This window comes from Hyaena hyaena, unplaced genomic scaffold (assembly GCF_003009895.1).
Source record: "Hyaena hyaena isolate Hyena2069 unplaced genomic scaffold, ASM300989v1 scaffold_126, whole genome shotgun sequence".
NCBI classification, from domain to species: Eukaryota; Metazoa; Chordata; class Mammalia; order Carnivora; family Hyaenidae; genus Hyaena; species Hyaena hyaena.
This window is the reverse complement of record NW_024080759.1, coordinates 3,257,383-3,323,334: the sequence shown is the minus strand read 5'-3', so window position 1 is coordinate 3,323,334 and position 65,952 is coordinate 3,257,383. Positions and strand designations below refer to the sequence as shown.

At 37.9% G+C, this 65,952-nt stretch overlaps 1 protein-coding gene across 1 annotated transcript; it reads right to left on the bottom strand.

Moving 5' to 3' along the window:
• Positions 1–30,667: 30,667 nt before the first annotated feature.
• Positions 30,668–59,974, bottom strand: LOC120235311 (cytohesin 1 interacting protein). The gene is made up of 8 exons (XM_039237546.1): positions 59,722–59,974; positions 52,265–52,314; positions 52,000–52,054; positions 47,539–47,641; positions 47,241–47,334; positions 44,399–44,468; positions 36,114–36,180; positions 30,668–33,574 (listed from the first exon to the last, which is right to left on the bottom strand). The coding sequence occupies exons 1-8, from the start codon at positions 59,893–59,895 to the stop codon at positions 33,117–33,119; spliced, it is 1,071 nt and encodes a 356-aa protein (XP_039093477.1). The 5' UTR covers positions 59,896–59,974; the 3' UTR covers positions 30,668–33,116.
• Between the last annotated feature and the right edge of the window lie 5,978 nt (positions 59,975–65,952).

Below are 65,952 nucleotides of genomic sequence, written 5' to 3'. Positions count from 1 at the left end.
CATCTGTATTCTCTGTGGGCTCCTGACATTTTAATATCTGAAATATTTGAATCCCATGTAACCAATAGGAAAAGGGAAATAACTTCTGTACATTCTAATCACAAAGAAGGTTTCTCAAAGTCCTAAGCCAAAGAGAAATGCAAAATATTTCCAGAACCTCATCACGGAAGAGACTTAAATATTCATGAGAAGTATTATTTGTCATTAGAATATCTAAAAGGAAATCCAAGAGTTGCAGAGGAAGGCCAGCCAGACGTAGATGTAAAATCACTGCCCTTGAAGTAGAGTTCCACACCAGCTCCATTTGATTAGCTTCTTCTTTAAGCCTGAATAATCCTCTCAACTAGTACTTTGATTTCCCCTTTATTTCTGACTCTTGGTTGTAAGGCCCTTAATAAAAAAGTGACATGGACAACAGCCAAAATAACATAATTGGGTAGAATCCAAAATTCTGACATTTGTCTGGCATGCAAAGTTGCTCATTGGAGCCTACATTACTGAATCCTCGGGATATTGGGGTGGCTGACTATTTGCTGATTACAAGCTTTCCACTGGTCTTCCATCTGCCCTCCAGTAGGAATCTGGTTTAACTACTTTGTGAAAGACCAAACTCTATTTTACCCTTAAACAATTTCCCCCGTCATCCTCCCAACAACCCAGCCAGGTAATCTTGCTGGCTGTTTTGTACGTAGTAAGAAACCTGAACTTAGAAAGTTAAGTTTAAGTTACTCAAGGTTATGGAATTGTGAAGGGCAGAGCAAGGTTAAAATCTAGGTCTGTCTGAATACAAAATCCACTCTCTTCCTATTAAGACAGCCAGCTCCATAGTAGTGTTATTCATAATGTCAATCTTAAGAATGTCTTAGAATATTAAAAGAAGTATTTCAATTGACTTGCATCCAATATTAGCTTATCACTTGCCTTAAGAAGCAACTATTCCTCCTCATCTGTGCAATCAGAAATTCAACTCTCGGGGCGCCTGGGTGGCTCAGTCGGTTAAGAGTCCGACTTCGGCTCAGGTCATGATCTCACTGTTCGTGGGTTCGAGGTCTGTGTCGGGCTCTGTGCTAACAGCTCAGAGCCTGGAGCCTGTTTCAGAGTCTGTATCTCCCTCTCTCTCTGACCCTCCCCTGCTCACACTGTCTCTCTCTCTCTCTCTCTCAGAAATAAATAAAACATTAAAAAAAAAAAAGAAATTCAACCCTCAAAGGATATTTAGTATCCTCTCTGGCAACTTTTGATGGCAAAACAGCCCTTCTGTTCAAATGTTGTTGCTGTTAGTTCATATTCATGTGGTTAGAAACAAAGATGGCTACTATGCCCTTGTGCCTTCTGCAGAAAATAGAAAATAAATGGACTTCCTTATCTTACTAAAGCTATACTTGGTCCATCATTCAGAATCTCAAGCTTCTGCTCAAGTTCTATTTTTCTACTTACCTTCTGTGTGTGTGTGTGTGTGTGTGTGTGTGTGTGTGCACTTACCATGAATAAGTCTTCACTGTTTATTTGTCAAGTTTAAGAAAGTCATATCTCTGGAGCTTATTAACAATATTTCCAAGAGATCAACAGCACTTGGAATAAGCATGAGCAGTCTGCAAATAACACTCCTCCTAGGTATACATACTGAACTTTGGGAAATACTTGATTCCTTCAGCTTTCTCAAAGAAGACAGTTTCACCTAGAGAAAACAAACCTTGGGACAACTGGTTTCCTTCTGAAAACTTCCATATATAAGTCTCTGGCTCCTAAATTTTTGCCCAGGAATGCATGTTGGCACCTGTTTGTCACATGTAGAGGCAGCCTGGAGAACATGAGTTCATTTTCCTACATAGCATTTTCTTCCTTCTCCATACCCTTAGGTCAAAACTCTGTTTACTCTCCAGAACATAACCTCCTTATACATTTGTGCCACTCTTCCTTGAATTCTTGTCATAAACCGATGGTTAGAAGAAGCCTCAGTGGGATCTTTTTACACCAAGAATGTTTTTATGAAGTTTTGGAAGTCCTTAGATGGCAGTTTTTAAGAGTCCACTATTATTATCATTGATTAGAGCAGCTTATTACCACCCCTCTTCTGTTCTCAACAACAACAGACTTCCACATCTCTCTGGAGTGAAAGCAGTGTGTTCTAAGTCATACAGAGCCTACTATGTCCCCCACAGTGATTTCTATTGTTCTGAACGACCCCTGACTGATAGAGTGACGTAATTTAATATGAAGTCAGGTTGAGAACTTAGGCCATCTCACTCTGAGCCCCATGCTCTTTCTACCAAGAAATAAATGACACACTTGTGAGGTTAAGAAACTTTCCAACTCCTTGGCTACTAACTAAAGTTTAGCTTAGAGTTGGATAGCACCTGAGAGTCATTCTAGTCCAATGCCTCATCTTACAAATAAAACTTCTGAGGCCCAGAATTATTAAGAGACTTCCCAAATCACCCAGATAGAAAGTGGCATAGTGATAGCATGAACACAAGTCTTTTGAGTGACATAAAAAGAAACAAAATGATTAACCCATTAACTTGCATGTCACCACACAGGAAGAGCCCTGTGAATAGCAGGTTAGGTCTTGCTAAGAAGGGAGGAAAAATCAGGATGAAGCTTCACTTTATGGAAGAAATTAAGAGTGCAAGGGGGTGTTTAAGATTAGTGCTGTCTTCTCCAAATTTTGCCCACATTCTTCACACACACACACACACACACACACACACACACACACACCTCTATGTGCATTTATGGAAATGAAAGCATGGGTCAAACACAGCTTCCTTCTTTAGGATTGAGGAAGCAAGTCTGCTTTGAAACAGTAAAGGAAAGAGTGAGGCATGAAAAAGTGGGTTAACTGATTTCCCATCTGTGCTTGAGAGCATGCAGATCACTTGCATCCACTACCTGGCAGGTGAAGTGCTGACAAGTAATGGGCGCCTATAAAATTCTCCTGCATCATTGTACCCAGCCTGGGGACTACAGGTTCCCAAAGGAGAGGAAAGGGTGAGCTCAGAGTAATTTCAAGGGTTCTGCCAATACACATGGTTCCTATCATAAGTTTTGCTCTGGACGCATTATTACCAGAAGGCGACAATGAAGAAATGAAGTAAAATGTATTCTAATATTCCAAATGAGGAGAAGTTGGATTTTGAAGCAAATGTGCAGCTCAGCCACATTTTCTCCATGGTCTGGCTGGCTTCCCTTCACCACCGTGCTCTTTTCTGGGTCACTGCACACCACAGCCGAACGAGCAGCCGGGGCATTCTCTGAGACCGCCCCAGACACCTGGGGTGGGTCGAGACAGGGGAGGCATTGGTACTTTTAGTTGAAAAGAGGAGCCACCAAAACAGAGAAGTTGCAAAAATGGTCCTAATTCCTATCTCATTTTCATGTGTTTCTTTAATTCTTCTTTCAATTTTGACCACAGGAAAAACAGAGACAAAACAAAACAAAACCAAACCTGAAAAGGCTTTGCAAATATCAGCCAAGATCACCTTGAGTTCTCGAATGAAATAATTACTTTATTGCAAACAGCTATTCGCATCAATAGGCATGAGCTGTGTGTCTGATTTAGAGGTTGGGTTGAGACAGTCAAAGGAAGTCTGAACACCCCTAGACTCAATGTGATAGCACTCTAGGATGTAAAAAGGGATGGAGAGGGACATGATGACACATGATACTTGGCAAAGAAGCCCATGTCAACATGCTTGGCAAGCATTCTCAAGAAACAGCTCTTGAGATGAACTTAATTAAAGCTAGCTAACAAAGTGGAATTTCAACCTGGTATTTTGATATTTGATCACTAGACTAAACTCTAGGTAAAAGTGAATACTGTGAATAATAGAGAAAGAGTCTCAGAGGAGTCTGATAATTCCATTGGACAATTGGAGACAAACATAAACATTTTTGCGGGTGTAGATGGCTAAATATAACAATATATCAAGAAAAATCATAAATCATGAAGTAAAAATCTTAACAGAAAAGAGTAAAACATGAGGAAACATTGAGCTCTCTCTATGGGCCAAACCATTACCTCCTTCAATATTCATTAAAAACCTAGGAGATGAATATTATTATTCCTATTTTATGGATTAGGAGGTCATGATTCTGGAAGATTCCAAACATGTCTGAAGTAACAAAGATATTTGTGTTCCCACAAATGTTGGCAGACATTCCACAAAAAGAGTTCCATGGTAAATAATAATTGTGAAAAGCAGATCATACTGTTTCTATCTTCTAGAGATTATGCTCTGAGAGATCCTGCAGAGATCAAGCTTTTTAACCTTTTTAATATCTCTTTAATTCAAAACTTGTCAAACTTATAACATGATGGGAAACTGTCTGTGTGTGTGTGTGTGTGTGTGTACTTACTACCCTTGTGAGTACATGATTTTTTTTACTAGAAGTATCTTGGAAAAGGTAGCAAAATGGTATACTAGAACTAAACCGGTAAGACAATTTAATACAGATAAATTTAAATCACATATTAGATATTTTAAGAGTGTCATTATATAAGAATGAAATTCAGGCCAGGAGTTCATTTTAAAATGCTCAGGAGAAGGGCAACTACAAGCCAAAGATGATGACAAAGCTAAAAGTTAATGAACTCTTAGACTATCTTAATAGAAGCATGTTGTCTATATCAAGGGAGGTTAAGGTATATGTCTGGCCCTAAATGAAATCTTGAAATACAACGTTGTCAAATTTAAGGAGACTCAGACATTGACAGTGAAGTTGAAAGTTCTGTAAACAATGTCACATGACTTTACTAGGGAATCTGGGAATATTTCATTGATGTAAATATTTGGAGGTTTCAGGTTGCTAAGATGTGGTAGTTAACATTCTTCCCATAGTTAACAGATTGTGATAAGAATAATGGTATAGACTTACTTGGTGTTTTCCTAGAGTCCTGAACTAGCAGGAACAATTTATAGTTATAAGGGATTAAGTTTAGTTATCACAAGAAAATGACTCAGTAAGCTGTCTCAGAAGAAAATGGACCGATGAAAGATTAGGCTTGTTAGTCTCTTAGAAGTCACCAAGGAGCAGAAGTATTTTTCTGGTTACCTCACTTAATAAGGGTAATCAATAAAAATTCAGCAGTAGTGAAAAACGAAGTCTCAAAACTGCCAGGGGCACCTGGATGGCTCTGTCAGTTGAGCGTCCAACTTCAGCTCAGGTCATGATCTCACAGTTGGAGCCTCGCATCAGGCGCTGGGAGGACAGGCCTGCAGCCTGCTTCGCATTCTGTGTCTCCCTCTGTCTCTGCCCCTCCCTTGCTGTTCTCTGTCTCTGTCTCTAAATAAATAATAAAAACATTAAAAAATTTTAACGCCGTAGCCATTGTTCAAAAAGGAAATAAAAGTGTATTTACTGGTCCAGAATTGAATAGCGTCTTTCTTTATCTAAGAACTGTTCTGTTGACCCATGGCAAGTTCAGTCATTGATGAGGATTGCTGTACCGCTTCTCCTTTTCGCTGCTCTAACTGCATTGACCTGCCCTACAATTGACTAATGTCTTTCCTCTCATGGCTTCCTATACTTCAAGGCAGGACAACTTACCTTGTGGCTTCTCCTCACTAGTGTCTCTGTTACTTGGCTTCTGACATCTGTGCTCTCTGATGATCTTTTCTATGACATACCCTAAAACCTCCTGGAAGATCATCTTATTGGATTGTCCTGCTAACATTCAGTGGAGCACATTACTGTTCGATTTCTCTCATCAATGCCTTACAGATTGATCTCTCCAGACAGCTCCCTGAGACAGCCACTCAGCCATGGTCTACCCAGTTGTGACCAGGGTGATGTGATCACATAATAATAGACACTGCAACTTATATGTGAAACATTCTTAAGAGGGGATATAAATGACAGACACTTTAGATGGCCCACCTAATACCACCATCTCATAGGAATGCTCTAGAAGGCACTTCTGTTTTGTATGAGAGAATAAATAATATCTTTCATATAGTCTCTTCTAATACCAATATTCTATTATATTAGAGCATAACTCTAACCCATTGTTTTTTATTCAGATTGAAAAACTAAATCTTAAGTCTTATAGAAATAATGGATTACTGGTACCATGTAACATAACTGAACATAATATAACTCCTTCCAATAGAAGCCTCTAATCTAGGCCATTTATTAGCAAGTGATACAAAAGAGAAAAATGAGAATAAGCTGTAAGTATATATGGACACAAGCTTCTATTTATATGTTCCACCCTGGCTCTTAGTTGCTGAATTTAAGAAGATCTCAATGTCTCTGAGATTTGGTTTCCTCATTCAAAAAGTGGAGAGACTACAATCTGACCTTCAGGGTGTGAGAATCAAATTTTATGAGTATAAGAATTCTGTACAAGTTGTAAACATTTCTGTAATGCCTTAACCAATAATCCAGAAATGATTCAAATCGCAGGATTTTATTTCCCTCACTATCCAGTTAGCAAAATAAGTTGCTGCAAGCAATTATACTGTGCTTGTTTTGTACCCAGAAGAAAACTGGGCATTTGAAATTTTCAAAGGAGAAAAAAATATTCAGGCATCCTTCTAGGTGATGAACTTACAACCAGCCAGTAATTCTGTCTTGATTCTTTACCTCTCTGTTCCTCGTAGTCTACCATTTGATTTCCCTTCGTGATTCAAAAGTATAGAACCACCAATTACTTTATGTTTTATATTAATCTCAGCAAACCAAGCTGAGTTATGATTTGGGCAATAAATCCTAGAGGAAATACCCAAGTGACTGTCATGACACATTCTCTGGCATAAGCAGAGATAATAATTAAGCATCACATGACATAACACTAAAAATAGATTTCCTGTGTGGTTTTTGTCATACGCACATCTCAGCCTTTTTTTAATGTTTGTTTTAATATGCTACACTTTTAGTCTCTGGGAATTATTTCAGTGAGTAACTGGGAAGCTGCTGTAAATTTTTGATTACTCAAAAGAAATTGATGGGTTATTTAAATATCTTTATGCTTATGGCAATAGATTTGTTTGAGACCAATCTTCTTGTAGTGGCTACCTCATAAGGAATTCACATCAGACTAGGAGATGCTATGCAATTTATTTCTTAATACATGATTATCTTTAGATATTCACTCAGTCAACAAACATTTATTGAGCCCTCAGCAGGCAAAGGCATTTCTTCCTGGGCTAAGGACACTGCAGTCAAAAACACAGATGAGTCTTCTCCTCTCATAAACTCCCAATTCTGTTGTGGAAAGTCAGACGGTAAACAAGGAAATAATAGAGAATTCCAAATGGAATTAAATGTTAGGAAGAAAAGGAAGTGGGTAACAGAAGGAAAAGCAACAGGGACAGGGACGGACCTAATTAGATGAGGAGATGATGGCGGACCCTCAGAAGGGATGTCCCAAATGATGAGCAGCCTGCCACTCAAACACTGGAAGCAAAAGTCATCAAAGCCTTCAGAATGACAGGGGCATGGTGTGTTCCGGGAAGAGAGGCCAATGTTGCTGAGGCACAGAAATCAGAATGCGGTTGGAGATGTGGTCAGTGAGATAGGCAACAGCCAGATTCTGCATGGGCGGATGCACCGTCATGAGGGGTTTGTATTTAATCTAAATTCCATGGGAAGCAATTAGAGTTTTAGCAAGGCACCAATAAGATCTACATTTTTGAGTTTGTTCTGATTTTTTGGGCGATAGGAATGGACTTAGGGGAATCATTTCAGTTTTTGAAACACTTAATAACACAGACCAAAAATCAAGCTAATGGTTTGGACTACTGTTTACAGGCAGGTGGGAAGAAGGAACAGCAGTGCTGAGAAGTGGTGTGATTCAGGACATGTGGAAACACAGCCAATGGGGTTTTCGGTGGATGTGACATGTGAAGTAAAAATGAGGAATAGAGGCAGCAATATTTGCATTTTGCTCCTCAGTTTACTTTATACTGGTCTCTGCATTGCATAGTAGGAGTTCAAAGCATATCAGCTCTTAAAAAAATAGTAGCCACATTATAGAAGGGTTGAACCTTTTCTGTGATCATTGTAGGAAGACCAGAGATTATGAGTTTGTGGAATTTTCTACTGCCTTCCTGTATAGTAACAGATGATTCTACTTTGCCTTTACATTTTACACAAGATTATAACTTTTAGGCCACCTGAGTGGCTCAGGTGGTTAAGTCTCCAACTCGATTTCGGCTCAGTTCATGATCTCACGGTTCACGGGATCAAGCCCCACATCAGGCTCTGCACTGAATTCTCTCTCTCTCTCTCATTCTCTGTTCTGCCACAAAAATAAATGAAATAAACTTTCAAAAAGACTATAATTTTTGCACAATGTTGTTTTAAGCACACAGTCCTATTATCTAATTTCAATAAAATAGCATCAGCATAAAAACAAAACAAAACAAAACAAAATTTGGTCAGCATAGATGTGGACAACGAAAAGAGAAAACAAGATAAAAGTGAAAAAATATGCAAAAGCAAGGAGGATGAAAGAAATAGAGGGGAGGAGCCTGACACACGCCTGGGGAATACAAAGAAAGTTCATTTCTAATTATCAGCTTCTGTGTACTTTTGAACCAGGAAAGTTTTGAACTGAGTGAGTTCAAAAGGTGGCCGAGAAGGATAAAGTGTCTTTGTTAATAGAAAAATTTAAAGTGAGTCTACTCAAGAGAAGCATATCTACAAGCCCTCTAATGAATTTCTCAGTGGGGGGAAAAAATTCTGAACCTAATACTTTAGGTTAGTTCTCCTTAGTGAAAGACAAGGCTAGTGAACCAACTTTTCTGAAAATCTGAAAGGAAAATGATGCAGAGAATTAGAGCTGCAAACCACCGCAGTTTATGCCTTTCCTTCGATTTTTCAAATCTTCTTTGTTGGCTAATCTGGGAACCGTGAATCAGGCTGCCAGGCAATGCAAAGGTCTGAAGCCTTTGCGACGGGAATTTGAAATAATCATATTATATCTGTCAAAGCTTTGTATATGTGGAGGTAAACAGTAAAAAATCAAGAGAAAAAGTCCCCAATCTGTATTTGTATTACAGGGATAATGACCAGGACCCATTGTGCTTCATGGAAGAATAGCATGGCATTGCGAGCTAAGTCCTTGAAAGTACAAATATGATTGCACAAGGTTTCCCATAGAAAGCTTCTTCCTTGAACTTTTGTGGCCCTTGGTATTTTGGTAAACCTAGTTTCATAGCCTTATAAATGATGCAGGGGAATTTCAATAAGAAGGTCATGAAAGTAGTCTTGGGTTGTAGAAAATTTTATAACGCTTTACTTCTGTAAGTCTCAAGGTAATTGTAAACATCCAATTTTATCAGTTCATTACATCTGGGGCATAAGTCAGCTGCTTTTAGCCATGGAATAAAGAGCAGAAGACATTTAAAGGTTCAAAGCTCTCAATTCTTTTAACTCATTTTTTAAACAATTACAGAAGATACTTTGTCAACATGAATAAATAACACAAAGTGGTACTTGAATTAAAATTGGAGGTATTGCTACATTAAATAAGTATTTATATAGAACTATTAATGGTAAAATGGCCAAGGTAAATTGGATAATGGGGCTGGAGGGAGGGACACATTATTTTTGTAATATAAAAGTAGAGACCAAGATTTCCTTTCTCCTAGTACCAGTTTGCTCTTCCAGAAGCAATATTTTCCATCAACAGAGGAAAAAGAAATAGTAAATAGGAATGGTAAAAAAAAAAATCTGGGGGAAAAATATCAAAAGCAAGATGTTTAAGCAAAATATAGCTTAATTCGTGTTTTGGGGCCACTTTATAGAAGGCCATATGGTATTGCAAAACAAAACAAAACAAAACAAAAGACAAAAAACAGAGTATCTAGTAAGAAAGACATGTTTGCATCCATACTCCATTATTTACTATCCAGGTGATCTAGGGTAAATTACTTCACCTTTCTGAGCCTCGATGTCCTTAACTCTAAAATTATGAGTCCAAATTAATTTCATGGAGCTATTGGAGGACATACATGGGATATCATCTTAAAAGCAGCTGACCAAGGGTATATAATACCTAAAACACATTCACATATAATTCACAATGTCTTCACTAGTATAGGTAACAAAACTATTTGTTTTTAAAGGAGATCTGCATTAATTCAAGAAATAAGAAAACTAAAAGTGCCCCATATTTTCATTTCCCTTTAATATACTGCATCCCCCTCTGTATTATACTAAAGGATTTTATTAGTGGCAATGAATTAACCACAGCTTTATACAAATACACTTCTTCCTATTACCTTAGACTCTCAGGATAAAAGATAGCGGGAAACTTGCCTTTTTTTTAATAGGCTTAGGAATAAAGGAAATAAGTAACAGTAAGAGGCTAACAAGATAGGCAATTTCTTCTCTTTCAATGGTATTTTTAGAGAGGGGATCAGAGCTTCTAGAGAAGAGCACCAAATGTAGAATTGTTTAAGGTGACTTTTATCAGTTGGAAAGTGATGATCTCAGTTATGAGAACACAGGTAGGATTAGCCATAAAGAAATTCTAGAACCAATGAAAAAATGTTTGCACTTTCACCTTTTTAAAAGAATTGGGAAGATAGATAATGAAGACTTGCAGTTTTTAAGTATAATTAAATTTACTGAATCTTTATTGTGTATCAGGCACCATACCGAGTGCTTCTTTGTTTTTCAAAGTTTATTTACTTTTTTTGACAGAAAGAGAGAGAGAGAGAGAGTGATCAGGGAAGGGGCAGAGAGAGAATCCCAAGCAGGCTTCACACTATCAATGCAGGGCTCCATCCCACAATCCTGGGATCATGACCTGCGCCATAATCAAGAGTCAGATGCTTAGCTGACTGAGCCACCCAGGGGCCCCTTGGTATCCACTTTAAAGTTAAAAAAGTAAAAACCTATGATATCTGTCCTTCTCTGACTAACTTATTTCACTCAGAATAATACCTTCCAGTTCCACCCACATTGCTGCAAGTGGCATGATTTCATATGTGGTTCCTGAGAAACTTAACAGAAGTCCATGGAGGAAGGGAAGGGGAAAAAATAGTTACAAACAGAGAGGGAGGCAAACCACAAGTGGAGGCAAACCACAAGAGATTCTTAAATACAGAGAACAAACTGAGGGTGGATGGGGAGGTGGGAGAGAGGGAGAAATGGATGATGGGTATTGAGGAGGGTGCTTGTTGGAACGAGCACTAGGTCTTGTATGTAAGCCAATTTGACAATAAATTATATTTAAAAAAATAAAAATAAAGTTGACAAAGTAGGCCAAGAGCATACAATGTTTAGACAGAGGATACCAGCATCTGATTCCAAAGTCCTAGCTCTCAACCACCCCACTGCAATGTGTGGCAACGCCACCAAATATCATGAGCTTCTGCTCAAATATTTCCACTTACACAGCCTGTTGGTATTTATCCATACTTTATGGGACTAAACTCTTCAAAAGGAGCCATATGATAGGGGACATAGTCTAATAATTTGTCATTGTCATTTTCTTTAAGACCCTGTGAAGTCTCATATTGGGTTTCCTATTTTAAGTGAATTTATAAACAAAACAATCCATTTTCTTCTCCTCTTGTAAGTATCATTAGGTACAAATTTCAGTGAACTCCAGTTGTCAGATTATTTTCTAGGAATTCTCTCCTGTGAGGTAACCTCTTGCTTTCAATAGAGATAATAATTACTTATCATTTTTGTAGCCTGCATTTATTAAGAGCTTGTTATGTGCTAGACATTGTGCTAAGCTTTATATATAACTTATACCATTTAATTCTCACAGATCTCTACAGGTAGATGCTGTTCTTATCTCAGTGTTATGGCTGAAGAAACAAGCTCAGAAAAGATAAGTTGTCACCGTGCCCAACATTACTAAAGTTAGGAACAGGTGGCGGCAAGATTTGATTCCAGACCTATGTACCTACAAACCCAAATTCTTCATCATTGTAAAATTCAGTTAAAGTCACATTTTACATTTTACATCACACATTCTTGGGCAATACATATAAGCTCAGTGTTCCACAATCTCCTCTTTATGAAAAATAGGAACAATAATATAACTGGCTCTCAGAATAAGATGAAAAGATATGACATAATGTACACAAAAGAGTTTGAAAAGCGCTAGAGCATATAGTAAGAATTAGATATATCCTAACAGAAATTTTAATTCTACCCACAATTATTTTTCAGTAGAAATGCTAAACTCTGTATAAATATCTTTGGATGTTTCTTGAGATCCATGAGGCACCAGGTTGCAATAATGAGAGTGGACCTTTCTGGAAAGACCTCGACCTAATCACACACTGTTAAAATGCTACAGTTGTTGGTGGTTAATCTTACTTGGATTGGACCTTTGGCTCCAACCCCACTCTCCATGTGAACTAGCGTCCAATTTCTATGGAAAGAGGAGGCTATAAGTGAAAGCTCTTATACTGTTTTTCTGATCCAAAATATTTATAAGATTCTGGTGTATAGAAATGGGAATGCAAGGTGCCATTTCTTTATGATCGAAGTAACATGGGTAAAGAGACTCTTCTAAAAAATGTTTTCCTAAGAAGAAGTTAATAGAGTATGTACTTTTTCTCTAGCTTTGTTATTCAGGTTGGCCACTTTAGATGGCTACTCATTTTATACCACATCAAAGACTATCCTGAAGGCTTACGTTGAAAAAATAGCAGGCTTTACACTTAGCCCTATCCTTCTAAAATTGTTTGATTGGAAATTTCAGGAAAATATGTTGGATTAAAGGCATATTTATTCTATATTTTCCCTTGGCATCTATGAAAAGTACCAAAACTTTTAAATGAGGAAGAACATTACAAGTTCAGAAAAGAGCTATAAAAAAAACAAACATAGAAACAAAAAATCATGGGAGCATGCTCACAAAATCTACCAATTTCTGTACATTGTTGGCCAGAATGAAGGCAAAAGTTATAAATATGCATCTTAAAGTAAGCCAGAGGATTGCTAAAGATGTTTCCAATGATATTTCATATAAAATAAGAAGGAATAAAGGGATGGCCATCCACAAAAGACTTGGGGAATAACCCTAAGAAAGTCAACATCAACACTATGCAAATAGCATAGGAGAAACTGACACTGAGGCTGGGGTATTTGACCTCAAAAAATCCATCTGGAGGTAACATGAGGAGAAGAAGAATAAAGAAAACAATGATCAGATTTGTAGTTAAAGATGAATGCAACTGAGCAGAATAAATCCAGAATGATCACTTCTAAAACCACAGTAAGCCAAGAGGCTCTGTTGAAACCCAAGGTGACCTCAGACTAGTTCACCTGCTCAGCCCAAAAAGAAACATGCAATAAGGTCAATAAAGAATGTTGAGCTGATGAGGACTAGTGAGACACCATTCCCAGTCTGAAGCTGTCCATGCCCCTGACTCAGGGAGCAATGTGTTCCACATTGGTATTAATCTAAGTGCTGGTAACATTAATTTCTTCCTTCAAGAATAGTAATAAACATAAAGAGTCCAACATAAGACCCTCAACCAGAAGCTACAAAAACCTTTTTAAGTGAACAAAAGGACAAGCAAATAAGATAGTACACTAAGAAATAGAAGACCATTAAACTATCCTACTCTATGCTTAAAAGGATTATGAGCATATTCATAATCAAGGGGTTATGAATTCTCAAAGGGATTCAATGAACAGCTAAAGTGATCAAGGACACACCATAAGGGGTGCCTAGGTGGCTCAATTGGTTAAGCAGCCAACTTTTAATTTTGGCTCAGATCATGATCTCATGATTCATGAGTTCAAGCCCCTCGCACAGCTCTGTGCTGACAGCATGGGGCCTGTTAGGGAGTCTCTCTCTTGGTCTCTCTCTCTCTCTCTCTCTGCCACTCCCTGCTCATGTGTGCACATGCAGGCACTCTCTCTCTCAACAAAACAAAACAAACAAGCAAACAGAAAGCACCATAAAAACAAATGGCCCTAGGTAAGAATCACCAGAAGTAACAGACTGTATTATTGAAGTCTTCAGATATTGGAGCTATCAGATACAGAATAGAAAACAGTTATGTACTAAATATTTTTAAAAGTAAAAATTGACCATTTCTTTTAATGCACAAGGAACAAAAAAGTGATAATGAAAATTTGAAGAAGAACCAGGGAGGACATTAAGAGAATAGAGGTATTAATTAAATATTTAGTGGATAGATTAAATAGAAATTAAGCACATCTGAAAAGAAAATGTGAAGAAATTTTCAAGATTTAGGTAACTGTGAAGAAATCAAAATGAAAACAAAATGAAACTAAGAGATGAAATAAGCAAGAGACATGAAAACATGGAAGTATAGAGTAGGATTTTCTAGCACACATCTAATTCAAAATGTCCAGGGGAGAATAGAAAGTATGAAGAAGAGGTGATATTCAAGAGATAGAGCAGAAAAATTCCCTGACTTGATGAGAGATAAGCAGTCTTAGATAAGGAAATAAAAATATATACCATTCAGGGTAGACAAAAGAAACTAACACCTAGACATATTGTAGTGAAAAGGTATATTATCAAAGATAAAAAGAAGATATTAAAAGTATCCACTAAAATAAACCTAGCAAGGATAATAAATTAATAGCAGATTTCTCAAGAGCAAAAATTAAATAAGGAAAATTATAAAATAAAATCTTCAATGTTTTGAAAGAAACTGCTGTAATCATGAACCCAGCAAATCTTTATTTCAAACAATGTGAAATAAAGATTTTTTATTTTAAAAAATGTAAGTTCACCATTAGACTCTCACTGAAAAAATCAATATTGGGAAGAAAGAAAATGGTGTCAGAAGGACTATCTGAGATACAAAAAGGAATGGTAAGATATTAATAAAGTTGGGAGTAGTAAATATTTACCAAATAATCATTATTATTATATTTGTATGGTTGGAAGACAGAATTGAAATACTGGAAGACAAGAGTATACAATTCAAGAGAAGGGTGATGATCACAGTTAATGGGTAATAGCTTTGCTTTCTTTAAAAGAAGAAGTTAATTGTGTCTATTAACTTCAGACCTTGCTAGGTTATTAAGTGCACATGGTACAAGTTTAAGCATGTCCATTAAATGAACAAACTAGAAATGTATGGCTTCAAATCCAACCTAATGGGATAAAAACCAAAAACAAAACAAATTCATTTAAAAAGGAGATTTTTTATTTTTATTTATTTTTATGTATCTATTTTTTTTAAAGCATAGAAAAAACAAGTCACTAGCACAATATAAGACACTAGGACACATACTAATAAAATTAATAACCAAAACAGCATAAAACAAAATATTCCAAATAAAAGTTAGAAATTTTTAAGGATGAACTTTTAAAAATCTGGCTATGTTCTGTTCACAAGAGACACAATTAAAAAATAAAGATTCGAACATGTTGAGAGCATGGAAAATGATATGCCAAATAAATAACTGCAACAAAAAAATTCCATGTCTATTTTATCTTAGAAATACGGACTTTAATCCAAAAAGTATTACAGACAAAGGCATCTCTACAGAATGAAAGAAATTTCCAGTAATGAGAAAAATATAATAATTCTAGATATTTATACACCCATAAAATAACTCCAAAATCTGTAAAGCAAAATTTTATTTAAACATGAGAAATTGACAGCCCTAAGTGAAAGTGAAAGACTTCTAAACATTTGTCTCCGTTTAATGGCCAAGTATAAAAATTGAATTATACTAATTCAGCATCCAGAAATTAGAGAATACACATCTGTTCAAATGCACTTGGAACAACAGCAAAAAGGTCGATCATGTAACAAGCTAAAAGCAAATCCCAGCTAATCATAAGCAATAAGTATTATGCAAACTATATTACTTGCAGTATAATTAAGGGATTCAATCATACAAAAGTTAAAGTATCCCATGCTTTTAGAAATATAAGTCTAAAGAAGTCACAATTCTACACAGCTCATTTGCAAAATAAGTAATCATAATGCAAATTTAAGATATTTAGAACTAAATAATAAAAAAATACACATCCAATATTTGTCAAAACCTATGGGATCCACCCAAACTAGTAAGTAGGAAGAGATCTATAGCCCTGAATAATTTCTTTAAAAAACACAGATCCATTCTAACAAATTAGAAATATAATAGTAGACTAAATTTGAAGAAAGTAGTAGAGGGGAGAAAATTTTAAGGGCAAAAATCAATGAAAGACAAAATGTAATAAGTACAACAAAGATAAAATATATACTTTAAAGACTGCTGAAACAGACAAGCCTCAGCCAAAACTTAAAGTGAGGAAAGACAAACATAATGATTTTTAAAGATAGCATAACTAAATAGTTAATGAAGATTAAAAAGAAAACGATACCTTGAAGAATATTATGCTAAAAGCTTTGGAAACCTACATGGCATGAGCAGTCTTAGAAGTATGTAAGTTATTAAAAATCTCTCCAGAAGAAACAGAACTATTTAAAAAGATTTTTTTTTGTTTTTATTTATTATGAGGGATAGAAACAGCATGAGTAGAGGAGGGGCAGAGAGAGAGGGAGACACAGAATCTGAAGCAGGCTCCAGGCTCTGAGCTGTCAGCACAGAGTCTGACGAGGGGCTCGAACTCACAAACCATGAAATCATGACCTGCGCTGAAGTCAGACACTTAACTGAATGAGCCACCCAGGCTCCCTGAAACAGAATTTTTGAATAATCCTATAATTAGTGTATAAAGTCAAGTACAAATTCAAAGATCTTCCTAAGAAGTAAATAGCAGACCCAGATGACTTTACAGTTGAATCCTACCAAGTTTTCAAGGAACAGGTTATGTTGATCTTTCAGAAACTCACCAGAGGAGAAAAAAAGAGAACACTCCTTGACTCAATCTTTAGACTAGAGTTATTTTGACAGTTCCCAGGGTTATAATAAGGAAGATGAAGATGATTCAGAGAAGAGTTCTGGCCAATACCAGAAATTTGGGGATAATCTTAAACTTCAGACGGGAGAGGAAGAATGGGGGAGGAGGAGGTGATTGAGCACCTACTATATATACAAGGAATAAGAAAACCAGGACTCATTAGCATGTGCAGGGCGATCACATAATGAACAAGAGACTCTTATTAAGATAGAGTCAGTATACTAATTAGAAAAGAATTTTAGTAATTTCAAGGTGATGTGATTCAATTCTAGAAGGTTCTAGATATTAAGAACTTGATTCTGAGTTTTATAAAAATAAGTCGATGTACCAAAGAGAAAAGTAGACCGTGATGTATGAAGAAAGAGCATCATAACTAAAGCAAAAAATGAAGAAAAATTATGGCAACCCAGAGGGGAAAAAAAGAGAAAAGATTTGGAAAACGGAATACTCAGATTGTTAAACTATAAAAAATGGGAATTCAAGAACAAGAGAAAATAGAGATAGAGCAGAAGCAATAATCACAGAAACAAAATAGGAGCAAGCCATCATTAGATGAAAAAGGAGCTGAACTGTTCAGATCAAAAGATCAATCTAAACAAGTGTGATGGGTACACGCGCGTGCGCGCACATACACACACGCGCGCGCACACACACACACACACACCACTGACTCTCCTTAGTCTGATAGGCAAAATTTGTCCAAGAATGTTTTCCAAGAATAAGTCCCCAAGAATTCCAAGAGGAAGTATTTCAGACTATACTTTATAAGAGAAACAAACTGGCTTTGGATTGTTTGCATACAAAATGAGAACACAAAAGAGCAAAAATCTTTATTACCATTTTGAGAACGAGCTGTCATCCTAAAGCACTATCCCCAGTAGTAGAGCATTCACATAGAAAGCAAAGAAGAGGTGTTTTCATATATCAAAGTTTCAGAACATATGCACCTGATGAAATTTAAAAATAAAGTTGGGGAATATTGTATATGGTAAAATTCGGTTGAGGTAAATATATTAGATGTTTACAGTTTTTAGATATTAAAACTACAAATTTAATATATAAATTATATTTTTAAAGCAAAACTTTATATAAAATGCCTGAAGTTCTGTAAGAAAACTCACTAAAATATTGACAATACCTCATGAGTAGGAGTTGACTGGAAACATTTTTAATTTGATTTAATAAAATCATAGAGGTACCTGGGTGGCTTGATCGGCTGAGCGTCTGACTCTTGATTTTGGCTCAGGTCTTTATCCCAGGAGTGTGGGACTGAGTCCCACATTAGGGTCTGCACTGAGAGTGGAAACTGGTTAAGATTCTCTCTCCCTCCCTCCCTCTCTCTCTCTCCTTTCTCCTCTCTCCCCCACCCCTTCCACTCGTGCTCTTTCTTTCTAAAAAAAAAAAAAAATCATAAAATTGTTTTATCACTGCCAAGCAACGATGCTCATGAATGTTCTCATTTGAGGATAGTCTGTGAATCCATGCTTGACTCCTGTTAAACATGTTCCTTCTTCTGGCACCTGACAGGGGATTTTGCTCTTAGAAACCTGACAGTTTTAAATTCTTTTCTTGTTTCCAAAATAAGCCCAAAGGGCAAACATGTTTCTATTGCTTTCTAAAATGACTGCCAAATTTTGTGTGTCCCATGCTTAGTGATGTATACACAACATTTAGGTTTTTGTTGTTGTTTATAAGGCAAAAATGTCAGTAAGTATCTTTGGGATCCTTTTGTTTAACTCCCCCCCCCCGCAAATAGCAACAATCAAAACCCTCCAATTACACAAAGGTAAAGCATGTGGATCTTTTGGTAATTCCTCAAGTTGTAAAATCAGCAGAGATACTGCAAACATCATTGATCACACATTAAAATCCAAGGATTTTGCTAAAAGCAATGAGCATCCACTCGGCATTGGTCTGGCAACATACCATTTGTAATTTCAGTGTAGCTTTTTACCAGGGGCTGGTTCATCTGTCACCTCCAATGACAGAAAAAGGAGAGATGCTCATTTGTTACAACTGGCCTATAATTTCTGAGGCAGATGCTAAGTCTCTTGAGTATTCAAATACAATCGATCCAAAGGCCTCTGATTATCAGTAGGTTTCAGCACCCATGTGAGGCCCCGATGAGCCTGCCAGCTAGCATTATTGGATCCCAATTCAGAGAAAGAAGAGCTTTGAGGTACAAGAATCCAAGTCAGTCTCAAAACTTCTTACGTGCATGGACAATGCTAGGTATAATGGGAAACACAGAAATGAATAAGTAAACAAATTCAAAGAAGGTAGAATTTTTAGGGGCATAAGATAAGAACATGTATGACTATATCTTCCATACTGCTATGTACAGTATAAAAAAGAGGAATATAATCAGTGCTATTAGGAAAGTGAAGTGTAAAGACCAAGAAAGGGTAAAGGATGGATATCTCCCATCAAGGAGGAGATATCAAGGGGAAAATTGTGGGGGTGTGTATGGATGTGCATGCATATGTGTATTTGCACATCTGTGGTGTGATGGGGAAGGTGTGAGCCGATTTATACACAATTTATTGAATTTGAGGAAATTAGAAATGGAGAGAGGGAGACCTGTAGATCAAAGAAACAGCATCAATAAAACAATAATGTCAAGAAAGCTTGGGGATGAAATGAGAGCACAAAATACCTAATTCAGCCCAAGATAATTTGGCATGCACTTGATCAATCTACAAAATTTGTCTAAGCAGCTAATCATGAAAACCTGAAGATTTCACCTAAAATATATAGGTATAGATTCATTCACCAACATTATAACCTAAATCCAAGTACTCTTCTTTGAGTATGGACTTGTTGATTGGAATTCCAACAGTGTCATTCTTTTATGAAGCATTATTCAGAATATCCAGCTCCAATTTCTTTAAAGTGTGAGGTGAATTCATAGACCCTTGTGAAGCAAACCAATTGCAAAATTGGGGATTTTTATTATTTTCTTCCAATGTTTTATATTGTCCTGACCAATGTCAGTAACAATTTTTTAAAGATTAAGTTTATTTATTTATTTTGAGAGAGACACAGACAGCACGAGCAGGGGAGGGGAAGAGAGAGAAGGAGAGAGAAGTTCTGTGCTGTCAGTTCAGAGCCAGACTCGGGACTGGATCTCACAAACCATGAGATCATGACCTGCCGAAACCAAGAGTTGCATGCTCAACTGACTGAGCCCCCCATGTGTCTCAGCAACATTTTTAAATAGCAAGTACACTTGAGAACACAAACAACTAAACCTTGAACAGCATACACCTCAAAAAAAGTTGCATAAACACACCAATGTGAATTAACACGGGAGTGGAGATCTGTGTTGGTCTGATGAGGCAGTTATGCAGAAAGGTCTGTTAAGAAAGCCTCTACTGCAGTCCAGAGGTGTGAGATGTATGGAGGGAAGTCACAGAAATACAGCTGGAAAATCAGGACTGTGTTGAAGAAGTATTGAGAGTTCTGCTATGTCAGTTGAACAGCCCGGCCCCTCACATCCGCTCACTTCATGATCCCAGGGTTGTGGGATTGAGCCTCAAGCTAGGCTCTGCACTGAGCCTGGAGCCTTCTTAAGATTCTCTCTTTCTCCCTCTGCCCCTACCCCACTCATTCTCTCTCAAAAAAAAAAGTAGGAAAAAAGATTAATCTAGCAATTGAATAGAGTGAGAAGGAGTAGGCAGAGAGTGGAGTAGGAGTGTGGATTGTGCAGGGAGTTTCTTCAACAGTCTAGATTTAGGTCCTGAATTGCAGACTGGTTTCCAGGAAGCTAAATATGGCTGCCAGATATATTTTCTTTGGCTTGCACTGTGTTTTCTAAAATTCAAAATTTAGCTGTCAATGTTTAGAAACCGGGAGACCATGACCATGGACAAGTCAATTAAAAACTGAAAACCTGGAAAACAATTCACCGGGGCTGAGTAGCAGCTGCCCTTCTAGCCAGAAGCTCTACAGTCCACATCTCTTTCTGCTGTCCTGACACAGAGGCTGATTTGTCTTTATCTTGCCCACACCACTCACTCACGTATGTACTCTCCCTAGTCTTTGCATTTACAGAAGTAGGAAAGTCTGTCCATTTGCTATAATTGAAATACAGGATATCTAGGAGATACAGGGAGAATAGGGGTCAGACAGATTAGAAGCAAGGAATTCTGGCCTGGGAAAATGGCTGAGGAACCCATGTAATATTTCAAGTTGTGACACGGACAAGAACCCCAGGGAAAAGTGTAGAGAGGGAATAAAAGAGAGCAGAGGGTACAACTCAAGGAATGGCTCCATTTACGTCACCGAAAGAGGAATTAGAAAAGGAATAATCAAGAAAGCAGGACTAGAGTATTTCATAAAGGAGAGAGTCTGATCACAGATAGCAAGTGTTACAAAGAGGTTAAGAAAGACTGCGTTTATTAAAAAGCCTTAGCACTGTTGTCTAGAAGGTGATCTATGACAAGAACATTTTATGTTTGAACGATGACGTTTGAGCTGGACAGAAACTAGATTACAGAGGATGAACCAACAGGTAATTGGGTTAAGAATACAATGAAGTAGTTGCAACACTTTTCTAAGAAGATTGGTTAAGAGAAAGAAGATACAGTAACAGATTTAAGGGGAAATCAGCCAAGAAAATCTTCATATATACAAATGGATATGTATTCTTGCATTTATGTGTATTTGTATATACATATAGTTGGAGGTATACACACGTATTTAAAACGTGAAATTATGACTGAATCCCCTTAATCTAAGAGTGAAGACAAGTTATCTTGGAGTATGCCTTTACTATGAATAGGAAGCAACTAGAGTAGACCCTTAATTACCTAAATATAATCTACTGTCCTACATGTAAAGAAATAACAGGACCTTTCATCAGCTAACTACAGTTGCCCCTGACATCAAAGTTGGGTGCTATTGTAGATGAGTCAAGAAAACAGGAAAAAAAAACAACACTGATCCCTCTCTTTAGATTCTAAAATTAGTGATTTAAGAACTCCTATGCAATGAGATTGTCCTTAATGCAGTCCACTCATAGGGAAAGGACACAAAGGAGATTTCACACAAGTGAAGGAGTAGTCTCATCAGATGGTCTTTGTTCAATACTAGAACCCTGCTAGGCATGAAAAGAGGGATTTCTCCCATGTGAAAATCAGAATAACTCCTTCTAATCCAGCCATCCCATCATGAAAAGGATCTTGAGATCCTTAGACAAGACTAAGTAGGTGAATTAAAACTTAAATAACTGCCATCTTGGCACTCATGTTCTCTTGGCTAAATTAAATACCAGATGACCTCGGCTGGCCTCCCTCCAAAACATCCCAAGATATGGCAGCCTTGGGACCAGGAACAATATCAGTGCCTTAAACTCTGCAGAGCCGAATTTCATTAATGACATGTTGTGACACAAAGAGAAGCAACAGTAACTCAACCTGGACTGCCTAGTAACTTTTCACATTCTCCATTTTTCTTTTCAGGAAGTTTGGCAACACAACGAAGTAAAGCCCCAAGGTCCTCAGAGAATTTGGGAGGGAAGATAGAATAGGATCCATGAATGATAGTTTCCTCACGCTAAGTTGAGCAAATCAAAGGATCACAAAATTAATTTCAAAGTTGAAGACATATGACCTTCTTTTTACTTTTTATGTTGGTAAAGCAATCCTATCTGGTTAAATTCAGAGTAAAAAAAGATGGTAAACATTTATAGGCCTGATGGAAGAAATCTGTGGGTAAGTACAAAAGATGTGAGATATGGGGAAAACATGGATTCACATCAGTCAGCACCTTGTCTCAGAAATAGGGGCAGAAGGAAAGGGAGATAGACATCATTCAGAGTAAAAGAATTGAGGGCATTCTTTTCAGATTGCTTTCATTTCAGTGAAGTAAGAGTCAAAATCACTCAGCATTGAAAATGAGGGAAGGGCAACAGGGTGGCCCAGTTGGTTGAGTGTCAGACTCTTGATTTCAGTTCAGGTCACGATCTCATGGTTCCTGAATTTAGGCTCCGAGTTGGGCTCTGTGCACAGCTTGGGATTCTCTCTTTCTCCCTCGCTCTCTGCCCTTCCCTAACTGGTGCTCACATATTCTCTCTCTCTCAAATTAAATAAATAATTTTTTTAAAAAAGAAAGTGAGGAAGAAATTGAAGTGAAGATTTCACACAGCCATGATGGGAAAATCTAATAGGAAAAAACTATTAAGACCATGGGGGAGAAGAAGGGGAGAAATGGTGGGGGAAAGGGAGAGAGGCAAACCATGAGAGACTCTTGAATGCTGAGAAAAAACTGAGGACTCATGGGTTTGGGGGGGAGGGGGAAGATGGGCATGGAGGAGGGCACTTGTGGGGATGAGCACCGGGTGTTATATGGAAACCAACTTGACAATAAACTATCTGTAAAAAAAAAAAAAAAAAAAAAAAGAGGTAGCTTTCTTCTAACAACACTTAGTTTGGGGGGCACCTGGGTGGCTCAGTCGGTTAAGTGTCTGACTTTGGCTCAGGACATGATCTCATGCTTCATGAGTTCGAGCCCTGCATCAGGCTCTGTGCTGACAGCTCAGAGCTGGAGACTGCTTCAGATTCTGTGTCTCCCTCTCTCTCTGTCTCTCCCCCACTTGTACTCTGTTTCTCTCAAAAATAAATAAACACTAAAAATATAAAAATAAAGACACTTAATTTTTTGATATTTTTCATAATTTTCTTAAACTTTTTCCTTATTACTCAGAGTCCAACCCTTTACCAATAACACAGCTGGCAGAGAAATAATGAGATTCCAGAGCAGTGTTTCTCAAAGCATGGTTCCTTGACTATTTGTGTAAGAATCTGTCAGGGAGTTTGTTTAAAAGGAAGATTCCTGGACCCTGCCCAGACCCATTTGACAGAATTTCTGGGATCTGATGCCTGCATTTTACAAGTTTCCCAGGTGGTTCTTATGCAATAAGCCATCACTTGTCTGAAAACTGCTGTTTTAGAACCACTATCTTAGCTCATGTCTAGTCCAGCGAGTCTTATGCACGACTACTCACCCACATCCTGTTTTTAATCGGTGGCTCTGTCTGTAGTTTTAAAACTAAAATAAAAGAGCCACACAGTGTGGTGAGGAAACGACAACTCTATCTTTGAGCTAATTAGGATCAGTCTCATACCCATTACCATCTTCTATGTTTCACCTATTTATTTTTCAAAAAAGCTTTAAAATTTTTCCTGTGCATCAATTATGGTCAAGAATTGAAGGGTAAACATACTTATATAATGTTATAATATTAAACTGCATTGCCTAATCAATCAGTTTATCATTCTCCACTATTTCGCTGTGGCGGTGATGAGGTTTAAAGACATTGACACATTAACTTAATTCTGGACATCTGGGGAGAAAGCAATTACAAAAATTTCACCCTCCAAGCAGTGTAAACTCTGTTTTTCTCATTTCCTTACTGCCATTATGGGTTCATTAGCATTTGGAGATTTGGGCAATAAACAACTGTGGCAAGAATGGAAGAGACACTGTCCTCAAACATCCACTGAGAAGGGAAGTGGGTAACAGGCAATATCTTGTGGGCTTATCATTTTGAGTATGGACATCAGTACTGAATCAGTAATCTTACCTGAATACTCTCAGGTCATAATCACCAAACTAACACTGTTGTAAAGAAAAGGAAAGCTTACTGAAAATCAGGTGATTTGCTTAGAAGAACAATTTTGTAATTTCCCTTATCATATGTCTGATTGATTGATTGATGACAAAGAACATTTTTTTGAGAGACAGAGAGAGAGTATATGTGCAAGAGCAGAGAAGGGGCAAAGGAAGAGGAAGAGAGAGAATCCTAAGCAGACTCTGCACTGTACCTGAATCTCAAGGGCTCAATCTCAAGACCATGAGATCATGACCTGAGCCCAAACCAAGGCAGATGCTTAACTGACTGAGCCACTCAGGCACCCTTCATATATCTTTTTTAATGTCATAACTGTTTTAATGGCATAACTGAAGTGAAGTTCTTTGCACTACTTCCCTAAAGGGTTTATGTACAAAAATAATCACATTTCTAACTCCAAATTGAGTTAGGTGGCCCTTGTATAGACTCTTAAAATATATTTTGTATCTTCTTTACCTTAGAATTTATCATACTATCATATGTGTCTTCTGACACAACTCTACATATTGGAATAGAGACTTTTGGGGTGCCTGGGTGACTCAGTCACTTAAGTGTCTGACTTCAGCTCGGGTCATGATCTCACCATCTATGACTTCAAGCCCCAGGTTGGGCTCTGTGCTGACAGGTTGGAGCCTGGAGCCTGCCTCGAATTCTGTGTCTCCCTTTCTCTCTCCCCTCCCCCACTCATGCTCTGTCCCTCTCAAAAATAAAATAAAAACATAAAACTTATTTTAATTAAAAAAACGAAACAAGGGACTTTTATTTGCTTTCAGTTTCTAACACAGTTTCCACTAATTAAAACTGGCCAATTATTCATTGACTTTTTGAGCAATTGAAGAAACAAATGAAAATTGAATGTAAGCACTCTTTTGAGTATCAAAATTCATATCCCTTTAATAAATATTTCATTCATCCAGTAGCTACAGAATTATAAGAAAAAAAATTGCTCATGCCACCAAAGGTGAATTAAGTTGTGCACCCAGGAAAGGCTAGTAGACAGTCTCACAAAAGATATCACAAATTGACACATCATGGAGAATTTAGTTAGTGATGGGTGTCCTCTCTATTGTAGATTTAGAAACTTAATTCTGTCATCATCAGTACTGTTCCTTGTCATCGGTCTTTTTTCTGGTTGCCTTTAAGATTTTCTATTGATCTCAGTGTTCCATGGTTCCACTATAGTGTGTAAGTGTGGGTGGATGCTATTTACTCTGCTCAAAATGTAGTCTTTCTGACTCTCATAATTCATGGGATTTTTCATCGATTCTGTTAAATTCCCATTCATCGGCTTTTCAAATACAGCAACCCTCTCATTTCTTCTACTTCATTAGATGTATCCTCGATGTTTTAATTCTCTCCTCCCTCTCATTAACCTGTTTCTAATCTTTTCACTCTTTTTGTCTTTCTCTATGTGAACGTAATTTCCTACATCTTGGGGTTCACAAATTCACCATATCTATGTTGTGTGTGTTGCTCCTCCCATCCACAGGGTTTAAGTTCAATAACCATGTTTTTAGACTAAAAATGTATTTAAATTTATTTAAATCTTCCCAGTTAATCTTGATTTTAAAAAATCCACTAGGCTTTCTATTCCTTCCTTTTATTCTCTTCAATCAACTTCCATGTACTTATTTTTAATAAACCTTATTTCTTGAACAGTTTTGGTTTCACAGAAAAATTCTGGAGATAGTCCAGATTTCCCCTATACCCTGCGCACAGTTTCCCCTATTACTGGCATCTTATGTTAGTATAGTATATTTGTTACTGTTAATGGATCAATATGGATGCACACATTCATGATTCATACGATTACAGTGCGAGTGTCTTGTCCCATTCTGCATTCAATCCTGGTATCCAACAATGTTTCAAAGGGATTTTTGTTAATTCATGTATACTAAGAGTTATTTTTTGTGATGTAAAGTTCTATGAGTTTGGACAAATAGTGTCATGTATCCACAGTCATAATATCATGCAGAATGGTTTTTATCATACTTGTCTTAGTCTGCTTGGGCTGACATAACAAAATTCTACAGATCGGATGGCTTAAACAACAGTTGTCTCACAGTTCGGGATGCTGGGTCCAGATCTAGTCCACGATTAAGATTCCACAGAGTTCGATTTCTAGGGAGAGCTGTCTTCCTGACTTGCAGATAGCTGCTTTGTCCTCAAATGGCCATTCCTACCCACAAGACTTTGCTCCTGAGCAGTCAGCCTCCAGAACTGTGAAAAAATAAATTCCTGTCGTTTCAGCTGCTCCACCTGCAGTATTTTGTGTCAGTAGACCAAGTAGACTTAGACAACTATATATAACTCACCAACGCTCCATCTATTTAACTTTCTCCACATACACATCATTCCATCCTAAACCCACACCTCTGGAAACCACTGACTTATTTACCTCTTCCAGCATTTCATGTAAATGGAATCTTAAAATAGCCCTTTCAGGGTGGGTCACCTGGGTGGCTCAGTCAGTTAAGCGTCTGACTTCAGCTCAGATCATGATCTCACAGTCCTTGGGTTCAAGTCCTGCGTCGGGCTCTGTGCTGACAGCTCAGAGCCTGGAGCCTGCTTCAGATCTTGTGTCTCCCTCTCTCTCTGCCCCTCTCCTGCTCACTCTCTGTCTCTGTCTCTCAAAATAAAATAAAGACATAAAAAAAAAAGAAAAGCCCCTTCAGATTAGCTTCTTTAACTTAGCAACATGCACTTAAGATTCATCAGGTCTTTTCTGTCTTGAGAGCTCTTTTTTTTTTTTTAATACCCGAATAATATTCCATTATATGGATATACCACGGTCTATCCATTAACTTATCAAAGGACATTCAAGTGACTTCCACTTTTTGGTGATTATGAATAAAGCTGGTACAAACATCTGTGTGTGGGTTTTTGTGTGAACATAAGTCTTCAATCAGTTGGGTTCATACCTAGGAGCACAAATTGCCAAACCATATGGTAAAGCTATCTTTAGCTTTGTGGGAAAAGGAAAAAGCCAAACTGTCCTCCAAAGTGACTGTACTATTTGGCATTCCTACCAGCAATACAAGAGCATTTCTGTAGCACTATGTCCTTGCTGTCAATTGGCGTGGTCAGTTTTTTAGATTATAGTTATCCTAACAGCCATGTAGTAGTATCTCGTTGTTTTAATTCGCTAATGCCAAATGCCAAATGATACTGCATTCTTTTAATACACTTATTTACTGTCCATGTATTATCTTTGGAGATATGTCCATTTAGACGTTTTGAACATGGTTTAATTAGGTTGTGTTCTTATTTTTGAACTTTAAAAGTTCTTTTTATATTTTGTACATACGTTCTCTTCTAATATGTCTTTTTGCAAATACATTCTCTCATTCTATACCTTTTCTTTTGATTCTCTGAACAGTATCTTTACCAAAGTGGGAGTTTTTAATTTTAAGAAAGTCCAATATATTGACTTTTCTTTCATGAATCATCCTTTTGTTGTATCTAAAAACTCATGACCAAACTCGTGTTATCTTCCAGAAGTTTTATACTTTTAAGTTTTATATATAGGTCTATAATCCATTTTAAGTTACTTTTGTGAAATGTGTAAGGGCTTGCATATGGATGTGCAATAGTTCCAGAACCGTTTGTTGAAAACACCATCTTTCTTCCATTTAACTGCCTTTACTCCTTTGTCAAAGGTTAGCGGTCATATTGTTATAGGTCTATTTCTGGGTACTCTATTCTGTTCTGTTGATTTATGTGCTATTGTTTTGCCAATATTGTCTTCTTAATTATTGTAGACTTACAGAAAGTCAAGAAATTGAGTACTGTGATTCTTCCAACTTTCCCCTCCTCCTCCTCCTCCTTCTTCACTTTGGCTATCTTAGGTCTTTTGCCTCTCCATAGAAATTTTAGAATCAGTTTGTAAAGGTCTTCAAAATAGCTTACTGAAATCTCGATTGGGATTTCACTAAATCTATGGACTAAGTTAGGAAGAAGTCACATCTTAAAACTATTAAATCTTCCAATCCTTGAACACAGACTCTCTCTCCATTTATTTAGATTTTCCTTGGACAGAATTTTTCACATATAGTTACTATACATATTTATTCAGGTTTGTACTTAAGTATTTCATTTTGGGGCTATTATTATAAACTTTGTTGTTGTTGTTGTTGTTTTTTAATTTAAAATCCCAGTTGTTCATTGCTTGTATGTAAGATATCAGTTGGCTTTTATGTAGTGATTTGTATTCTGTGAACTTGCTATGCTCACTTACTACTTCCAGGATTTTTGTTGTTGTTGATTCTTCCTGAATTTTCACATGGACAAACGTCACCTGCAAACAAAGACAGTTTGATATTTTTTTTTCTCAGTTTGCATACCCTTTGTTTCCTTTCCTTATCTTAGTATACTAGCTAAAACTTTTAGCAAGGGGTGAATAAAAGTGATGACAGGACATCCTGAGTTTGTACTTGATCTTAGTGAGGAAGTAGCCAGTTTCTCATCATTATGATATTTGCATATGTTTTTGTATTAAGAGACCTATCCTCTATTCCTAAGAAATACAAATCTTATATTCTTTCAAACTGCTTTATTTTCTCAAATTCTGATAATTCTGCTATTTGTGGTTTCTTCTGACTTTTGCTCATGGTTAATCATTTCCTTTTGTGCTTTGTAGTTTTGATTATGACAATTTTATTTTGTTTTTCTGTGGAATCCCTGTCCTGTGCTCATAAAGATGTACCCACATAGAAGTGACCAATTTCATCATGTCAGTCACTGAATTCACTTAAATACACTCAAATTCCCTGAGAAGAATTTTAAAGGAAGTAACTAGTTCACACTTTAATATTCTTTAAAGTTTCCAATCATTTCATACACCTGAGGAACAAAGTTGGGAGGTCAGTACTGGGCCTGGATTCAGTTTCCTTTGCAGCTTTTTTGGTTAGTTACACAATCTTGGCCAGTTTCTTTAATTTCAGAGATCTTTAATCTTACTACTTCTCGATTAAAAATTGTTAACATTCTCCATTTATATTTACTCAAAGAAGTTTAGGAAAGACTCAATATATGACCAAGTTTGCGAACTCCTTGAATGATGTTGTGAACAGGTCCTAAGGTACCTCCTCAACTTCCACCTCCTGATATGCACACCCTATGTAATCCCTGCTCCTTGAGCTTGGATGGATCCCATGACTTGTGTCTAATGTAATATGCCACAGTTGGTAGGATGTCACTCTTGCAGTTATGTCCTGCTATATGGCAAAGATGATGTCACTCATAAGGTTACATTGCATTACCTAAGGCTGCCTTGCTTGCAGTCTCTCTTTCCATTCTGGCTTTTAGTGAGCAAGCTGCCATGAGACCTGTGGCATTTCCCTACAAGGAAATGATTCTGACAGCAATCTGAAGGAGTTTAGTAGTGTTTCCTTCCCCAGTCAGACCTCCAGGTGAGAAGTCAATCCCGGATGACACCTTGATTGCAGCCTCATGAGTTCATGCATAGACCCAAGCGAATACTTGCCCAGACACCAGAGCCACACAAACTTTGAGCTTAAATCTCAATCTTCGTATCTTAAATCTCTAAGTATGTAGTAATGTGTCAAACATCAGAAAGCCAACACAAGGGCAAAGCCTCAATTAAAAAGGTAATGCCTTTTAAAAATGTCAAAAAAAAAATAGATATCAAGAGGTCATCCCAGATTTTTTAAAAAGCTGATTTTAAAATAATCATTTCATTTAAGGTGGCTAGGTAAAGAGATGGAGACAGAGAGATAGATGGGGGAGCGAAAAAGGGATAGAAGAGACTTCTGACACTGAAGATAGCATTCTGTATTTCAGAAATGTTTCGACATTTTTATTGCCCATATTCTGTAAGGAAATAGATGTAAAGAACCAATAACCTTGCAATCTGAACGGTTCAGTATAACTGTTAAGTATTTTTATTTACTATACTTAAGTTGTATACATCCATAAATACTTATACTACATGATCAGTACATATTAACTGCACCCGTTTGATTTCTCCAGTTCAAAGTAGGATTTTTAATACTACTTGTACATGCAACTAAGATATAAAAGCATTGCAACATAGAAAGTGATTTTCAAGAATTAGAGTACCAACCTGTTTGACATGATGGTGTTCCTTTAGCCACACAACAGAGTAATTCTTGATATACTTCATTCAAATTTTGCTTATTGATGCCATGCTACAGAAATATACATTTTCATAACAAATGATCAATTAGTGAAATCCACGAATATCATATATTGACAACTTTGGGATCCACAGAAAACAAAACACCTAACTTTTCAATTCTTTTCCCAGTAAATTACATCAAAGTGAGTCACTTGTACACCAAAAGATTAGAGAAATGAGGTCTTCTAAAGCCCCACTGAGGTCAGATAGTCTGAAAAGCCATCCTGTGAGAACTGTACCCACATTTCCACTGAACAGCTAGTTTTCTTACAACTTGTGAACACACAAAACATGAGATACCCTTCCTTCCTGTACTTTGGTTAAAAAGTGCTTTTCTTTTTTCCCAGAACATATCAAACTCTTGACTCTAATTTTTCTTACCTCAGGCTATAGTAAAACTTGCTTGTCCCTTCCCTGCACCTTTTTGGATTTGTTGTTTACTGTAAGAAAGAAATACTACACTATGTTGAACACTTAAAGCCGTAAGAAAAGCAAATAGCCTATAATCTGCTTCCCCAGATGATCTGTGGAAGTTCTTCAAACACTGATCATGTTGTAGAAGAATTTAAAGTCATCTTTCTTCAAACAAATGTGATGATTTCTTTCCCCTGGATTGGCAAAATAGGATTAACAAAATACACTGCAGATGAGAATTCTAATCTGTGATGGGAAATAAACAATGTCAGCCAATCACTTGGTTTGCAAGCCCTTGCTGAACATAAATTTATTGTTAATCACGCAGTTATTAATGTGCCGATATTTGAAAACTAGCTTGTGGAGGCCAAGAGTCATTCTAAATGGGCTTGTTTTCTTTTTTACCAAAGACATTGTTTATCCATGCAGAGTCTCTGAGGGGTGTGTTTTATGTATTCTCTGAGGGTGGGAGTGGGGGAAGTTCTGTGGTGATGACCACACAGAACCAGCAAAAGAGTAAACAAATCTCCAAGGACTGGGGATAGGCCAGAGCTGGAAAGAAATGGCTTCCGATTTCAGCCTTGACATTGGCCATGGGAACTTCTCTGAACTCCTGCTCCTTCTCTGTAGGCCTAACACTTATCTACCAGTGCTAGATAACATAGAAGGCATCTTGAACCTGCTAGGTATTCAGTAAATAGGACACAGGATTGTAACTGTTCCTGGGAAACACTGCAAACTGCTTTTCATATGAGTGATTCTCAGGGAGAGCCCACTGGATAATTTTGAGTTCAAATAACTAATGGGAAGCAGGTCCCAATTAGAAATCTTTCTATATTTTATTTTTAACATTCGTTTATTACCTTACAAGCTTCCTTACTCTTCCCATTTTTTCCTCAAAATGACTCATTCTTTACTCAATTGATTTAAGTGTGGTTCCATCAAAGTCATCTATCAAATATCTGTTTCTCCCAAACACACACACACACACACACACACACACACACACACACACACAGCTTTAAATCAGTAAGGACTATTTATTACACTGTCTACTCTAGAATATAGGTCATGAGCAGCTGTATCACCAGAACAGAGAAATCATGGACTTTAACTGGATACTGAATGAAAACGTGATTGAAAGGCTAGAAGTAATGTGATACTAACATGACCAACACACGAAAGAGTGCTAATAAGGCAGCGACTGTTTGGAATCTATAATATAAAGTGAGGAATAAAGTGAAAAAAAATCTACAGGAGGATGATCCTTTTCCTGGCTTTAATTTTTCAAATTTCAGACATTTGCTCAAAAACAAAATTACGAAGTTATATGCAGGATCTTGAGAATTCTAGACTTGCCATCAACGTTTAGGCAGAACGATAGTTGAATCAGTGACATTCTCACCTATTTGGTTAGGCTGCCTATAAAAAAGACCTTATCATAATCTTCCTCAGCACCCCTATTAGACAACATGTTTCCATGGATCTCATGGAGCTAAACTCTAATATTAAATTGTATGCTTCCTGCTTTATTGTTGCTGTGTTTGTGGAAAATAGCTGACGACCATCTTTATAATCCTTCACAGATTTAAACAGAAACATTCAAAACTGCCTATTATTAAGTCTTCCTGGAGGCTACTGATCCGAAGCAAGCCTGAGGTTTTGTGACTTATCAATTAACCTATGGAAGGTATCCCAAATAATTATATTCCGTCACTCTTTTATTTACACTTGACTCTGAAAAGTTCTCAGTTTTTCACATAGATAATCTAGAAAATAAATACAACCCTTGCCTTCACAGGCAGCATTAGAATGAGCAGGAACGTGCATTAATTTTGTTATACTTTCTAACTTATTACTTAATCCCCCTACTTTCTGGTTATAAACGGAGGTTTCCTGGTTACAAAATGATCTAAGAAGCAAAAATAATGATAAAAAAATTTAAATAAAGGTCACTATTGCCGCGAGATGTGGTTTAAGTTTTGCAATCCATCTGCCATTTCCCACCAGGCTGGGTGGAGTCGGTCTACACAAGGCTAGAGATATTTACGAAATAAGCTAATATAAAAGGACAGGACAGCCTATCAGAAGCGACTCTCTTCCTCTTCCACTGCACGGTGAAGGCCGGGGATGAATTTTAGGAGTTGTTTTCGGACACTTCCCCTTCTGCTTTTCCGGGGCAGGGTCCCAAACATGTTTGAGAAGTTGCCCTCCCACAAGGGGGACATGGACCCACTACTGGCAGTACTAATGCTTCGGTTCCTCCTCGAAGAAGACCTCTTTAGAAAATCGTCCCCATCCCTGGGAACAAAGCACTCATCGTCTGTGCTCGTCTGTCGACTGAAGGCTCCCCTGCTTGAGTCCTCAGACACACATGTCTGGTAGCCATCCTCGCTGTCCATCGTCATGGAGCTCAGGCAGCTGCTCTCGCTGGATAATCGATTCCGGTCCAGGAGGGTTGGCCCGGGCCCAGGCAGGGTTCCAAACAAAACTGATTCATCTATGTCCATGTTTTCCAAGCTTGGGCAGTTACCTGAGTCACCTGGAATGCAGAAAAGAAAGTGGAATGGATATGGACATCACTCCCTACAAGTAAATATACCAAAATTTCTCTTCAAAGGGTGCAAGACAGAAAGAGTAAAAGAGAACAATATTTTTCACTGAGCTCCACCTATATGAAAAAATGACTTATTCTGAGGCCATTTGATAGACCTTGTAGTGGTGTTTCCCAAACTATTGTTCATGGACTAGCTTCCATGTAAAATGGTAATGCTAAATGACATAAATTTAAACAAGATTCTTCATATAAGAACAGTTCAACTCATCTGACAGTATGCCGGTATGACTTGTCAATCTCTAAGAATATCATTTCTCTTTTTTAATTTTTTAAAATTTTATTTTATTTTATTTTTGGGAGAGAGACAGAGACAGAGACAGAGCATGAGCAGGGGAGGGCCAGAGAGAGAGGGAGACACAGAATCCAAAGCAGGCCTCAGGCTCTGGGCTGTCAGCACAGAGCCCACTATGGGGTTTGACTCACAAACTGTGAGATCATGACCTGAGCCACAGTCTGATGTTCAACCAACTGAGCCCCCCACGTGCCCCCAAGAGTATTTTTTCTTAAACTGAAGTGACCCTGCAACGTTTGTTAAAATTCTCACAGAAATGGGGTTCTAAAGAATATCTTTGGGGGAAAAATAAAAAATATACTTGGGGAAATGATGTCTTATGGACTTCCTCCATTTAGTTTCTCTGATTTTTGGTTACTGTATTTTTTAAATAATTATAAAATTATTGTAACCTCATTTGAAATGTATGGGAAACAGTTATATAACCTGCACCCATAGGCTGATTATAGAAAATTCAAAAGGTATTTAAAACAGAAAGAATACCTTCCAGCCTCAAAATTCCATATTTCTTCCTAGACTACTTTAACACTTAAATGCTCTAGAATGCTACTGTGTCCAGAAAGCATCCGTGTCCTGAAATAAGTAACAATTCATTTGTACAAGTTGAATTTGATCTGCTTAGCTGAATTTGTTCATCAACCTTTCTCTGCATCTGGGGTCTCCAAATCCAAATTTTAATTGTGCACCAACACCCATTCTGTTCATATCCCACTTGCTTATGTACTACCTGAGTTGGTTGGTATGCTGCTAAAAGAAAGGGGATTATTTGTTATATCAGCCAGAGAATGACATAATTAGGTCACTCTGCTTCAGGAAGAGTAATAGAAGACACTTTATTTTTCCATCTGGTCTGCAAGGTTCAGTATGGTGAGCTCTGCACTGACCAGTCATACTGCTTTCCTTTTCACTAATAAAACCTACTTTATATCTTCTGGCAATGAGTTGATGAATTCTTTTTGACTGGAAAGCCATTGAGGATCTCATGCCTTGTATATTTATTCTAGGTCTAGAAAAAGTCAGCTAAAGAACTCCTTCAATCTCTCAAAACAGTGTGTACAACAATGTCTTTATGCGGAGTTATTTCCCTTAATCACGAACAAAAGAACTTGTCTATACAAGACTATTCCTATAGAACCCTAGAACTGCCTATACTTACTAGACCAAAACCCATCTCCACTGAAGAATGCTCCAGAAGTAGAGGCAAAGGTTTCCCAAACACCTTCAAGTCTACAGAAATCCAGGAGGTAGCTGGATTTTATATTTCTGTCCTCCTAGCAAACTTCAGACCCGCCCCCCACCAAAAAAATCTATTAAGAAATTTTAAAACATTAATTTAAAAACATACAAAAGAGAAGTAACTTATATGTAAGTCTCATTTAAGAAAACAAAATTTCAACACAAACCTCTCTGCCATGCATTAGTGCCTAATCATGAATTAAATGTATCTTTTTTCCTGTAAATAAGTTTTTACTTGAAACAGACAGTCTAGTTGATAAATACTTTAGCTCAGTGTTATCTTAAGAAGATACAACCTATATTTCACGCCCACATAGCTAGTGGTTTCAGTGACTTATTTGTATGTGCAAGTTCATTCCTCGGGTAACAGCAGTCACATAGCAGATGTCAGATCAACAAATTTTTAACTCAACCATTCCCTTCAGTATTCACACAATAGCAAGAGCCACGCATTAAGTGTTGGAATGATCATTCCGATTTCTGTCTTGGATTTATGGGCCATGAAGAAGAGATTCCCTGCATTCATGTAACTTGTATAATATGAATGAATGACAGAGGCTCTGCCCATTCCAGCCTCCGTGGTTTCTGAGAACTACACAACCATGGAGCCACAAACATTCTCAGGAATTTAATTCATCTACTGCTTCTCTAACATCTCCACATGCCTCTTGCAAATGTGCACATGCACGTGAGTGTGTGCGTGTTTTCACGCGCATATGTGTTATATGTACAGAGGGATGTGACTGGACTTACTCACCCTCCAAATACATAGGTCACTCCAAAATTCATGCCCCCCAAAAAACATAGACTAGTATTCTTGATCCATGCTAGACAATTGTTTCTTATAATGATGATAATCTTAAAACAACTTAGAGGCAGAAATACCAAAAAAAGGTGAAATGTAAGTGTGGTTTCTGAACAGGAAATCACATTTACCATGAAGCAGACGCTGTTCCTGTAACTGCAGAGATCTGAACTCCACCCATTTTTTCTTCAAGGTTTGCTGATAAAAAAGAAAAAAAAAGTGTTAATTATTGGGAATCCCCAGTGAAGGTAGCAATTTACTTCTGGGTGTTGAGATTTGTCATTAATTTTTTCCCTTTCTTGCACTAACAAATGCTCTCATTCATTCAGAAGATGATTTTCTATACAAAAGGGGGATACTGGGAATGCCACTTTCTCAAGAAACAATATAGTAGCACCAAGGAGTTGAAACAATGACATTGTTTTAATAGAAACAATGGACAATAGAAACGATGACATATATTTACTTTCATTTGTTTTAAATATTACAGAACCAGATTGTTTGGGTCTGTGTCCATTTACTAGCTGTTGAGACAAGGATTTACCATCTAAGTCCCCCATGCACAAGATGAAGGCATTAATAGAATCTAGACCCTAGGATTCTCATGAGAATTAACTAAGTTAGTAGATGTAGAATGTTTGGAAGAGTGATTACAACTTAGTAAATGTTCAATAAATATCATCATTCTATAAGCCTGGGGCATTAAAACAGTGTTTTCTGCTGCATACCTATTTATTTTTCATACAAAAAGGGGAAGCCAGCCTGTCTGAAAGGCTTCCTTTGGAAGGCTAAACTTAGAACACTGCTAATAAGCACCCTCACTTCTTAACTACTTCCTCCTCGGCTGCCCAGCACATGAGAGCAGTGTCCCAGGGTGGAAATGAAGTGGCTGCAGTCACGGTCAAGACTGCTCATGAGACCTGGCCTAACCCATCAAAGGGGCTGAGGTGAGGAAAATCAAAGCCAGCCAGGCAGAAGCCATCTGACAAGGATCACTAAAGGCTCATTCTCCTTCACTCCCTTTGGTCTTTATCTTACCCTGCCCTTGTCTGTTCAGATTCCCACAACAAACCCAACAAGTAGGCACAGCTCAGATTTGCCTGTGGACACTTCATCGCAAAAGGAAGGCGGCCTAGTTGGAAACAAGCACTGCTTGGTAAGAAAGAGTCTAGAAAAGGTAGATGAAGGCTGAAAAGGCGGAGGGAAAAAAGTACATTTGGAAGAGGAAAGACTAAGGAAAAGAAAATAATACAATTACAAGAATGTCATCAAATGCTTAAGGGAAGAATGGCTTTCCTCCGTTCAGGGACTAAACAGTCAGTAGGCAGGATTTTCCAAGTCCCGATAATAGTAACACTAAACATCAGTCCTTGGAGTTACCAACATGATGTGCAACCACTAACTCAAAGCCATAAAATGCCTGACTCAGTTGATATCTTGTTTTTTCTGCACTATATGATAGTCAGTGTGTCTATGAGATTGCTGGGCTACCTGAGTTACAGCTTCTTTTATTTGTGCAAACTGTGGTCCTATCAAGGTCAGAGTTAAGGACCCACGGAGAACAGAACTACCAAGGATCCAATGCCCTCCTTCTCCTTACAGGGGTCTATCTCCTGCAAGAGCTTAGAGTCCAGGAGAGGACCACAGGATAGGCTGACTATCAAAACTAAATACAGAGAGAAGAGGAAATTATATTTTTGCTCTTGTTATTCAGAAATACAAAGTCAGGTCTTGCCAGATGTTAATTTTTGTGAAAATAAAGGTTTTAAAATATTTAATCTGTTGACTTGGTCCAGTTATCTGGGCATGTTATCACTTAAACCAAGAAAACACCAGTGTAAAGAGCAGATGTGTCAAAGTGACCAAGAGTTTTTGGTCTCTATGGAAGTTTCCCCATTTTCCTCAGAATCTGTTTCTGCCTGTTCGTAACATTACAGTTGTATACTTGGACACATGAGACCTCTTGCCATTAGAAGAAAATCAAAGCATGTGGGAGATCTAACCATAATGGGCCCTATTTTCTCACTGTATCTAGCTCAGGGCCTGATATATAGCAGCCGCTTCGTAAATATTGGTTGAATGAATATACCGAAGAATGGCTTCTGAAATCAAACTCAACTATCACAGATGGATATTATGAGCTGGATATATTTCCAATGTTTTCAATATACATGAGACATACAGCTAAACATTTCCATCTTGACTACTTTTATAAAGTGCTCTCATGGATAACATGCTGTTTAATTGTCCTAAGAAGTTCCAGATTAGAAAAGAAAGGTTCAGTGTAGCAAAATACCTCCCAAAGGCTACACACCAGGTGAAAAGCAGAGTTAGGTTAAAAACTAGTTCCTCCAGCTAGCACAGTGGATGTGCTGCTTTCATGTTAAACATGTGAATCATTGGTCATGAGACAGGGAATCCCTGAAAACATGGCTCAGAAGGGACAACTCTTTCTAAGGAAGAGCCTGTGGCCTCATGTAAACTTTGAAAGATCAGTGCATACTTACGTGGTACCCGCAAACTAAATGTCATTGTGGCAAGGGGAAGCCAACTTGACCCTGGTTACACGTCAGATCCAGACACTTCTGGCTCGTGAGGTGAACTGGAAATCTCAGAGGGTCAAGATTAGAAAAGAAAGGCAAGAGGATAAGCAGGAATAAATGCGAAGGTCTGCCAGACCTGGAGAAGCAGAAACAGGTAGCTAGGAATTGGGGTCCTGTGGCAATATATAGTCTAAAGGCACTTATTAGGATGAGCACTGGGTGTGGTATGGAAGTCAATTTGACAATAAATTATATTTATAAATAAATAAATAACTGTGCTTATTTATCTGAGGAGAGGACAGACAAGTTTCCTGCTTGAGGAGAGAACCTTAACTGAAGCTCCACTACCACGAAAATGAGGCTGAGACAACCTGCTAATGGCGGCTATGACTCATGTAGAACTCGGGCCTAAGGAGACAGGAGTACAAAAATGCAACCTCATGACCTGAGCCAAACAGCACACTAACCCACAAGAAGGCATCCACACTGCCAGACCTGGCTCGGGATTGGAAGCTTTGAAAGTGCAAGGAAGAGGAAACCCAAGTACAATATTTAGTGGATGGGAGAGACCACCATACAACAGAAGTGGCCAATACAACAAAAGGTATGCAAGACTACAAAATTGGTAATCAATACATAGATTGTCTCCAAATACAATGAAAATGAACAGTGTCCTAAGAAGACTTCAAAACAAGAATATTTATAATCCTCTGAGGAAGAACAAGATCAGAATAAGAAATCTGAAACAAAGAAGTAAAACAAGAATGGATAGACACGAAAAAGAATGATCTGAAAATTAAAAAGCAATTAATCCTGGGACACCTGGATGGTTCAGTCGGTTAAGCGTCTGACTTCAGCTCAGTTCATGATCTTCTGATTCATGAATTTGAGGACCACATTGGGTTCTATGCTGACAGCTTGGAGCCTGGAGCCTGCTTGGGATTCTGTGTATCCCTCTCTCTCTCTCTCTCTCTGTCTCTCCCCTGCTCACTCTCTGTCTCTCTCTCTTTCTCTCTAAGATAAATAAACATTTAAAAATTTTTTAAGAATCAATTAATCCTTAAAACTGGATGGAAAGAACTCATTCTATACAGAATAAATACATTACTGAAGAACTCAACAAGAACTTAACAAAACAGATAAAGTGATACAAAATATGAGTGGTTAGGAAGCAAGGAAAATAAATCAAAAGACTCTAAAATATGTCCAACATGAATTCCAAAAGATAGTTCAGGAAATGATGGAGAAGGTATATTCAAAGACATCAAGCAGATAGTTTTCCAAAACAGAAGGAACTCACAAGTCTTCAGATTGAAAAGATACTGTAATTTTTAAGCAATATCAATTTAGAAATGAATCCAAACCTATCACATTTCATTGAGACTTTAGATCAATAAAGACAAAAGAACATCTTCAACATAACCAAAAAAAGAAAAAGATTGCCACAAATTGAAATATTGGTTTTTTAAAAGACTCAAAAATAGAAAGTCCTTTAGAGGGAATTACCATGAAAAAAAAAAGAAGGCATAAAAAGTAGTATACATAAAAATGGGGACATAATCTTTCTTGTGAAGAAAACAAAAATATTACAATAGAATTTTTATTACCAACTTTATGCAATACATTTGAAAATTTCAAAAATTTATTAACAAAAACATTAATTCAATAAAACTGGCTCAAACAAAACAAAATAAACAAAACAAACAAAACAGAAGTCTTATAATTAATAAAGAAACTGAAACAGAGTTTAGAAGTATTCTCACCAGAAAAGAACCTTAAGCCCAGATGATTCAGATATTTATAAGAATTCTACCAGAGAAGAAAAAGAGGAAGATTCTTCCCAGCTCATGCCAAGAGTCCAGTAAACATGATACTAAAACTAAAGAAAGATAGTTTGAGAAAAGAAAGCTGCAGACCATTTTTACTTAAAAATGAAGCTACCTTCTCACCACAATGGTGGGGGAGAGGGAGGTAGGCAAACCATGAGAGACTCTTAAATGCCGAGAACAAACTGAGGGCAGATGGGGGAGGGGGGAGGAGAAGGGGGTGACGGGCATGAAGGAGGGCACTTGTGGGGATGAGCACTGGGTGTTATATGGAAACCAACTTGACAACAAACCATTTAAAAAAATGAAGCTGTCTTCATAAATCCCAACAAAAATATTAGCAAATCAAATCTATAGTTACGTAAAAAATGATTATAAATAATGACTGGGTTGGATTATTCTAGAAATGCAAGAGTGGTTTTACATTAGAAAATCTTTTTTTTATATTTATTTATTTTTGAGAGAGAGAGAGAGAGGCAGCACAAGCAAGCAAGGAAAGGGCAGAGAGAGAGGGAGACACAGAATCTGAAGCAGGCTCCAGGCTCTGAGCTGTCAGCACAGAGCCTGAAGCAGGGATCAAACTCACAAACCGTGAGATCATGAACTGAGCCGAAGTTGGACGCTTAACCGATTGAGTCACCCAGGTGCCTGACATTAGAAAATCTTTAAATGTCATTTGCCATATTGATAATTTAAAAAAAAAAATAAGCAAACAAGAATAACATGCAGAAAAAAAGTGTTGGATAAAATTTAATACATAGGCACTATAAAAACTACCAATAAATTTAGTATGGAAGGGAGCATCCCAAATTGGAAAAGTATATTCAGAGAGAGAGTTCATTCCTAATAGGAACAAGTGAGAATTTCCTTTAAAATCAAGAACAAAACAAAAATGCCTATTATTATAGTTTCTATTCATCACTATATTATCAGCTGTAGCCAGTGCAGTGAAGTAAGAAAGAGGACCTGTATGTTATTTTTAACAGTTACTGTCTTCACAGAAAACCAAAATAATCTACAGATAATTTGCTTAAATTATATAGTTTAGAAATAGTTTGAACTATATAGTTTGAATAAGAGCATAAAAATTGATTTTATGTATCTATACATCAACCTCAATCAAAAAGTTTATTTTTATAAATAAACTGTAATACAAACAAAAATCATTTGTAGAAAGGAATACATCTAGTGAAAGACATATAGGATCTACTTGCATGAAATTATGAGTCTTAATTGAAAGAGATAAAGAAATAGTTATAAATGGTAAGATTATGAAAAATTTTCCTCTAAGATTAGGAAGAAGACAAGATGTCCACTCTTATCACTTTGATTCAACATAGTGGAAGTCCTAGCCACAATAATCAGACATGAAAAAGAAATAAAAGGAATCCAAATTGGTTAAGTAAGAAGTAAAACCCACTCTTTGCAGGTGATATAACACTATATATAGAAAACCCTAAAGATTCCACCAAAAAACTACTAGAAGTAATAAGTAAACTTAGTAAAGCTGCAGGATACACAATGAAAATATTAAAATCTATTCCATTTCCATACAATAATAATGAAGTAGCCAATTATAATTGCATTAGAAAGAACAAAATATCTAGGAATGAATTTAACCAAGTAGATGAAAGACTTACACACTGAAAAATATAAGATATTGATGAAAGAAACTGAAGACAACACAAGCAAATGGAAATATATTCAATGTCCATGGTTTGGAAAAATTAATATCATTAAAATGTCCATATTACCCAAAGTAATCTAAAGAGTCAATACAATCCCTATCAAAATACAAACAGCATTTTTAAAGTTTATTTATTTATTTTGAGAGAGAGAGAGAAAAAGTGTGAGTCAAGGAGGGGCATAGAGAGAAGGAGAGAGAATCCAAAGGAGGCTTAACACTGTCCGCACAAAGCCTGATGCAGGGCTCAAACCCAGGCACCATGAGATCATGACCTACGCCAAAGTCAGATGCCCAAGAAGCTGAGCCACCCAGGCACCCCACAAATAGCATTTTTCAAAGAACTAGAATAATCTTAACATTTGTACAAAACCACAAACAAAAGCCATATAGCCAAAATGATCTTAAAAAATGAACACTAGAATTTAAGGTATCACAATCTCTGACTTCAAGATAAACCACAAAGCCAGAGTAATCAAAACATTACACAGGCACAAAAATAGACACATAGATCAATGGAAAAGGATAGAGAGCCAGAAACAAACCCAGTTATATGGTTAATCAATCTATGACAAAGGAGTTAATAATATACAATGCAGAAAAGATAATTTTTTTCAGTAATTGGGAAAACTGGACAACTACATGCAAAAAAAAAAAAAAAAAAAAGAAAGAAAAGAAAAGAACAGGACCACTTTCTCACACCATACAAAAAATAAACTCAAAATGGATTAAAGACCTAAATATGAGACATGAAACCATAAAACCCCTCAAATAAAACATATATAGTAATCTCTTGGATATTGGTCTTAAAAAACATATTTTTGGATATGTCTCCTCAGGCAAGGGAAACAAAAGCAATAATAAATTACGGGGCTACAACAAAATTAAAAGCTTTACACAACAAAGGAAACAATCAATGAAGCAAAAAGGCAACTGACTGAGAGAAGATATTTGCAAATGATATATGCAACAAGGGGTTAATATTCAAAATATATAAAGAACTTCCATAATTCAACACCAAAAAACCCCCAAAGAATTCCATTAAAAATGGGCAGAGGACCTAAATAGACATTTTTCCATAGAAGACATACAGATGGCTAACAGACACATGAAAAAAACACTCAACATCACTCATCCTCAGATAAATGTAAATCAAAACCACAGTGAGCTATCACTTACACCTGTCAGAATGGCTAATATCAAAAACACAAGAAATAACAAGTGCTGGGGAATATGTGGAGACAAAAAAACCTTCATGCACTATTGGTGGGAATGCAAATTGGTGCAGCCACTGTGAAAACAGTATGGAGTTTCCTCAAAAACTTAAAAAATAGAGGGACGCCTGGTTGGCTCAGTTGACTAAATGTCCCACTCTTGATTTCGGCGCTCAGGCTATAACCTCACGGTTTGTGAGGCCGAGCCCCAGAGTGGGGCTCTGCACTAACAGCTTGGAGCTGGGATTCTCTTTCTCCTCCTCTCTCTGCACTCTCTCTCTCTCTCTCTCAAAAATGAATAAAGAAAATTAATAAACACCAGCTATATTGCTAAACACAGTCCAAGCAAGCAACCTGCCTGCAGTCAGCCATGTGGTCTCTGCTTGGACGGACCCCCTCGCTGCCATGCAGGAGAGATCTCTGGGATAGAGATCACTGTGATCTGCAGGACCATGACTCAAACGCACGTGGGTGAGGATCTGCACTTCATGGCCTGGCAGAACCTCACATCTAGCAAACTGAGATTTTCAAGACCCCCAAAAAGCCATCACAGGGCATTTGCTCTAAACTTCCTGCAGCGTGCATTATCTCCTGGAAACTTAATTTTTTTGTTTCACTTCAGAGTTGATTGCGTGTTTGCCAATGAAAGTAGATTCAAGGACAGCCACAGGAGCAGAGGGAGATGATTTCTGTAGGATGAATGACGCTGAACAGAAAGACACCGAAGAGGACAGTGGGAAAACACAACTTCCAGACCCCCTCGCACCACCGCCTGCACCCCTCACAGGCAGCATGTGGCAAAATGAAGAAAAGACCAGCAACTCCTCCTTTGTTTCTTCCCCAAACAAAATGTAAATCAAGAGAGATCACAGGTGCATTAATGAAAAGTTCTTCAACTGATGTGCCTTCCTGTTGCCTTTCTGAGCCTCCCAAAAACACAGAAGGAGGAAGGAAGAAAGAGATTTGCACTGGCTTGTGGAATTTAATATTCCTGTAAAGGTAATTGTGTGGCTCTTGATAATTCAGCAGTTTAGACTCATCATGACATTTCATCTTCAAGGGCTATTTCAATTCCTCAAATAGGTTTTTATTCTACTACTCACACATTCAGGGATGAAAAATGTGCCTCACTGTATTAAATTAAATTACCTTTAAAACTTGTAGCTTTGCTTCAAGTTCTGTTCTTTTGAGAATCATTGTTCCATTAAGAGTCTCTATCCTGTTTTAAGAGAAAGAGGGTGGGGGGGAGGGAAAACAGCATGAGAGATTCTTTCAAACAAGTACCATCCTTGTGGAATACATGACTTTGAGCACAGACTATACCTTAAAGAGCAACATAAATGTTAGTATTTTCATGGCACTTCAAGCATCTGCACCTAAGCCAAATCTTCTGACAATATTCAGAGAAAAAAATGGAACAAAAGCAAAAGAAAAACAAAAAAAAATCCCCTAGAGAGGGAAGTTGAAAGGAAAGATACTATTTAATTCGTAACCTGTAGCTCGCTTTATAGATGCCACAGTATGTCAATGACTCTTGTTCTCTACTGGAATCTATTCTCACAGTCTCTGACTGAATCACCCATTTTATTTGGCGAATATTTACTGGGCATTTACTATGTGACAGACTTCAGACACTGTGCTAAGCATGAGGGGTCCAGCAATGAAAGCAACATGCAATAGGGATTTTCGTACAGTGAAATCAACATGCTCTTTTTTGGAAAAAGAAAAAAAAATCCTTTCTTTCCTGGGATTCTAGGAACCTTTACTCGGTAAATTGCCTTAATTTTGCAGCTAGAACAAACAGAACCAAAACCACTATGAGATAATAACCTTCATATGACTCTCGCATCTCAGAACCTTTTAAGTTTTTAAACTTTAATCCCAGCCTTATCAGTTTAATGGTGTTCTTTTCTCCCTATACCAAATGCCTTTCTAAAAATAAAAGGACGTGTTCTATCCTGAGTGATTTGTTTTGTGGGCTTATGTTGAGGTCTTTATTTTGACTACTAAGTCAGGAATCTGAATAGGGTAACAAATTTCATATGTTAGTGACATGCCTAAGCATTTTTAAAGTATTGGTTCAAATTACTTCTGACAAGTAAGCTGTGACTATTTATTAAGATGCAGGAAATCTTTCAAGTCATAAATAATAGCATTAAATATGGAGACTGATTTTTCTCCATTTCTAATAGCATCATTCCCAAGATAACGAGATGATAATGAAAACCAAGATGTTGTCTGCTTTCTCATTAGGGTGATCTTGTCTCTGGGCACGAATGAGGAGCCCTATGAATCTGTTTCAATGGGACCCTTAATGCCAATCTGAGCTGAACAAGCAACAGATGTCTATGTGCAAAACCAAAGGAGTCCGTTGGTCACTCTCTTCAGTATTTATACAGATGTCTCTCATTTTCCTGACGTCTGGGTTTCCATTTGTCTCCACCGGCTACTCCTTAATTATATACCTGCTTTCTACCCACTTCACCCATTTGGAACATAGCTTTCTGATTCTAACCGCCACCATTTTCCCTTGGATTCTATATGGCTCCAACCATATAGATTCAAGTTTCTCTGGACAAAGAGCCCCCCATCCTTTACCCTGAACTCATAGGATCCACAGAGTTGGATTAAGTCCTCTACCATCAAGAGTCCCACAGACAGTCAGAACATCTTTGAAGTTTAGACCGGAATAACTGAAGAGCATCTGGTGGATTTTCTATTGGCAGCTTGTAATGAGCAGCTGTGGGGTAGCTCAAGAGATAGATCGTGGCATCCAGAGCAGATGGTTAAATCCTAGCCCAGTCACTTACTATATCATTGATCTTAAGTCCACCTAACTTAAGCTTTAGACACTTTATCTAAAAATAGAAATAAAACTAACGTCACAAGGTGGCTGTGAAGAATGAATGAGATAATGTACACACACCCCACCTTAGAATAAATGCTTAACCACTTCCTCTGACATTTCTTATGCTCTCCCTAATCTACCAACCACCCATCACACTGGTTGTTTCTCTTCTTGGACATGCCAAGCCCCTTTTGAGAATTATCTCCTTGCCTGAAAGGCTCACGCCAGGAGTTCACATGACCATCCCTTCTCTTTCTTTATGTCTCAGCCCAGATTTCCCCTCCTCAGACAAGACCCCTTTAAACTACAGTAGAGTCCTCTTACTCAGTATTCTATCCCATTCCTTATTTTACTTTCTTAATAGCAGTAACCAAAACTTGAAATCTCAAAATTTCTTATTTTGGAGGCTTTCTTTGCCCATCTCCTTCCACAGATAATAAAGCAGTACGAGTATCGTTGCCTTTGTCTCTCCTAAGCCCATCACAAAGCTGGAAACACAGTATTTGCTCAATAAATATCATTTGAATGACCTAGCAAATTCCATCTTTTAACTAATTACTAATTATTAGGCTCTAAGGATGGTACGGGAGAAAAGTCAGTCAAGTCTCTGGTTGGGGAGAGCACTGCCCAGGAGGAAGTCTGAACTATTCGCAGGTGTGAGTGTGTGTCGCAGGGCAGGGAGAATTCAACAGAGCTTTCTTCTAAATGGAACACCAGAAAAGAAAAACAATTGGCTTGTGGTGTAAGAGTAAAAAATTCAGCCCTTCTGACCTTTTATTTGTTCTAACCACAAGATTATACTAGCCACGGAATCTGGACTAGTTCCTCTGTGTCCAAAGAGAATGTGTGCCAGTTTAATTGAATTGGACATAAAAAAAATAAATTTTCTAAATGCTTTCCCTCCCACACAGCCGTTCGGGCTATTGATGTCCTCTGACTTCAGATGTCAACAGTATGTTCGAGTTTGAGGAAACCTTGAGAAACAAAAGGGACTGATAATAAATGTCTGTACCCGATCCCAAAGCCTTGGTGCACTGTCTCCCTTCTTGTGATCCTGAACAAAAAGCCTATTCATTCACTCAACAGGCATTATGTGAGACCATAACATTTCCGAAGCCCCAGGGGAAGCAGATGGATAGTTACGTTAACAGGTTTCCTGAAGATCTGATCAGGTCAACGACTTGTTTGTGGGTAAAGCCTTCTGTGCTCACGCCATTGATATTTGCAAGGACATCACCTGGGAGATGCCAAGAAAAGTGAGTGTTAACATACTTGCTTAGAGACTCCCTCCTGACATGCAAATAAAGCAAAACAAGCAAGCCCCAAATATAAAAGAGCTAAGGAAATGCAAAGCGCCAATCACATCCTGACCCTCGGTATCATGAAGTTTTCTCTGCTTGCTATTTAAATCATTCCCAGTAGGAGCAAAGTTATAAATTACCAGTTTGCAGGCCAGCGTAGTGTGCTGGGCTGTCTTCCTGGATCTTGCAAATCAGAGTGCACATCTCAGAGGAGCACGTGTTCTGGTTCTGGAGCCTGTAAGTCTGTCAAAATTCAAGCGATACAATAATTACTATTCAAAAAGCTCAAAATCTATGTGTCACAGCATAAAAGGGTGTTGACTACCTTAAGCGGTATAACAGGTAAGTACAAAGAACATTTGGAAAAGCTTTCTTGAATATACACTGAATCAAAGAGACCAGTCTTGAGATTCTAGGATGCTATCTGTAGCCAACCCTTTTCATTAAAAAAAAAAAAAAAAAAATCCAGCTTGAGACTAAAAATGGGATAACACAGGCTCAAGACTGTCTTTTTACAATCTAAGAGATCACCTGATGCTCTCATTATTATATATTAAGAAAAATTAGGTTTCTTTATTTCCCAATGGGATAAAACAATAGTAGCCTAAAAGCAAAGGGGAAAATCTCCATGCAGTTCTCCTCAGCTAAAGCGCTCATTACAAGAGCATATGGAACAGTACACATCCAGGAAGGGACATGTGCCAACAATAATTATTTTAAATCAGAGCTCTGCAAATAATGACAATCTGCCCTGTAGTTTTTCAAAAGTGCTGTAATTGACGTGATTACCTTCTTGACTAAGTGCTCTCTGGCATGCCTGCCCTGAATACTCACCGGTTCATTAGTCACGCAACTAAATTAGAAAAAGTTATGCCTCTTCTCTTGCCTCAGTGTGTCAAAAGCAGCTTGGTTTTGTTTTTATTTTGGTTCCAAAGTATACCAAGAACACTCCATAAATATTGCTCGATAGAGTGGCCCTGTGACCTATAACAAACATTTTTCTTTTTCACACATTTAGGTTATGAAGCCTAGCTCCATTCAGAATCAAAACCAGTATCTGGGTTTAGTAATCTGATTCCTAAAGGGAATCCATATTCCAGAACTGCTTCTCTGTGGGGAAATTAATGCCTGATGTTCATTCCTTCCTATTTTACAGACACGCAGGCTCCTCCTAGAAACTTGATTTTGTTAACATCTAAGGAATCTCTATTCACTCTGCAACGCATTTAGAATCCCTATTTCATAAAGGTACAAGGGACCTTTAAAGATCATTTATTACACTTCCCCTCTAGGTCAGATCCCTTTAGCAGCGTTTCTGCCAAGAAGTCTTCTTGCTACAGCCTCGACCCTTTCAGGAATGGAAAGGTGATCTAGTCCATGCGGTACATGAACCAGAACTCTAACAGTCACTCCTCTGGGACACCACTGTTGTAACAATTCTTATTAGCAGTGAGAATCTGCTCTCCAGGTCCAGTGATCGAAGTGAGTACAATGAGGGGGAAACATGTTGATTTATACAGCCGGCATATATGTGTGCAGCCAGTGTAAAATTTGTGGGTTAGGGACGGAGAAGAAAAGGCAGAAGCCCCAAAGTTCTGGATAGAAATAGTCAAATTCTCTCTCTCTCTCTCTCTCACCTAGTCTTCTAGAAGCCAATGACAGAACAATCCCTTGCATTTCTCAGAGATATAAAAGTCACATTACTCTCTCTCATGCCCAGTGACCTTTATTCTAACACCTGCTATTGTTTGATCTACTGGTACCAGGCACGTTACTAAGGATTTTATATGATGTATTATTTCATTTGAACCTCCGAAGAATCCCACAAGGCAGCACTGAGAGAACATGAACCTGGTGTGTATGAATCTAACATTTGTGTTGCTATCAAAGTGTGTGAGTCTCACTAGCAGTACAAAACTAGCACCCACGGAAATCCAAAGGGGAGATGTACTTGTTTCGTTTCCAACGTGCCCTGCACTTGGTAGATCAGAACCCAAATACATGTTAATGTTGGGTGCCCAAGGTGGATACATAAGGCTCTACCTGGCCTTCAGAAAGTTCCCAGACTATTTCCCCTATTTGATGACTAGTGCGAATCTTAGGACTGCTAAGGAAGAGATTATGGTGTGGGGATGCTTGGGTGGCTTAGTCGGTTAAGCATCCGACTTTCTCTCAGGTCATGATCTCCCAGTTCATGGGAGCTGTGCTGACAGTTCAGAGTCTGGAGCTTGCTTTGTATTCTGTGTCTCCCTCTCTCTCTGCCCCTCCCCTCCTCTCTTTCTCTCTCTCTCTCTCTTGCTCTCTCTCTCTCTCAAAAATAAATAAACATGAAAAAAATAGAATAGATAATGGTGTGGAGGTGGCAATGGAAAGCATATACCAAAAGGGAATTGGCAGAAAACTGGGTTCCTCAGTTACTGGAACACATTGCAGTTCAGAAGTGAAATCATTAATTCATGTGGATCTACAGAGGTTCTTAGGTGCTGTAGCCTGCTGTCCACTAATGATAGCTTTGATTCATGCTCCATGTGGAGTCAGCATCCATGGTATGGGGGAGAAGCATGGGGAAACGATGACATATCTCATAGAAGAATAAGAAACAAATCCTTACTCGTTACATTAAATAGGGATAAGTGAGTAGTCATTGATCCCGTTTCCAGTAGCAACTGCCACATACCCAGTGGATAATTCTCATTTAAAAAGAGGCATAGGGGCGCCTGGGTGGCTCAGTCGGTTAAGCGTCCAACTTCAGCTCAGGTCATGATCTCACAGTTTGTGGGTTTGAGGCCTGTGTCGGGCTCTGTGCTGACAGCCAGCTCAGAGCCTGGAGCCTGTTTTCAGATTCTGTGTCTCCGTCTCTCTGACCCTCCCCTGCTCATGCTGTTTCTCTCTCTCAGAAAAAAATTTAAAATAATTTTTTAAAGAGGCACAAAAGGCAGTGTCTCCACAGCAGAAAGAGTGTGTTGCATATGAATGGGGAGTAAGAGAGAGTACTATGCTTCTAAAACCTGATAGAAGAATTATAGATTTGACCAAATTTAAAAGTAGAATAGATCAGAAAACAGAAAGTATCTTTCTTCCTCCTACAGCCTTCTAACTATTCATTGTAGCTAGAGTTCGATTTGGTTTCTTTATTCAGAAAGCATGTTTTACTTATTAGCAGTTTCCTGTTCCTAATCTTCAAATACACAGCAACTTTCCAATTTGGGGGTTGATATTCAGTCACCAAAGTTTTCTGAAAGCAGTGCCAAAGTTAAGATCTCAAAGCCAATGTGCACTATAAGAATACAATTATGCAAAAGAATATGATTATCTACAAGCAATGCCAAAGTGTGATGGAGAAAACAACCAATAATACATAAGTTATTATTATGCACTTAATTGGACTGGACTTCATTTGACCTAACTCACCACCTTTACGAATATGGTCATGAAAACACAGATAGTAAATAAGAAATGAAATTCTTAAACTACTAGAAACCAAAGCCTCTATGGGGTGCTTGGGTGGCTCAGTCGGTGAAGTCTCCGACTGCAACTCAGGTCATGATCTCACAGTTCATGGGTTCAATCCCTGCATGGAGCTCTGTGCTGACAGCTCAGAGCCTGGAGCCTGCTTCAGATTCTGTGTCTTCCTCTCTGCTTCTTCCCTGCTCATGCTCTTTCTCTCTCAAAAGATAGATAAACATTTAAAAAATTTACAAAGGAATAGAAACTTATAAAAACTGTCAGAAACTTCCTAGAGCATGAGACAATATGCAACTAGACCCAAATGTTCTAAAATGTTTCAAATAATAAGTATAAGGCGTTGTCATTAAGATAAAAAGTCCAATCTTCTTTGTCATATCCAAGATGAAATCTTTAATATTTCAAAATGTAACAGGAGTTCCACATGAATACATGCAGTCTCATATATACAAATATACACACTTTCAGGTATTTCTTGAATACCAGAGTATAGATAGAAAATCTGATATACAGGGAGCGTCTGGATGGCTCAGTCATTTAAACATCCAACTTCGGCTCAGGTCATGATCTCATGCTTGTTGAGTTCAATCCCCGCATCAGGCTCTGTGCTGACAGCTCAGAGCTTGGAGCCTGCTTCAGACTGTGTGTCTCCCTCTCTCTGCCCCACCCCTCCTCGCACTCTGCCTCTCTCTATCAAACCTGAATAAGAATGTTAAAAATAAAAGATACAAATAAAATATGATATACAGTATCAAAATGCTTATGCAAAACACATATTAAATACAAATATATAAAATGTGCATCTGTAAAGAGTATTTCACTTTCTTATTTAGAAGATCTGGCTAAAACCAAGTATTTCTGATCAGCCTCAGACTTACAAGAAAACTGAAGCAACCAAGAACAAGGAGACGAGCATGTCTCAGCGGTTTAATTTTGTCTGCTCAATGTTTTCTTTCCTTGAGGACACCCAGCACACCAAAAAACTACCCCAAACCACCACACACTGGATAAAAGTCACAGCCAGAAGTTATGGAGCCCATGATTCTCTAATCTTGACTTCACTCTTTCTTTGCAAAATAACATACTATCAGTGCCACGTTCTTCAATAAAAGTCTGGAAAATTGAAAACTGCCCACCTGAATTTCAAATCCAAATGTTCCATTATCTTGCTTTTCCACGCTAACAAGCTTTCTGTAACAAAAATTAAAAATATGCATGAAGACCAAAGTATCACATTTGGCTCATACTTATCATTAAATAACTGTCACAATTATGAATAGCCGACATTCATGTAAACTGTAGTATATAACACTGTGTGTGTGTATATGTGTGTCCACATTCTGAAGAGCTGTGCTCCTGAATGCCCTGGTGAGAGACCAAAAATTACAAGAATTTCATTACCTTTGAGACCAGGAGAAGTCACCTAAAGAACTTGATCTCGTCAAAGCAAGCTGAAAAATATAATAAGCACACAGTTATCTAAGGGTCCTTAAGTCACATCTATAAAGTGTTGTAAATCACAAAGCACTTTGTTCTTTATCACCTTCTTTGGCCCAGCTCTGGGAAATTGTTAAGTAAAGGTAGTAATTTCCATTCTCAAGTGGTAGCAAAGGAGAGCCAAGAACAAGAACGTGGGAGCATTAAAAGGCTAAAGGAGGCTCAGATAATAATACACCCTGGCCAAAACGGTTCATGTAATGTGGCAAAACTCCAAAGCTTCCTAAAAGAATGTCCTATCTAAACCCTATTTAAAATAGCCTCTGAAGATTAACCATAGCAATTTATAATCAAACGGAAATCCAAACACAACACCCGCAGAGTGGCATATAAAACTCAAATACTTGATAGTTTTTTGAGATACTGATGAAATGACTGTATTTATTATAATAGTTCAATATTTACTGTTTTTAGCAGGATAAAATCATCTCTAAAGAACCAACTCATATACAGAAACACAATTCAGGTGAAACCAGGGACTCAAAACCCCAATTCTGTTTATGATCGATTTTTTACAGGAGGTTTGGAAGAGTGCAGGGAGATCGGCAGCCAAGAAGGGAACCTCCAAACCTCCAAAGAGGTATAAACAGTATGAATACTATCATCTTTACTCCTCTGCACCTTTTGGAAAAAGATCATATAAACATAAACTTCCGGGATATTTTCTACCCTTGTAAATAGGAAAAGTAAGCAAAAGGCAGCGTCTCGTTTTTTCAGGTGATTGCTGTTTTTTCTATGTTTTTGTTTCATTAGTTTAGGAATTAACAAACGGTAATCAGCTCTTTCTCAAATGTTAACTGTAAACTGCTTAGGATTAGCTAACCCAAGAGCAAGCGTTCCATTGTCAGCCTGACATGCTTGTCATCTATCAGTGAATACATAAAAATGTCAGGGCCTGCCTGGGTGAGTCAGCCGGTTAAGCATGTGACTCTTGGTTTTGGCTCAGGTCCTCATCTCGCGGGTTGTGAGTTCAAGCCCCACATCAGGCTGTGTGCTGACATTGAGGAGACTGCTTAGGATTCTCTTTCTCTCCCTCTCTCTCTGCCCCAATCCTGCTCATGCTCTCTTTGTCTCTGTCTCTCTCAAAACAAATAAATAAACTCTAAAAAAAGTCAGGAGATCAACGCATAGTCCAAACAAATAGAGCATGAAAATTAGAAGGAGAAAAACATAACATTAATGCACAAACAAAACTCTCATTAAGGCATTTGTTAGGACAGAAGCCTACATGACTGTTAATGAATCTGAATTATCACGGACCAAATGCTAGCATTCTCACAAACTCTCTGGAATGCCTCAGTGTTCAGAATTCGGCTACGGATTGATTAGTTAAGCTAATATGACAAAGAGATGATGGGCTCTTGTTGCTTTGATGCAAATTAATTACATTTCGTAATTCCTTGTCTTTTCAGTTCTGCACCTCCAATCATTTAGATCATTCTGAAGATGGCAATTGGAAGGCTCAGATCCAAAAAGAGTCTCTAGATTGCCAAAAAGTATTTATTTTCAACTTGTAAGGACTAACTGTACAAGACCCACAACAATTTGCATGATTTATTTCATCCTGATTTGTCCTACTTACCACAAACATGGGCGGGGACCACTCAGCTATGCCTTCTTATGGAGGAGACAATAAACTTGACATTCCCAGGTATTTTCATCTCTCCAGTATACAGACAATACTCACATTGTCTCAATCTACCTTCATTATTTGCATCTCCCTGGCTTTTGTCTTTGTTTCCTATTGCAAACTACTCAGGTAGGTCATATCTACTTATGTTGTTTGTTACCATATCTACGCTTATATTTAAAAATACCACTCTTGCTATCAATATTCATCATATTATTCACAGAATCTTATGTGTGGAGATCGTATGTATATTTATATAAAGGGTGTGCTGGATCAAATATCTGGCTTCTGTACAGAATTATCTTTATCCTTAGGGCCACTTGGGGAATGTAGTGCCTAGTGCACTACCTGGAATAGAAGGGAAACTTCAAAATAGCTAAACAGACAAACAGAAGGAAACTACAAAGACACCAATATAAGTAAGTAGTGATGAAAGATCAGGTTCAGGAGAAATGCGTTAAAATATTCTTCAATTTTGCCCTTCATCAAATTTTAAATATTTGCAGGAAAAACTCAAGGGCGATCATTAAAAATATATATATATATTTTATAAAAATATATTTTTATATAAAAATATAAAGTTAAATTTTAAAAATCACAAACATGTGGCAACATCAAAGATGAAAACCAAAGAGAGAACAAAAACAATCTCAATCCAAAAACAGCAAGAACCATAGAGAAAGGACTAATAGAAAACAAAGGAAGTTCTAAGGCCTTAATACATAAATACCAACTGTATAAATGGTGGCAAACATTAATAAGTTATTAAAATTTCCAGCCTTTCTTTGGCAATTTTAAATGCCCTTTTGCTAGGCAAAGAATCATAGCATTGATGGGAACCTTAAGATTTCATCTGGTCCACCTGTATCCTGCCTTCTAAATTAAAAAATCATGCTAGATGAATTCAAATATAAAATATTTTAAGTCCACAAGACAAATCCAAGGCCTCTACACAGAAAGCAGTTTCCAGGGGCGCCTGGGTGGCTTAGTCGGTTAAGCGTCCGACTTTCGCTTAGGTCATGATCTCGCGGTTCGTGGGTTCGAGCCCCGCGTCGGGCTCTGTGCTGACTGCCAGCTCAGAACCTGGAGCCTGTTTCAGTCTGTGACTCCCTCTCTCTCTCACCCTCCCCTGCTCACGCTGTCTCTCTCTCTCTCTCTCTCCTAGAAATAAATAAAAATATTTAAAAAAAAAAAAAAAAGAAAAAGAAAACAGTTTCCCTGCCTCTCTTCTGCTAACCTTTCCATCTAGCTAATTGACTAGTTGAAAGTATTTGCCTACCACATCGTGAGGCGCATAGCAGAGACCCAATTCCTGTGGACCGACTGATTTGGGTTACCAGTGACACACACGAAAAATCAGACTAAGTCAAATTATAAACTAGTTTCTACTCTGGATTAGCGATGAACCTCTCTTAGGCACCTAATATTTAAATAAAAAAAACAATTTAAGTAAATTAGGCACCGTCAAATTCCCTGACACGTGCCACATCTTGACACAGAGCCTCCTTGCATATGATCTGGGCTGTCAGACACAGGCAATATGGAAAGGAAGTTTCCCAGGGTTCAGCCGCTCATGCACCCAGCTATCTGCCTAAGTGGGAAGGAGTATGCCTAAGGCCTTATTACCAAAAGCATCACACTTTGAAAAATGTTTTGCCTGCAGCCCTTTTCCTAGAGTGATCGGTCCTGTTCTAAGATCTATCTTGGGGCGTCAGGGCTCCTTGTCCTCCCAGCCAGAGCCTCTTCTCCGGGTTGCAGCGGTGACACCAAAATGTATGAATAAGGAACTGGTGTGTGATGAACAGCATATGCTGGCAACAGCTGTCTTTTATTACACATTATCTAATATGAGAAATCTAGGTTTGGCAATTTGGCAGGCCTGCGAACTACACATTCAATTACTACCGCTGATTAGACGAAGCTCCTTAACCCCTTGCTAGCCACTAATATAAAGATCCCTGGGGTTGAGTTTATGATTCCTCCTCTTTTGATTTTAGTCAGAGAACCTTAAAGATTGGGTATTAATATTCAAAATGTATTTTTTGCTGCTGTGTAGTGATTTACAATGTCCCTCTTTAGTGGGAAGCCAACACTAAATATTTCAGCTGTTCATTTGCAAAAGATCAGGGTAATCTGTAGCTCAGCCCGAGAGCCAGAGGACCGACCGGAGCTCAAAGTTCAATACTATAGCCACTTCTGCTGCTAAGTAACAGATTGTTACTTCCTGGTCCCCACTGAGTGTATGTATTTCCGGAAAGTATTGGGGGTGGGGAGAGGCTATACATTAAGGTGTCTCTTTTGTTTTTATTGTTTGTTTCAAAAGCCCAAATCCTATGCCTTGCCCTCTTTCTAGTCCCTGCCGCACTCTCCCTAATTCTTCCATGAATATAGGTTGGGGTTTTGGGGTTTTTTTTCTGTTTCCCTTTTAACCTAGGAACCTTGGGTTAGCAGGGCTCCACAGACTATTCTAAGACACAGGAAAATAATGGAGACTTATGCAATTTCCTAAATTTAAGTGCCCTTAAGGAATCCAAATAAATGTCACAGCTTCCCAAGAAAGTCTCACTGTGGACTCATGGGCTTCTTTTCCAAGAAAAACTGTGGGCTATTGACTCTGTGCACACCACATTATGGATTAGAGAACACTTTTCAAATGCTTTGGTAGTGAAATTAACACAGTTTTCTACCTAAAAGTATTCATTGAATGATCAAGATACCTTGTTGCCATTACAAACTTGGGAGTTTGGGGTCACAGATGGGTGAATAGCCAGAAATCAAGCCAAAAGCGCCTGAAAGGTAGATAGAACCCACCCCAGAAGTAGACACATTACAGAGCTTAGCACAAAATTTCGTACCAGAACTTTTAAGGGAAATCACCTTTCAGAAGTTGTCTATTTAGTAATAATTCAATAACCTAGAGAACATCAGGCAAAGACTGCCTGTGCTACCAATGAGGCACATTCTAGTTTCTAAACTGCCAGGTCCCTGGTTCTCAAACTGCCTTCCAAATGTAACCTACTACCCTTGAGGGAGTGGCCCAGAGGTACAGTCACTACTGCTTTGGCATCACCACATTTATAAAACCTATCCTTATTTCCTCCTGCCTCCTCTCCACACTGTCTTCCATTGCAGGGATTTTTTTCCCCAAAAAGTATGTGCAGAAGTAGAGGCTGTACTAAGGTGTCTGTCACCTCTTACAAATGCAGGTATTGAAATAATACGTACACACGGAGATCTATTTTTAAGCAATTCCAAGTGTAAACACCCAAATGCTTCTGAAGATTCATCTTAAACTCCAGGCTCACCAGATACAGCTTTGCAGAAACCAAAGCCAACAATAACGAGAAGTATGAACTGTTGACGTCAGCCCTGAACGGGTTGAAAATAACAGTGGGCAGAGAAACACCTGCTCATGTGATTGCTTCACAGGGATCTTGTTGCCTGTGATTCAGTCCGTGCCAAATGGGTGATTATTCTCTAAAAAACCACTTAAAGGAAATGAACATCCATTTGGAAAACTCTGAAATGTTGGGATCAACTTGCATCAAGTCTCATTGATGATAACGGTGCAGGATCATAAGTATCATGTAGAAGACGTTTTGTTTTGCTTTCTTTCATCCGTAAAGTCCTTCTCACAACAGGAAGAAAAAGCTGTTTGAATAGGAGTTTGCTATGGGGAAGAATAGGAGAAAAGGGAGAAGACAGGACATAAAAAGATGAGAGCATCTGATAGATTTGTCGGTGTGGGAAAGTGGGCATTTGTATGTATATATGTTATATACCTATGCACAATGCATGGGGTTCGTGTGCCTAAGTCCTTATCTTCCACCAGTAACCTCCTACTGACTGCCTTCTTTTTGTCAATGCTATCTTTACTCAGGCTTAAAACCAGCTGTGACTCCTCCATCTTCACTGCCTTTCCCAGCCAAGTCTCTGGGTCTCCTCTCCATTCTGTCCATTTCCTCTTTCTCCAACTACTACGAAATTTGGTCCCTCACCCTTAGTCCCCATCCACTTACAGACGCACCATGTTTCTAGCATGAGGTTCCAAAACCCTCTACTGCTCCGACATGCCCAGTGGCTACCTGTGTTGGTCAAACTACCGCTTTCTCAGGGGAAGTGTGTAGTAAAGCTGCCTGCCGCTTCTCGGCCTTTCGGCTAAGATCAAGTGCAAAGCAGCCCAGCACCGAGGTCTCCACTCCCTTTCCACAGACACTTATTGGGTCTTCCAGACATAATAATATGCTGTTACCTCAACATGCCCTAAAGGCCCCTGTGCCTTGGCATTAATTAATTATTCCTTTGCTCTGGAACACCCTTGAAAACTGGAACATCCTATCCTTCAAGGTTATATTGAAAGACATGTCCTTGAATTAGAGCATTATGTTGTGTAATGCCTATTTATTCTGCCCACTGAATTGTTAACCCTAAAAGGCCAGGAAATGTATTCTTCTCATCTCTGTACCTTCTGCATACTGCTCTATATCTGAAACCTGAATAAAGATCTTGGTACTTCCCACAACTGCTTTATTTTCAGACAGGTAGTAAACTGATAGAAATGCTCATCATTTGATTAAACTTATTATCATAAAAGCACTTTTACATTAAAAAAGATTAAAATCCCAACCATGGCAAATTATGCCCTTATCTTCACTGTGAAAAATAACAAGGAATCAACTATATACATTATTGAGAAAAGATCAGGACTCCCCCACTATGCTCTAACTCTCTAATCCTGAAATTAGAAGGTTTTAAAGAAGCACATGATGTACATGGAGGAATTAAAGGCAAAAATTAATGCCTTAAAGCAACTCCAATGCTAAATTCAGATATGTACTTGGAGCATGATTGTAAGTTCTATAACCAAAACCTGAAGAGGTGTTATGGTTAAACAATTATTACTTAAAAAAATTAGAAATTGTAGAATCAAAGAAACTAAAACAAAACTCAGCTGGACATGGATTTGTCTAAGTGACTTTCATCTCTAGGGGAATCCCTTACAATAAAAATAAAAATGATAACATAACATTTGAGCACCAACTTCACGTCAGGTGCTGTGTTAGGCACTGCACATTTTCTTCACTTAGGCCCAAGAAGAGCCCCTTAGGGTGGTTTCATTATTATCTCCATTACAGAAGAAAGAAAACTAAGTCTTAGGGAGTCAAGTGACTTGCCCAAGATCCCACCAGCAGTAAATAGCTGAGCTCTTATTCAATCTGTCATTCAATTATCCAATAAAAGCCTTAATTCCCAATAGCAATAGTTATGTACCTGTGCCCCAGCACTGAAAATAAAAGTCAGTCAACAAAGTCTGTCCTGAAGAAAAAGTACTCTCGTTTCATTGGAAATGACTATCATACAGTGAGGCTGGGAGGGAAAGAATCAATGGGACACATACTGGGGGAAAAGATCAATAATTGTCAAACTAGCCATGTATACATGTACTATCTAAGTTTGATGCACTTAACGATTTTCATTTTACCTGAACACCTCTTCAAATGAGAAAACAATCTTCTTTTAAGTTTTGCCTTGAAAATAATATTTTATTATGATCTTAAATCTTTTGGACTAGTCCGTGAGCTCCCTGAGCTACTTGTTTCCATCCTCACCCATACTCTCAGGGATTAATTCCAAGCCTCTAAAACACAAGTTCAGTGCAAAGTCAGATAAACATATCACTCTACTCCCGTGAGAACAGGAAAATTCTCAAAGTACAAAATAGTAACCATACCTGCTTTCTCCCCCGAGGCAAAGTAGCCACTGTGTCTGCCAGCATTTGAATCCTTCTATTATCATCCATTCGGAAGCTGCCTGTGAGTGTGGAGTAAGAGCTATAAGATGCACTAGCACAATAGTCCACCAAATTGCCATTGCTACTCTGTTGCAGAAGCCTTTGTAAAGACATGGTGAATAAAGATTTCTCCCTCTAGCACATGGTTGAGTGGCCTTGCAGGATGGGGGAAGCTAAAAGTATAACCCTCTGACAAGTAATCAAAAGTAGCAAAGCAGAAAGGTCCCATGTGACTTCTGTGGTTTTAGGTACTTGTTACACAAACCCTATCTTGCAGTTGACTCCCATTTCTCAATGCTTTTTTTCTTTAAGCGCCTGGGAGAAACTACAGTTAGGTTTACCACTTAAAAAAAAAAAACTTATTTTTTTTCTCTTTCAAAAAGCCAGAGCTTTTACGAACTACCGCAAGTTGTGTTAAAAAAAAAAAAAAAAAAAAAAAACACATCTGCCTTTATTTTAAAAGGAAGACAGAACATTTTCCCCAAGTTCTGCCATTTGTTACCCACCCATTCTCCTATTTCATATTGGGCAGTGCAAAGTCAAAGTCAAGATATGCGGACATTCAGTTCTTGTGGATATAAGCAAGAATTACAGAGTCCAGTCATAATATTCTCGTACAAAGTCCTTGTAATGTACTTTCCCCAAAGTACACCCTAGCTCATTAATGTTCATCAAAAAGACGTTATATCTGCCAGTGGGATAACCATTCAGCATTCTTCTGGTTGCCCTTCTACTACTTTGTCCTGACTAAAATTATCCATCATCTTACAAGGAACAGTGGGAGGAGAAGACCAGCACATTTAGAGCTCAACGTTGACCTTATCTTAGACTGGACCTTTCTGCAGCATCAGCATGTGGTCCTGGGGGAGTCATAGAAAGGACAGGAAGTTATCAAGCAAACCAAGGTGGCACAAAAATGTTTCCCGTTGGTCCTGGCAAGCATATGGGCCAAGGGCACCATCATGAAGTGCTCAAGATCACACATCTTGTTTTCGGTGGGGCTTTTAGACCTGTAGTTTTGAGAGAACTGGTTTCAGAGGAGGAGCAGGGGATGTAAGTAGAGAAAAGAATCAAAACAAAAACCAAAAAGAGAAGTTTTACATACTATAAAAAGTCAACTGTGATTTTCAAAATAATTCTGAAGGTCAAGAGTAGAATGTGAAGGAGTTAGAAAGTTTCGAACTGAAATGAAGGTCAAGGTGAATTCAGCCCAAGCAGAAGCTGCCAAATATAAATAGTAAAATCTTCTGAGTGGACAGTGCTTCAAGAGATGGAGCTACTTCAGAAATGCAAAAAACCCAATCACAGTATGATTCACGACAAGTGGAATTGGATCATGCAATGAACAAAATTATGTTTCTAAAAACAAAAATATCTATATCAAGAATTACAAATGCATTTGCCTTTGGGGCCCAGGTGAGTAAAATAATATAAATGTGTAAAACAAAAAAGAGTCGTAGAGAATTTGACAACTAAAGACTGTGTCAGTTATGAAGACATTCGTGTAGTGTGTGTATGTGTATGTGTGTGTGAGAGAGAGAGACAGAGAGAGAGAGACAGAGAGAGATTTTAAAATATCTCCAAGCTATGAGGTACGTGATTTAAATCAACACTATTAATTGAAGACAGCGGGGCACCTCTCCCCTCGGAATTTTATAAAGTTAGGTAAATATTTTAATATTTCAAAATGCCAAATGGAAACTATACATTTGCCTGATATAAGACCATATAGCAAAGTGACAGCCAAGTGTTATAGACAGATGCCAAAATTATACCAATTTGTATGTTATGCTGCTCTTCAGCTACTATAAGTTATAGAAGTTTATTATTAAATTAAGAAATTAGAAAAGATAAATTCTTACTTAATACATGACACGTGTTTAAGAAGTAGACTCCTTTTTGACTCATAAGAGCCATTACTCTGTAACCAGAGAGAAAGGCAGATCTGACAATCAGCCAGTACATACCAGATTGGTCACATTTATTAATTGTATATATAGGCCCTGGCCTATTTTGATTCGCTAGTTCCCTATTCTGATTGTTAAAGTCCTATCATACTTGTCATAAGTCCTGTGTCATACCAGCTATGAAATATTTTGAATAACATCCTTCATCAAAAGTAGGCTTTGTGATCAAATGTGGAGAAATACTAATCTATTCATACAAATATGACTTCAAGTCTCAAACCCTTTATTCACACAGGCATTCTATTATTTACAATTTATTTGTCCTATAGAAATTACCTCGGGACAATTACACTATTCAGAACTCTCTTCCTCTTCCTCCTCTCCTTTATTTTATAAAGCCAATTCGGAAAATAAACCAGGTCAATCTATCTACCTACTCAAAAGATTTCAGAAATGCCTCATTGTCCACAAAATAAAATAAAATAAAACTTTTAAAAAGTCCAGTTCTTATCTAACTTTATTCTCTGAAATGTCATATCATTTTTTTCAGATCTTTCTTTTGAGACTTAACATATGATATTTAGATTATAGCTAGAAAGCAAGAGTCATTTTGTATCTTTACTTTTATACTCGTGTCCTGTGAATAGAAAGGGCTCAAGAAATGTTTGTTAATAAAAAGAAAAGGGGAGGAAAGTAGATATTTAACAACATGAGTCAATATTCATCTAAAGCATCAAAGAAAAACTAAACAGGTAGAAAATTTTTATATTATGCACCCATATTCCAAAGTGCACAATCTTATGTAAGGAGTAATCTGAGAGATGCAGAAAAAATCTCTTTCAAAATATGTCTGCCATGGGGCACCAAGATGACTCAGTCAGTTAAATATCTGACTCGGTTTAGGCTCAGGTCATGATCTCATGTGAGATGGAGCCCCATCTGGCTCTGTGCTCTCTGCCCCTGTTCCACTCATGTTCCTCCTTTGCTCTTTCTCTCCCTCTCCCCCTCCCCCATCTCTTTCTATTACCAAATGCTCATATATGCAGCAAGGATGCCCTATTCCATCCTAGAGCTGTCTAAAGGCTAGACTACACGTGAAAACCCTTGCTATCGTGTACCAAGTTATGCTTACAAAGCATTCTCAGAGCCAACATCTGAAATTTCTGGATTACTATTACCCCTAACATATCTGTTCCTTAGGGTAAATATGAGACAGAAGTAAATGGTTGTTCAAAAAAACAAAAACAAAAACAAAAACAAAAATAAAAAAACAGGAATTCCTTTGTTCCTTCAGATTTTAAGACAGTTGTCGAGTTTGTTTATTTTATTTTAGCTGTTTGCCTTTATGAGCACAAGAAGCCTTTATTTGCTTCCTGGAATACCATACAGTTTTATTTTGGTTTGGTGTTTGGTTTTGGTTATTCGTCTTATTTCAGCTTTTTGCCTTAATTTGTACAGGAAGCCCGTAATTGGCTGCCTGGACTGACATATAGACAGGTTATAGTCACACAGACAATATTTGAGTCTTTTATGTTTGAATTTATGTAAGGTAAATTTAATTTGGAAGGGCTACTCTCATATCTGAGAGGCAACGAACAGTAACAACTGTTTTGCCCTATTTCTCACCTTATTTATATGATTGGACTGGATGGATGAATGTTTCCACGTTCCTCAAACACTCTGTGTGGGTCAGGGGATTCTGAGAGCCTTCCCTAAAGGGAAGTAGCCTTCTTCAGAGAAAGGTAAACTGCAGGCAGGCCAGGCTTTGAAAAATGGCCAGTTCAGGACAGGGAAATAACAGAAATAGAGGTCATGACGTCCCTATATTAGAAATCCTAATGTGGATACAAACCAAATATTAGCTTCAAGTTTTGACATACCTATTTAAAACCACACATATATACACACACACACACAAGGCTTTAATCTAATATAAATAATAGTTAACAATAAATCATATCCATTATGCTATACTGTAAGTACAAGGAAATTTTCTGACCTATTAAAGCTTAATCCAATCAGTCATGAAGCTGTGGGTAGATTATAGTACCACCCAAGAGACTTTGCTGCTGAATTCATCTGTCTTACACAGATTATCTAGGTCAGTTTTTCCTGACTCCATGCAGGAAGATAATTTCAAGCCTTCTTTTAAATGTAGACATAGATTATCTTTACACATTCATTTTTTGCATTTATCACACAGAACTATAACTGCTTTAAAATTTGTATTTATCTTTTTTTTTTTTTAACCTACTTCAGGTTTAGGGAAAGTACTCTGAGCATGGTGGGAATATGCCAAAGATGGAGCTCCGAAAGGGTCCATGTTAAAGGTATAAAGTTGCATGTGAGCCACTTTGAGGTGATAGGTATGTGTGTAGGTTTTTCCCGGGTCTTTGTGTGCCTCAAGGTATCTATACAAATGCTCTGTAGGTACAAAGGACTTAAGTCTTTGGGAGACGGTATCTATAATTATTTTATTTATCTTAATTATGTATTTTGAGAGAGAGAAAGAAAGAGCGGGCGAGCAAGTGGGGGAGGGGCAGAGGAAGAGAGAAAGCATCTCAAGCAGGCTTCGGGTTGAAAGCAGAGCCCGCTGCAAGGTTGGATCCCAGGACCCTGGGATCGTGACCTGGGCTGAAAGCAAGAGTCCAAGCTCAACCAGCTGAGCCACCCAGGCGTTCCAGTACCATACTTTTAAGACTGTACTCCTCAGAATGTAAGAAGGTCCTTTGAGCTACCTAGAGGAAAATGGTGTGACAGCTTTTGAAATTTCCAGCCCTGACTTTAACTACAGTAGCTCCATTTTTATTTGCTTTATACTGTGTTCCTTCTCGTACCACATGGTTTCCTTGGGTCAATAAATGAATACAACAGGCTTTTAGAACAGAGAAAAGAATCACAACACATACCCCGGGAAAAACAACAGCCTTTCAAGCCACTCTTTAAGAAAGTGTCAGTCCACAGATGAGTTTCCCAGTATCCACAGACATGGTTCTTTTTTGGAGGGAAAAACCCTCATAGTGAGAACAAGTCCCACTGTGTACCTGAGGCATTTGTTGCTGCCTGCTACTGTAAAACTGTCTCTCCTCCAGAGCAGAACTACAACAGGGCCAGAATGCAGCCTTATATACAAGCCGACTTTAAACGGAGGACCCCGGCTCCAAAAAGCACCAATGAGCTTCCTGAATTGCCTGTGGATATTGACCAATCAGAACAAAACCCTTCTAACCTATTAGAATGAGGCCCTTCCAACCATTTAGGAGAAGGGCACTTTCTCTGCGGGGGGGCCTGCCTAACTGCTGTCTGTCTGTTGGTGCTGTTGCTCCTGTAAGAGTAGTAAAAACTCTTTAAGCATGAGCACGAAGTGACAAGAGTGATCCCAAAATTCTGGATTTGCTGAAAACAGTTTTTAAACTACTTTTTCGCCCCATGAATTTATTAAGAGAAAGGTAAAGATGCTTTAAGCAACCTGAAGTATATTTTTATCCTAAAGAAGTAATTCTATGATATGAAGATGGCTTTCTCAGAAATATTAAGTCTCTAAGAGAAATAGATTGGCCACCTCTTACCAGAGTATTGTCCTTGCTTGAGGATTATTATATTTTTTTAAAAGTAGCTATTCTTTCTTTTAAAGTTGCTTCATTAATAAAGTATTGGGATATGTCCAACCACGTTTAAACATAAATGTCAAAATATGTATTGCTATTTTATTCTAACAACCATAAAATAGGTGAATTGTATCAGCCACACCTAATAAGAATTACTTCAGTAAAGTGGTTTCTATTTGAACATAGGGATAATTCGCTGAAATGAGTTCATTCAAATCTATTTGAGTCAAAGAACAGGGCCTTAAGCATGTGGGCAAGAAGATAAAATATTTATAAGTAGGTAATATACACATATATGTATATACATAGATAGATAAGTGTGTGTGTGTGTGTGAGAGAGAGAGAGAGAGAGAAAGAGAGAGAGAGAGAGAGAGATGAAGTAGAAACCATAAAGAGACCAAAAATCATAGAAGAAATTGAGAAAGTAGTCAGAGGTCTATCCTGTAAAAACATCATGAGGTCCAGGTGATTTTATCAGTGCTATGCCAAGTTTTCAATATAGGGTAAACCTTATATTAATTGTCCCAGAGCATAAAACAAGATGCATTCTACAAAGCTAACTAACTTAATCTTAAGCTAGATATAGAGGGCGAAAAGTAAGGATGGATGGAAGGAAGGAAGAAAAGACAGATGGAAGGGAGGGAGAAAAGGGAAGA

Excerpts from the sequence above, each read along its gene's own strand:
- LOC120235311 (XM_039237546.1), bottom strand. The coding sequence starts at position 59,895 with ATGTCTTTACAAAGGCTTCTGCAACAGAGTAGCAATGGCAATTTGGTG. Across the intron at positions 47,642-51,999 it reads CATTTGGATTTGAAATTCAG|ACTTACAGGCTCCAGAACCA; the intron begins GTGGGCAGTTTT and ends GAATTTTGACAG. Across the intron at positions 33,575-36,113 it reads GGAACAGCGTCTGCTTCATG|GTGACTCAGGTAACTGCCCA; the intron begins GTAAATGTGATT and ends TCTGCATTCCAG.